Source organism: Equus asinus, chromosome 4 (genome assembly GCF_041296235.1).
Source record: "Equus asinus isolate D_3611 breed Donkey chromosome 4, EquAss-T2T_v2, whole genome shotgun sequence".
NCBI lineage: Eukaryota > Metazoa > Chordata > Mammalia > Perissodactyla > Equidae > Equus > Equus asinus.
In genome coordinates this window covers 138,642,363-138,714,451 of record NC_091793.1, presented here as the reverse complement: position 1 = coordinate 138,714,451, position 72,089 = coordinate 138,642,363, and the positions used below count along the sequence as shown (strand labels likewise).

At 43.2% G+C, this 72,089-nt stretch overlaps 1 long non-coding RNA gene across 1 annotated transcript; it reads left to right on the top strand.

Annotated features, from left to right (window-relative positions):
* The first annotated feature begins 44,937 nt into the window (after window positions 1-44,937).
* On the top strand, window positions 44,938-69,762 carry LOC139045144 (uncharacterized). Its single transcript, XR_011503002.1, has 3 exons — window positions 44,938-45,349; window positions 50,652-50,876; window positions 60,163-69,762. It is a non-coding gene; the product is annotated as an uncharacterized lncRNA (long non-coding RNA).
* Window positions 69,763-72,089: the final 2,327 nt, after the last annotated feature.

Sequence of the window (72,089 nt, the reverse complement as noted above, 5' to 3'; positions counted from 1 at the left end):
TATGAATTTGCCTAGAATTTCAAAGTCTTTCAATCATTCTGCATTATAAAGCTGTCTACTTCAAAGTGTATTTTCCAAGAACCAAGTTGCTTAACTGAACCTGTTCTGCTCATCAACAGGTTCAGGTTGGACATCCTTGGCCATCAGACTTATCTCCCATTTCAGGTTGTCTCTTGATGTTTATTTTGTTCCTGATTAAAAATACTTGACTTTTTCTCACCCACCTACATCCTCCGCACCCGGGTTCAGGCTGCTTTGAATAATGTAAATATTGGCAGTCCTCTCACTAATGGCAGTTCATTCTTTTTGTCTGAAAGAAATTCATTTGCATGATTCAAAGCCATCAAGCATCCTTTAGTCCTTTAAGGGAAGGAACAGTTTCCTCTAAGTTTCAAAAAAAAAATCATGATAAAGAGAAGCCATGTGTTAAATCTATCTCTTGGATATTGTGTGCATTTCAATTAATTTCACATGTCTCTGTCAGAAAGTAATTTAGTTCAAAAGAGGAGTTATGATCAGTGTCTCTCACGGATTTGTATTAATATTTACGCATACGCGTGTGTACACAAATCACACAATCACCCACAATTTATGGTCTATACTGGTCAGAAGTGTAGTCTTTACAAAGCATATGACTGCATTCTGGCTTCAGAAAAAGAAACAAAAACTTAGGGTTAAGCATCCATTTCCTGTTTAAAAGAAGTAAGTTGTTGTTGGTTACTATAGTAACTGCCAAAAGACTAGCATTTTGTGTCATTATTATAATTGAGAAGGAAAATAATCTATTTTAAATTGTAAAGCGTGGAGAGAACTGGGCATCGAAAACAGGTCCCTAAACAGGCTGAGAAGGAGGAACAGTGGACACTGGCACCCCTGGGACTCAGACTTGACTTTCCTAGACCCAAACTCTGCTTTCTGAGGGGCTAAGAGAGGCCCAGTTGTTCATCCTGACGCAGGGACACAAGGACAGGAAAGGAAAATGATACGGGATTTCCATCCTGGGCCTTAAAATGAGTAAAAATTCAAAACTGTTTTCACAAGGTGATACATAACTAAAAACCCGTGATTTTTTAGTATTCTAGGAGTGTCGTCTGTGCATCTCATCACACATATTCAGACTCTGCCCTCTATTACCGTTTACTACCATCATCACAAGGGATAATTTATTCTACTCATAAAAGAAAAGACTTTCTCTCCCTTTCAATGAACTCTCCCTGTTTTCACTTTCTCCCCCTATTTAAAACCTTTCTTTTTGCACAGAAAGAAAGCTGATCATAAATAATTTAAAATGTTAACAATGCAGGATGCCAAATGAATTTTACTTTATATTTCAATGTAAAATTTAAATTTTCTACAATTAATATGTACTTCTTTTGTAATCTGAAAAATTTAAAACATAAAAATATTAGATAATGAAAAAAACAGACTTCAAATCACCCATGGGTCCAAAAGACTTTCTAATAGAAATAAAATAATCTCTGCCTAACCCAAACCCACACATAATCAAACCCCACACGTCACAACTTAGATGCCACAGCTGAAAAGGTTCATTAGAGGGATATCTATTACCTTAATGTTTATATCAGAATATAGGAAGTGGAAATTAATGAGTTAGCTATCCATTTTTAAACAGTGAGCTATTAATGAAGGAAAGTCATATTTAAAGGGTTTTATTTTATAAGATTTCTCTCAGGGTATTTTCTTGTGTCCAGGAGTGAAATGCCGTGCATGAAGGCTTTCCCACACTGCTTTCTCTCCAGAGAGCTTCTCGTTTGTGTCCCAGGGATAAGGGACAGCTGAATGCTTTCCTACATTGTTCCCATTTTCAGGGTCTCTCCATAACAGGAGATCTTACATGTTGCCTAAGATTACGAAAAAACTTATAGATGGTCTTGTAGGGTAGCATAACGTACCACCCCAAAAGACATCACTTTGGCATAAGGATTATTTTGAGCTGAAGGCAATTGAGAAGAAGTGGATACAAGAAAAGCTAAGAGCAGAACATCAATTCGCACAGGTGTGGCCCCGCCCCTCTCTCCCAGGAAGGACAGACGTTCATCACTGGACACAACTTTAGACCCTGTCAGTCCAGAGACAGCACCAGAGGAATCTGCACAGCAAACTTCACTGATGAGCCCTTGTCTTCCACTAGACCCCCATATATTTACCTTCTCACAATTTATCACCCCAAGAAACTCTAAGCTCTTTTTCATTGTCTTGTCACTTCTCTAAAAATCTATTGTTGCTTTGCTAAGATGCTATATCAGCTCAAGTTCTAACCACTCCTTTAACTTACTCATCTCTGAGTGCTCCCATGTGTAAGCACAATGCACATACTAATAAATTTCTGTTTGTTTTTCTCTGGTTGATCTGTCTTTTGTTAGTCCAATTTACAAGGCTCGTGCCAGAGAACCTACCTGGGAGGGTAGTAGAAAAAAGAATTTCTCCTCCTGCAGTCTCGTCTCCCCTACATTCATATGGTTTACCTATAGTGTGACTTCTCTCAGGTACAGTGAGGTGTAAACAAACAGTGCACGCTTTCCCATGCTCCTTACCTGCATACATGTCTCTGCTGTGAGCTCTCACGTCTTAAGTGTGTAGGACAATGTCCATGTTCCTTATATTCCAGTGCTTTCTCTCCAGTGTCTGCTCTCATGTGTAGAGTAAGTTTTGGAAACTCATTCAAGACTTTCCCATACATTTTACATTCATAAGGCTTCTCTCCACTGTGAGTTCTTAAATGTTGAGCGAGGGACAATGTATTAGTTATCTATTGATACATAACAAATAACCACAAACTTGGCATCATTGAGATGTTTCATCCGTTTTCTCACAGATTCTGTGGATCAGGGGTCCGGGCGTGACTTGCTGGGTCCTCTGCTGGGTCTCTAGCAGCTGCAACCAAGGCATCAGCCAGGGCAGGGGCTCACCTGCAGGCTCAGCTGACAGAGGATCTGCTCACCAGCTCGCACGGTTGCTGGCAGGGTTCAGTTCTTTGCAGGCTGTTTGACTGAGGGCCTCTGTTCCTTGCTGACTAGAGGCAGCCCTTAGCTCCTTGCCAAGTTGGCCTCTCCAACACGGAAGTTTATTTGATTAAAGCCAGAAAGGGAGAGAGCCTGCCAGCAAGATAAAAGTCACAATGCTAAGTAGCCAAATGCTATAGTCTGAATGTTTGTGTTCCACCCCAAATTCCTACCTTGAAATGCTAACCCCCAAAGGTGATGGTATCAGGAGATGGCGCCTTTGGGAGGTGACTGGGTCATGAAGGTGGAGCCCTCAAGAAGGAGATTAGTGCCTTATAAGAGAGGCTCCAGAAAGGTCCCTAGCCACTTCCTCCTTCCCTCTTCCACCATGTGAGGATACAACAAGAAGTCTGTAACCTTGAACACAGCCCTCACCCGATGATGCTGGCACCCTGATCTTGGACTTCCAGACTCCAGAACCGTGAGAAATAAACTTCTGTTGTTTTTAAAGTAGCTAGTCTAAGGTGTTTTGTTATAGAAGCCCAAACGCCCAAGACACCAAGTCACAGAGGTGATAGCCCCTCTTCTTTGCCGTATTCTATGGGTTAGAAGTAAGTCGTTAGGCCAACCCAAACTCAAAGGAGGGAATCAGCCGCAGATGTGAATACCAGGAAGCCATAAGGAAACTAAACCTTAACTTCTGTGGCAATTGGCCCAGAACAGCCAGGACTGGTCAATGACTGCCAGCTTCCCTCTTTTTTGTCCTCCCTCCACTCCAATTCAGGATTAACCGGAGAAGGCCAGACATGCTCCCCAAATCAACCACATAAAATGCCCCCCTGCAGTCAGCCCACCTCCAGCTTCCCCACACCAATGGCTCCAATCAGAGGGTGCTTGAAGCCTCCACTTTTCTCACTATAAAGCTTTCCCATTACCCTGGCTGCCTTTGAATCTCTGACAAAAAGCAAGTGATGGTGGTTGACCCCTTTGCTGTCAGAAACTCTGACTAAATAGCCTGTTTGTTCTCTCTCTCTTTTTTATTTCTTTGTAATTTCCACAATTCTATTATATATTTCTTTGTTTATTTTTGCCATTTCAAACACCATGGTTCAAAATACTTCCATCTCAGGTATCTCACACAGCCAAAGGAAACGCTGATGTTCTGATTCAAGAAAATTACCCTTGTTCTGTAAAGAAATCAAACACCACCGTTTTCCTACATTTGCATTAGAGAAGAAAAGTCTTATTAGGAAAAGGAAAAGCTCTTTCTTACTCCGCTTTTTGTCTGTAACATCTTTATTGTGCTATCAGTTACATACCATACAACTCACACATTCAGGGTGCACAATTCACAGTCTTTAGTGTGTTCACAGAGTTGCACAACCGTCACCACAGGCACTGGCTTTTTTCTTACTTTTCAAGATTTATAAGGTCTTCTCAGTCCCAAACTGAAAGAGTAAAAGTTAGCATTTGTGGAGTACTTAGTACACACTGGAAGCTGTGCGAAGCACTCCGCCCCCATCAGCCCATGGAATCCTGGGGTCAGCCCTGTGGAGGGGACCATTATTATCACTTCCAGGTTACAGGTGAGGAAATGGAAGCAAAAAGAGGTTCGATAACTTGCCTGGAGTCATGTAGCTGTGGGCACCGAACCAGGATTGGCCTGTGGCTGGTTCACGGCCCAGCTTTGCCTTAACCCCACTCTACATGGCTCCCGTCAGCTGAACTCTGCCACTTTTTTTTTTTTTAATTAATCCAATAGACTTTCCTGTGCCTGTGAGGAAACTTTTAGAAAAAACAATTTTCTTTCTCAGATTTTCTTTCTTTCTTTTTTTTTTAGGAAGGTTAGCCCCGAGCTAACTGCTGCCAATCCTCCTCTTTTTGCTGAGGAAGACTGGCCCTGAGCTAACATTCGTGCCCATCTTCCTCTGCTTTATATGTGGGATGCCTACCACAGCCAATGTCCACACCCGGGATCTGAACCTGCGAACCCCGGACTGCCAAGTGGAATGTGTGCGCTTGACCACTGCGCCACCGGGCTGGCCCCTTTCTCAGATTTTCATGTCCTCACTTCTAGACATAGCCCCACCAGCCCTCCTTAGACAATTGTTCTCTGTGGGGTTTGTGGTATTTCAACAAATGATGTAAATTTCTTCTAGCAGCTACTACTTGAGTAAGCTACAACTTCACAGCTTCACATTTTAAAATTGATTTCTCTTACTATTCAATTGCTCATTTCATTCTCTCTCTCTCTTATCTTCTGTCTCTCCCCTCTTTTCTTTCTCCACTTAAAAACAAAATTGGTTCAGTGAATAAGCCTCTTACTCACATAATGTCTTCATAATTATTTCCACGAAGATGAGTGCTGAACCATTTCTGTTTTAGAATATTTTCAGTTATCCTAGATGGCTCCTGAATCAGCAACTCGAAGGCCTTGCATCTGTAAGTGGCCACGACGGTAAGACAAACAAAAATACTAATCCCTTATGTGTTTATCATTCTCTTAACATTTTCCAAATATTTTTACCTCTGTCCTTAAAAGCTTCACCATTCATCTGGACATTTCCAAACGGTGTCTTTTTAAATGCTACTTGCATCTGGAGCCTCTCCTCCTTCCATGTTACTCTCTCAGAAAAAGGTGTTACGTGACAGGAGGCATGAGACACGGGGTGAGGTTGTTGTCCTAAGCCATTGTCATTGAGATCAATTCCTCCAACCAGAGCGTTACTAAATTAGGATTTTCCTTTGTGCTGAGCTCAGAGAAAGGAGGGCCTCAGAAGTGGTGGCTTGCCCGTAGCCTTCGATGGACCTGCTGAGCACCGACCGGCATCTGTGCCTGGGAGGGAGGACAGGCGCCTGCTTACCAACTTCGCAGGAGGGATTATTGGTTGGAACTGGGATGGCGTTCCTCAGCAACTGAATATGCTTTAGAAGACTTCCTTTTATGACTTAGACTAGTTAAGCTGCCAAACTAGCTGCTGAAATTGGCCTATTGCACTGTGAAATTTGTTCAGACGGCAGCTAATATTCTCACAGGGGCATGCTCTGGACAAACCTTAGAGGAACAGCCATGTCCTACCGACACAAGGGGGCGAAGAGTGACTGGTAATGGCCCTCCCTCAGCCCCCTCAGTCAGCGTGCGGGAGAGAAACCCTGTCAGCCTCTCAGCGAGCTGGCCGCGGAATCCTGCCGACAGAGAGCTTTGGTGCCGGGCAGGGCCGGGCAGGCAGTTAATTACACCCAGAGCTAATTGAGTGGCCATATTAACAGCCTAGTCTCATGAGGCCTAAAAGAGGATTCCAGAAATGCAGGTGTATGAGACCCTCAAGACGAAGTCGAATGAGACATCATGTTCTTTTTGACCTTCCCTTTCAATTTGGGATGACGATTTCATTAATCAGGGTTCCTTCCCCTCTGTCATTCGCTTCTAATTGACAGACGCTAATTAAAATAGCAAACGGGACCCTCACGGGCAGTTTCCTCCGTGTCTCTTCGGTGACCATTCTGTTCTTGACTGATTTAGCATGGCTCTTTCCCCTCAATTAACAGACAAGTTAAACTTTATATTCCCTTAAATTTTTATTACTCGTAATTAGAAAGCGAAAAAAAATCATTTTGCATTTTACAACTTTAAAATGTAAAAGTAAATTGGGTGCTCAAATAATGTGGGACTAATTGCCTAATCTGAGGTAAGCCAGAGTCAGGTGGCACACCAGCATTGTCCCTGCGCCCCGAACCCGCCAGGTCCACCGGGCCCTTTGCCCCAGCACCCAGTTCAAGCCAGTTTTCAAAGGAGGGAAACATTTCAAGGCACTTAATTTTTTAAATTTGTGTAATAGTAAAATAAGATTCTAAACATAAAATCATTTAACGACCACAAAAATGTTGGCTTTCCTTTGAAAGGCAAGGTGGTGCGTGATTTCCATTCCTGCACGAGATAAACATGGACCCCGTTAGTGTAAGCTTCTCGGGGCCAGGAAATGCCTGGCTCAGCTCTGTGATCCTGCTCGGTCTGAGGCCAGCACGTTGTACCCCATGGGTTCTCAATGACTCTCAGCGCACGAATGGCTCACCCCTGTCACCCCACCATCGCCCACCCTTAACGGCGGGCGTAGAGCTCTCACATCTGTTTTTACTGTTCAGCCACACTTCACAGGAGTAACTCGAGCTCCGAGGATCAAGTTGTAGGTGCTTGCAACGGCCTTTCTTAAAAGTGCTGCCTTGGTCCTAGTCCCCTAAGAAGAAAGAGTGTTAAGTACCGACTGTACCTGACCACAAAAGCAAGAAAGAGGAAATCAGCCGTGAATGAAAGAATTTATGTTACAACGAAATATGCTCAGTAATTACCTTTAATGGCATTGCTTTTTTTAAACACTAATTTTTATTAAAATGTGATTTTAATTTCTTGGCCAATGCACAGATTTTTTTTCTCTGAGTAGAAAATATCAGATTTCGGCGGGTTACACTTTGACTCAAATATAACAATGGTCTTTGCCTCATCAGTGAGATAAAATATTACCTTTGTGGAATTACATATTTTGGAAGGAAAGGGAAGCAGGATGCTGGGGAGGAAAGTGGAATTTCTCATTCTTCATTCTTCCTCAGGAAAGGCCTTGTCATTAAATATCAACAATAATTTCCGCATTTCATTAGGAAGAGATAAAGTATCAGTGCAGTCGCCTGTAATCGCGATGCAGCTACGGTTTTTCACCACTGCCTGGGAGAGCTCACATTCACCAAGAGCTAATGGGTGTTTATGCCCTTGGGGAACACAAACGCGTTCATGAGAATCACACAGTCACATAAATATCTCAGGAGGTGGGAGAGTGGGTTATTCTGAAAATTAGCCCTGACTCTGAACTAGCTGCGGGAGCTGTTCTCTCCTCACCTAATTCATGGATGTGCCAGGGGGCCCAACCCAGAAACCCTCCAGGACCAGAGGAAGTTTCAAGGAGCATTTGTATGACCGCTAGAAAGGGAGCTGAAAATATTTGTGAATACATTGCAGCCAGTGTTCTCTTCTGTTACGGAGTCCCCATAATCAATCAGGGAGAGGGACGTTATCGGGTGACCAACACCCCTTCCTCATTTGCCTGGAACTGACGTGTTTTCCAGCAAGTGGGATTTCAGTGTGAAAGCTGACAGCCCGGGGCAAACCAGGATCACCCCACATTTAACAGTAAGAACTCTCTGTTTCTGATTACATGTATTTGGGGCCCCACTGAGTTAGGGTTATTCGACAAGGCAACTCTTCTGGTATAAAAAATGGGGGCATTCTAGGATCCTAAATTTTGGCATTAGGGTTAGGAGTGGAGAGAATTAACCCACTGGGAAAAACAGAGTGTTGGTCAGTATTTCCAGGGGAAGAAAGAAGTAGTGCTAGGTTTAAGGAAAAAAAAGGCTACTTAAATACTATCAGCTCATGATTTGTCCCAGGGCCCCAGCCATCCCCATCTCCTTATCCCAAGAAGAAAGTAGATTCCCTCACCACTTTTTCCGTCTGTTGGTGTCAGGCTGCTCTTTTTCCTGTAAGCCTGGTTTTAACGCCTATTTAAACTAGGTTTCATACAGAAAAGTTGGTGGAGGTACATCAGATTTCCCCTGCACCCTACAGGGATGGCCTTAGGGCTGCCCTCACAGGAACTCCCTGGCACGATCATCCCACGACCAGGGGAGTTTGGCAGGCAGGTGGATTGAGAGCTCTTGGGTCCAGATTGCTTCCCCTTTATTAGTCTACATTGGGCAATGACCTGCCCTGTCTCCTTGCACTTGACCTGTCTGTGAAATAGGACAATAAATATACCCTTAGTGTCGGGGTGCCAGCGGGAGCCAGGGCCCACCTTGAACTTCTCAGTGCTCTGGGTAGGCGTGCCAGGGCACAGAAACGTGAAAACGCAGAAAACTAACATAAAATATGGAGCCCTGTAGATTGAATTGGCTCCTGTTCCCACTCCTTACTGTGTGGTGGGAGGGACCTGAAACTGGGAGTGGGTTGTGAAATGCTGCAGTGGAGGGGGACTTAGAGTGTAAATGGGGCTTGCTTTCCGTTTCTCTTTGGAGATGGGCTGGAGGCGTCTATAGCTTTGCTGCCATGATGGCAGATAATGAACATTTTTTCCCTAAGTTTCCAGCTGCCAGATTGGAATCTTCTCACCGTTCCTGTCTGGACTTGAAGAGTCTACAGCCGCTGAGATGACAGTACTAACACAGCCAGAGTTTTAACTTCGAGGCACAGAACTTAGGGGGCCACAGATATTTTGTAGTGCAGGGGTTGATGAGTCTCAGCTTTGGAGCCAGAGTCATTTCTAGAGGCATGACCTTAGGTAACTCGCTCAACCCTTCTGTGCTTCAGTTTTCTCATCTGTAAAATGAGGGAATTAAGGTAATTATCCAGGGACTTATTGAGAGAACTCAATGAGAGGACGCGTGCGGAGTGCTCAGCATAGGTCCACAGTGTGATGGATTTTATTGCGGCCCTCAGCACTCGCCGAGCACGAGGGGCTGTTAATGACGGCACAGACGCACTTTCACATTCAGGACTTAGATCAGTGGCTCTCAGCTCTGGGGAGCGTTTAAAAAATACTAACGTTAGTGGTGGCCGGAGTGGGAGGCAGGGAAGGGATGATAGGTGGAGCACAGACCACTTTTAGGGCAAGGAAAACACTCTGTGTGATACTATAGTGATGGCTATATGTCATTACACGTTTGTCCAAACCCATACAATGTGCAACCCTGAGAGTGAATCCTGATGTAAGCTACAGACTTTGGGTGATGATGGTGTTTCAGTATAGATTCATCCATTGTAACAAATGTACCGTTCTGGTGGAGGATGTGGATGATGGGGAGGCTATGCTTGTGTGGGGGCAGCGGTATATGTGAAATCTTTATACTTTCCTCTCAATTTTGCTATGAATCTAAAACTGCTCTAAAAATATTAATAAAAAATGGGAAAAAAATACTAAGGCTTAGGCCCTCCCCAGACCTGATTGAGGATTGGTTAAATTACAATCATTAGAGAGTAGGGTCCAGGCCTTGTATGTTTTTAAAGCTCCACAGGTGATTTTCAAGAGCAGCCAGGTTGAGAACCACTGATTTATAGACTTGGTTGGTTGTGGCTTAAGATCTAATAGGAATCAGCTGCTTTGCGATTACCACCATTGAGGTGGCCCACAGGTGATTTTCCGAAGACTGTCAGGCTGTGTAGGATGTGGGCGGAGTTCTGGGACAATGGTTTTCAACTTGATCCCCACCTGGGCTGGTAAATTTTTAGTGGGAGCGTCACAGAGCATGACAACAAGGCCCCATGAGAGATGAGAGAAGAAACTGGTAGCAAAGAGGAAGTAACTCTTGGCTCCTTCTCAAGTGGCTTCTCAGGGTCCCCCTGTTCCTTCAGAAAACATAAAAAATTGGGGAGCTAAGAGTTTGGAGTTCTGAGCGAGAGCTCAAAGTCGGGTCCATGCTCCCACTGGGGCAAAAAGGAGGAGGCAACTTGCAAATCAGACTGAAATCATAAATGAGTAGCTGGGAAGGTGGACTCAGCATATCCAGCTGTGAAAGATAATAGCACAGATTTCTCCTTCCTGCCTCTAAAGCAGGAGACGGTTCTGAGTTCTCCCATAAACTTAGAGGGCAATCTCTTAAGAATGCTCACAGAGCTTTGGGGGCTGGTTTAGCTTCTGTAGATTAATGAGGATATTTGGATTTGTGTTAAGCTATCACCTGTGTGTTAAAGCCCCGGTATTTATTTAAGTCATTCTCTGAGCTTCTGTTTCCCCAACTGTGAAACAGCAATAGTAATTCCTACCCCTTACTTTCCTCAAAGGGAATTTGTGATGATAAACAGAAATAGTGTTCCACATAAAACTCAGTTTGAGCGCCTAGAGAGAAATAGGCACAACTTAAATCAAGGTAATATTATTGTCATGAAGGAAGGTGCTGAACAAGTTAATATTTTTATTCCTATCAAAGTACTGTCTTTCTGGGCAGAGCACAAACTTTCCCCAGGAGAGATTTCTCTCAAGCATTATCCGGTAAATCCCAACATTCTGTTCCTTCTAATGAGCCACACGTTGAAACTTGCTGCCAAGACCCATAAAGTGCCCAACAATAGTAAGGCGGTCAAAAAAAGCTTATTTTAACCTTAAAATGAATTCCAATCTATACCTGACATGTTTAATAATGTTTCCAGTCCCCTTCTCCACTTGGAAGTGAATACCTCATTGAGGTGAGCAGGGTGTGCATTTCACACATTTGTGCTCAGTATTGTTTTTCAGGCCTCTGACACTTTTATACAAAGGCTACTTTAACAGCCTATGGGGGTTTCGATCATAGCAAATAATGTTGACTCTAGCCTCCCAGCTGAATCTTAAATATGTCTTTCTTTCTTTTCCATAATAGACTGTCTCAGTATTATAAAACCATAACCATTTTTCTGGAGCACCTTTCACATCTCTTCAAAATTTGCTTTTTTTCTCTACTTAAGTTCACTATTTCTTTTAACTAACTATTCTTCCCATAGACTCTTATTACCATTTCAAATCTGATAATATATGACAGCTCTGAGGCACATCAGGTCTTTTGTACATGCTGTCTCCCAAAATGTTCTCTAGAATTAAAACAGGAGAACAAACAATGTACACTAATTTGTTGAAAATTCTTCTCTACACAATTCAGGCATGCAATATGACTAAAAGCTGGAAGGGAGGGAGAGGCACAAGTGTGGGGGAAAGTACAAAATGTGAATATCTTTAAAGAATTGACAAGTCAGGGAAGTAGAAGATAGCCAGCAAAGAGATAGTTACACCAATAGGGACAAGACAGTGAGTACTTGGTGGATGCCACACTGTTTTCGTGGAATGATTAAAACAATTCTACTATCATCATGCTCTTTGTTTTGTGTCCACTTGGATGGCAATCTACTGATGGGTCTCTAAGTTGCTGTTGACACCGTAATCCTTCTCCTCTTGCTTCCCTGTACGCTTTACAGGTTCCTAGTAGGAGGGCGGTGGAAAGGACAGGTAACTGACGTCCACCAGAATGTATGCTCCTCAAGGAGAGTAGAACAGAAATCTCATGTTGATATCCATTCATCCTATAGTAACAGTATTCCAATTTCCTTCTAAAGAACCACTCCCTCCTGGAGAGCCCATGTTGTTTGAGTAGGACTAGAACTGAGTCCTCAGTCAATCAAAGCCTTGCGTTCCCCAGGAATGGATATATGGCCCAATGATAGCCCATGAGATGCCATGAAGTTCTGCATCTTTCCCAAGCGATGTGCTGGGTCAGTGGCAGCCGGCTTGTCCCCCTTTAAGATTTGTCCTTAAAAATAGAGTCAGTGTATTAAAAGCAGAGCCGAAAGATGAAAAGGAGAGGCTGAGGCCTGGAGATGTTATCTGAACACCGGTCAGCCAGGGCCCTGAAGGGTTAAGTTCTGTGAACCACCAAATTGAGTATTTGCTCAAGCCAGTTTGAGTTGGGTTTTTGACCACTTGTGACCAAAAAAGCCTATCTAACATAGACAAAATGTGTGTTTCTTCTCTCTATTTCCCCAGCGCCTGACTTAGTAACTGGCACATAGCAGGAAACATCATGGAACTGTGTTGACTTTCCAAACGTCTCTGCCAGCAACAACACTGTTCTTTCTCCTCCTCACCCAGCACTTCGTCTGTAGGATATTCAACTTCCCCAGGCAGCAGAGAAGAGGAAGCAATGCCAGGACGTTGAGGGAAATGAGAAATACATTTCTTCTCGTGAGTCTGGGGGCTCTCGGTTACTGCAGGCCTAAGACACCGCCCTGAGCAATAGAAAAATAGTCATTTAATGTCTTCACTCTTCCCTCGAATTTTCCTGGCCAGTCAAGCAATTACACTGGCTTCCTCCCCAGGCAGAAACCTCCCCTCCTCATCATGCTTTGGTGTTCAACCACAATGTCCCAAAATGAACTCCATTCATTTCAGAAGTTGTTGCTCTGCTCTTGAGTGCTGATGTTACTGACATTTGGATTTTTGACTTGGTGTCCTCTAGTAGCTTGTTGCCAAACAATTCAACCAAAAGAGCATTTTTATAACAGAACACTGTGACTGGGAGTTGGGAAATTAACCGAGAACAGGAGCCTTGGACTTTGTTCTTGGCCTTGCCGGTGACTTCCAGCAGAACTTAGGATGACCATCATTTCCCTTGGTTTTACTTTGTCCCCCCAAGTCTTTGAAAACCAGAGCTAGAAATAGCTCAGAGTAGGACAGTCACCCTGACTCAACAATGGGAGGACACTATGTGAAGAAAGACATATATTGAGACCTTCGGTCTGTAAATATGGCCGTGGATCAGCTGAACACTGATTTATTCATTAAATCCTAGTGTACTCGAAGACACAGACTGAATTTGCAAGGGGGTACATTTAAGTATAACAAAAGAGAGTTCTATGTTATGCAGCAAGAGTCAAGTTATTTTTTTTTTAATCCATGGATGCAAAATCCCTAAATGGATTAAGAGGAAATGTAGTGATTTGTGGTATATTCCACAGAGAGGCAGAATGCTGGTTTTGATTAATCTGGGTCTGATTTATAAAAAGTCTTATATTTATTTCTTTATCTGACTATACAATGAATTCAAGAGATCTCAGAGGGACGTTGTTGCTGAGGCCTTGAGAATGCTCGGCATAAGGAAGACATAAATAGAAATGTTTTTATCTCGACGCACAGGCTTTGCGAGCTGGACAGTTCACAGCTACTTCCTAGTCGTAAGGTCCTGGGAAAGTTCCTTTCCCTCCCTGTGCCTCGATTTCTTCATCTGAAAAATGGGGAAGATCATAGTGACCACCTGTATTAGATTCCTGTGGCTGCTGTAACAAATTACCACAAACACACATTTATCTATCATCTTACAGTTCTCAAGGTCGGAAGTCAGAAAGAGGTCTGACTCAGCGAAAGTCAGTGTCTGTAGGGATGGATTTCTTCTGGAGGCTTCACAGGAAAATTCATTTCCTTGCTTTTTCCAGTTCTAGAAGCTGCCTTATGCCTCAGTTCATGGCCTCCTTCCATCTTTGAAACCAGGAACCTACTCCGACCTTTGCTTTTGTTGTCAAGTCTTCTAATCTGACTGTGACCCTCCTACCTGTCTCTTTCATTTATAGGACACTTGTGATAATGTGGGCGCGCCCAGAAAACCCAGGTTAATCTCCCCATGTGAGATCCTTAACGTAATCACAGCTGTAAAGTCCCTTTTCCCAGGCAAAGTAATACATCCACAGGCTCCAGGGACTAGGACACGGACATCTTTTGGAGAGGACGGCATTATTCCTCTGACTGTCCACCACACCACGCCGAGTGGTTCTGAGAAGGCGATGAGACAATGCTTATGGTAAATTTAGAGCAGTGTCTTGAAAGTAATTAGGATAAAATTACTGCTAGCTGTTATTGTGTCCATTGGCAGTTCATATTATTAGTTTCAATATTTCTCATATTTATATATAGATAATCCAACTTTTTATGTTTTGAGACAAGTTCATTTTCCTGAAGAACCTACTTTTCTTCCTAGTGTTCCAGTTCCCTTCAGCCAAGATAACCCATAGACCCAGTTAGTCAACCAGTCCAATCTCCAGGCCAACCAGAGCCTCCCTTAGTCATCTGTCCTCTATATTAATCCTCTCTTAAGGAGAACCTCTGAGTCCCACAAGAAGTCCCTTCCACTCAGGATTTGCTCTAGAAAGGGCGTTCTTGAGTTTGAGTCAATCCACTTCCATGTACTTTCTCCGCAGGTCCTGCATCTGCAATCTGGCCAGAGTCACTTCTGATCTCCTGGCCATGTGGAAGCCCTTTAGATGCTAAGGACTGCATCATGTCCCTGATCCATCTTCTCTTTCCCAGGTTAAACATACACAGGGATTCCTTAGCATCATACCTCTGTTGTCCGAAAGTGAAACTCAGAAATACTTGCAATGCTCCAGGTTTTTCTGACCACTCATCAATAACTCCCCTTCCTTCTCACCCTCTGAAGTTATGGACAATCTTCTGACTATGGCACCCTCTACCTACGGACTCTTATGAAAGTATTCTTACAATAGCAGTAGCTGTTATTACTATGTGACTGACTCTTGTTTCTTATAGATTAGAGTTTAAGAGATAATATTTTTACTTCATTTTTTTCAGTGTTTTATTCCACAAACTCTAGCAATTTTTAAAATAGGATTGGCTAAATGCAGGCCCTTATACACACCGCTGATGAAAGTATAGCTGGACACAACCTTTGTAGAAGGCAACACATGAAGAGGCTTTAAATTGTCATATCTTTTCTCGGAAATTCCATTTCCCAGGGTTTATCCCAAGGATATGACAAAAAAAGCACACATATTTTTATGGAAAAGGATGTTTATTATAACATTATTTATAACAGTAAAAGGATAAAAAGAAGCAGCCTTAATGTCCAACAACAGGGAATTGCTTAAGTGAATTATGCCATGTCATATGATCAAGCACTGTTTTAAAGTATGCTTAAAGATATTAAAATATTACTAGCATTAAATAAAAAAGGAAGGATATAAAAGAGAATGTTCAACCTGACTCCAATTTGTAAAAAGTAAGAAAGAAAAACCCAACAACAACAAAACTGTGTGTGTGTGTCACATAGACAAAAGACTGGATGGAAATACCCCAAGATATCAACAGTGATTATCTCTGCCTGACTTCTATTTTCTTCTTTTATTTTATAACTTTAAAATCTATATAATGAGCTACTTTTCTTATTTTTGTATATAGACTTCATTTTTTAGAGCAGTTTTAGGCTCACAGGAAAATTGAGTGGAAAGTACAGAAAGTTCCCATATAGCCCTCTCCCCATGTAGTCACAGCCTCCCCCACTGTCACTGTCTGCACCAGAGAGGAGGAGACGGAGCAGGAGGTGACAGAGGAGCAGAGGAGAGGAGATGGAAGAGAAGGACACGCAAACGTGTTTGGCCACCAGAATGGGGCCTTGAAGGGAGAACACATGGAGAGAGCCATGGAAACTATCACTTCCATGTTACCATGACGTGGCTGCTGCCTCAGTGCAGCTGTCACCTCTGTGGGTCTGCGGTCAAGTGCCTGGTGGCAAACTTGGAGCCACTATTGGTCAGTATTGCCAGGAGTCAGATGACATCCTGGATGCAGAGCAGAAAAGAAGGAGAAGCTGGGCCCACTGGGCACCTCTTGTCAGATGTTCACAGCGTTTGACCATCATGACCCTCCATGAGTCTTGGCTTCTGCTTCATTTCTGCTTTTCAAACATCATACAAGTTCTTCCTTTGACCAACGCTAACTTGGGACTATATAAGCAGGCGAATTTTGAGAAACATAGTTCTAAGCCTTAGCCAAGTTGATAAAATCCAGTACAATATAATCCCAGAGTGTATATTTTTTATCTTTTTTATTTTTGAGTGTTTAGTAGGCAGATATTTCATACAAACCATAGCTTGCTTCAGAGCACCTTCTGGGATGGCCAGCGTCTGGTCACAGTTTGTGACTCAATCCTGTGAGAAGATGGAAGCTACTTCAGGATTCTCGCACTTCCAGGCCAAGGTTGAAGTGGGTTTGCAGAGTTCCCGGAGCGCTATCCTCTTTACCCGTGGCAGGCACTGCTCCCTGAAGCTGACCCCCTCCCCTGCGGGAACACACATTCCAGCTGAACCTGGATTTCCTGAAGGGGCAATCACGTCTCTCTCTGCTTTTCGAAGATCTCCCTGAGGCCAAGATGCCGTCCTGCCCGGCACCTGGCAAAATCCTTCCCTCCATTTTGTAGAAATGGCTATAGGCTCAGGTCCTGGAAGTTGGGCCCTCATTCCTGACCGATTTTCCTGTCCAATTTGGTTGTTAGTGATATAAAGCGCGGGCTGTGGAGTTAGGAGCTCTGAAACTCAATTCCTGGTCTTCTAATAACTAGCTGTGTAATCTTAAGCATGTCATTTTACCTCCTGGGCCACAGAATCTTCATTTGTAAATGAGGCTTGGATTGGCCTGTAAGAACTCGTCCATCTCCACAATCATATAAACCAGGCAGGGAAAGCCTATAAGAGAGGCAGTAGAATTTCCTTTCTGATAAAGAGTTGGATATGGTAGAATTCTTAGACATCTTTAAATCCAAGGTGATTTGAGCGTGGTAAAGAAAAATGTACAGAGTAAATGGAAAAATAAGCAAGCATCAGTGCTCTGCCATGCAGGCTCCTGGTTACTCTTTTGCTCTGGGAGAAGCTGGATGCTGCAAAGATCAGAAAAACAAGGGTTAACTTTGCTCCTTTGTGACTGACAGTGCTGCAGGCTATGACGAGCAATCTCTCATCGCAAGACTCGAACACAATGGAAATAAGACACCCTCTCTTCTTTATCAAATACAATATTTGCCATCTCTTGTTAGGGTACATGATGCAATTAAACTCCCATCCTTACCCTCCAGCTTCCTCTCTCACTCACAACTTATTCGAACGAAATGTTAGCTGACACTTTGGAATCTCTTAGGCAACACTCAAAGTTGAAAATGTTTGCCTCATTCTGTCCTGTGTCCAACTCTCAATTGTTAAAAAAAATGAAAGAGAAAGTTTTCCTTGATTGCAAATTCATATGGGAGGTTTTAAATTTTTTGCAGACAAATTGCTTTAGGTACATCAACTTCCTAATTTGTGTGTGGCTAATTGGATTGCCTGATTAAAGGACATGGCCAGAGTTCCAAGACAGCAATTGCTGGCCCAGGGTCCTCCGGTGGCTGGAACGGCCTCTGGTGTGTAATCCTACTCCTCTGATTTGATGTGATTGGTGGTATGTAAAGCCAAAGAAGACCACGAGACTTCTCTAAGCCCTGTGCTGGGGAGGACAGTCTCCCCACAGTCTCAGGGACCCTCCAGAGCCCTGCAGGGTCTAGATCCGGAGTCTTACCAGACTACACCAGTGTTGGCACCCTTAACACTGAACTGTGAAGAGGCTATCGGCCCCACCACTAGGGGTCCCAGTTGCTTTGAGGATATCACTACAATCTCCGAAGCCTGGCCTACCTTTATTAAACCATTCTTCATTAAACTTAAAAATGTTGAATGTATTAAGCAAACAGATCTAAAAGTTCTGTTTCATTCCCACTTTCACCACTAGTGCCTTGATGGTGTGAAATGCCACCTGATCCTAGATCTGGTTTCAGCCTGCAACGTCCCCTCTAGATGAGAGGGTAGCATCTCTCTAAATACGGGCTCAGTGCATCCGATTTTGAACTTATCCCATTTTTTTCCTAATTTCTGATGTCCCCAAGTATATGTCAAGGGAATACAAAATATTACCTAAAGCAAAGCTAAAATTGCATGTTTTAAATTTTTATGTCAGGAAATGCAAAATTAATACTCTCCTTGCGATATTGCTCATTAATACTGTACTTAGACTAAGCTATAGTTTTAATGGCCTAATTCGAAAGAGTGGAAAATTTTATTTTACTTAATTTAAATCATTTAGATGTATGAGCTTTTTTATTTCCACTGGCACTTTTGCACATTAAGTGTAATAGGAAAGAAGTCGCTCTCAAACCCTCTCCTAGAACATAAACTCTTGATGGACTGAAACGAAGCTGAGCCTCTGAATACTTATGACATAAGGAACTTGATGGATCGGGGCGGGGGGTCAGGCCGTCTGGAACGCAGCAGACTGGGACACTCAAGGGAGATGTCCGCGTATCGGGTCACAAAAAACGTACAAAGCAACTCAGAGGTATTGTTTCTCGCTATGACTTACCATTCAGAACAGCTGTGAAATGGGCCACAGCTTGTAAGAGCTGCAAGATTTCAGGAGTGTGGACTGTCCACATGGGTGATGATATCCAGAAATGCCATTAAGGCTGGTCATGGAAGAGACAGAGAATTAATGGAACGAGGCCCTGCAAGCAGCAGGCCCAGCTTCTAGCCAAAAGACAGTCCTGCTTCCCCAAAGTACAGCAGAGTCATGGCCTCGGGCGTCTGGGCTCGCCTCAGTGCAAACATATTACATGGAGCCAGGGTCCAAGAGTGAGAGAAGGAGGAGCTTTTGTCATTTTTCTGTAACAATTTTTATTTTCCGCCCGTTATTAGGTAATCATACTCATTTTTAGAAGGTAAACTGACTTGGACAGTAAATCTACAATGAGAAGGGAGAACTCTGAGACCAAGTGGGCTGCAGAAATGGCATTACATACATAGGAGACACATAGGTTAGATATATAGGCTGGCCCATGAAAAATGTACCCATAAACACAGAAATATTACATAAAGGAAGGTGTGGGATTCTGATTCAGGATGTGGTTTGTTATTTAAGAACAAGACCGAAGCCAGACTGCTTAGGTTCAAATGTTACTCTCAGCCCCCATTAATAGCTGTGTGACCTTAGGTAAGTTGCTTAACTTCTCTGTGTCCCAGTTCTAGACTTGCATGTCCAGCTGCCCGGTCAACAAGTCTCCTTACATGTCCAAGTTAACGCGTCCAAAGTCAAACTCCTCATTTCCACCACCACAAATTTGGTCTTCCCGCAGTTTTCTGCACATCTGTGGAAGGAAACTTCCTTCTACCAAAAGTAGCTTGGAGTCACCCTTGACTTTTTTACTTTCATATCTCGCATCTACCACGTCAGCAAAATCCTGTTAGCTCAACTGTAGAAATACATCCTCACTTTAGCTCCTGGGTAATAGCAAGTTCTCTGCTTAGACCCTGATTCTGTTCTCTGGAAAGAGCTCCCTTGTCCTTTGTTTTCCATGCCTCCTGAATCTACCCTCTGGGAAATCCTTCCTTGTCCCATTATTTTCCATTGACACCTCTGGAGTGGGCATTGATACGTATGTCTTCCTTGGGGACTGTGTAGGTTTCACGGCACCCTTTCTGCTTGGGGGTTTCTTTAAGACTTATCTACCAGCTGTAGGCATTTTGAGGTTAGGTTTCTGGTATCTTGGACTATACAATTCCCTCAAAAATTCATTAGATTTTTTATCTATTTTCTATCAGTCATTTCTACATTCACTCAAAGTTCTTTCCTAGAAAAAGTTCTCAACCCTGACTTCCTTATATCCTCTCCTCCGTTTCTCTCTCTCAACTCGTGGCAGCGCTCTGGAAGCCATCTGAAACCAAAGGCTTAAGTGGGAAGGTCACATCTTTAATGTGATCTTTGTCACAAGGCTGAATCATTTCGGCTAAGTGAGAATTCTTGAAATCGCTTGAAGTCTATAAATACTTCATCCTCAAACCCTCCATCCAGAAGTATAAATCCCCTTCTTGACGTTTAAGCATGTCCAGGAACTGCTCCTTTCCATTTCTTTCTTAAAGAGACCACTCCTGGAGCCATGTCCTCTTGCTTCATTTGGAACTGGTTGCTCCCTAGGCCTGTTGCACAGATGAAGCACTGACATCTATCTTCATATTCACCATGGAAACCTTCTTTTCTCACTGACATTTTAAAACGCTTGTGTCCTGGATCCCATTGTCAGGAGCTGGGGTTTGGTTTTACTCTACTAACAAGATAACCAGTTAGCCTAGTACAGTTTAAGGCTGTTGGAGGAAGACAAGAGACTCCTGGGTCAGAAACAAAGGACTATATTAACATGGCACAGCAAGCAGCTTGAGCATGTTTGTGGCAGTTCCTGTTGCCCCCAAGTCCCATGGAGGCAACATGGATGGGTGCAGGTGAATGTTGTGCCCACAGAGAGTTGCTTTATAGGAGAAGGAAACTGGGCTTGGGAACTTGTTGTTTTACAGCAAATAATAAGCGTGCCTACTCTTCAACCTAGAGGGAGACTCCCATCCATGAAGGTTGCTTGACCCTGAGAAATGACCCTGCTAATGATCAGTCACAGCCTTGCATTCTTGGCAAAGTCAAAAAGAATGTGCAGGGACATTCAGAGCCCAAGCAGTTTGTCTTTCTCAACACCCATATGAGCTACACCCAGTTTATGCACTCCCTAGGTTTACTCAACCATGGTTTTCTGCTAAACAACACCAATGGCCCACCAGGAAGGTTATTAGGATTATTAGGGAGGCAAGGATCAAATCTACTTTCCAACCATTGGATCCCTAGTGCCTATCACGGTGCATGGTACATGGCGGGGGATCAATCCATAATCCAGTGAGCTAAAAGAGTTAAGTGAGTCCCTCTATGAATGACAGTATATTCTAGAAATCAGGTAAACCACATACACGCACATAAGCCTTCTTTTGGAAACACAAGAATGGAACTCTTTTTTAAAAGAATATCGATTTGTTGATACTAAAGATTCGTGTTATTCCCTTTTCCCCTCCTTGATTCTCTCTCACTCCACAATCTCCAGAGCCTCTTGTCTGACAAACTCTGTGACTTAAACAAAACCATCGTGGCTTGGAACCCTCATTTGCCTGACTCCAAAACCTGTGTCTTTTTCCACTACACCTTTTTGTCTGTCATTACATTTTGTTTGAGATGCCATCAAATAAAAGTCTAATTATTTAATATCTAGACTAGTCTTAGTGATTGCTCTAGTGCAGTGGTTCTCAAATAGGGGTGACTTTGTCCCCCAGGGGACATTCAACAACATCTGGAGACATTTTAGGTTGTCACAGCTAGGGTGGGAGCTGCTACCTACAACTATTGAGTAGAGGTCAGGAATGCTGCTAACCATCCTACAGATGGTCCACCTTACACAACAGCCCCAACAGCAAAGAAGTATCCACTCCCAGTGTCAGCAGTGCTGAGAGTGAGAAATCCTGCTCTGCTGTGTGGATGGAGGGACCTTCTCCATGCTGAAAATGCTGCAGACCAGCTCTTGTGCCAGCTGCATGGGAATCCAGCATTTCCCCAATTTTCCTTCCTTCCTTAGTATTTCAGAAACTGAAGCTTGTCTTTCCCTTAAAGCTAAAGTCATTGTCTGTTCTACCACAACTATCTTCTTATCCCTTTTTTTGGGAGCACCTTAGTCTTTGTAATATAAATAATCTCCAAAAAGGAGTATAAGTCAAATAATGTGGATTAAAGATTCACTGTGATCCCAAGGATTCCCTCGGCCCATCTTATCCCTGTCTCCCAGCCATGCATATCCCTCACAGTGCGGTCTGATTTATTACTCTCTGCTGTTTGGGTGACAAGGACACAATAGGCATTCTGTGGTACTATATCTTGCCTTAAGCAGAAAAATGGAGTTTGAGATTATTTTAAAAGAGAGCTAGCCCACCAATTTGAACTTTTATTCGAATATTGCCTCCACCAAAACCCAAAGTCCCTGGAAGTTTAGAAGAGCTAACCACAGTGACTGAATGTTTCTGGTTGTGTATTTAGGCTGAGTCAAAAGCAATACAAACTATAATAATCCACCACCAGATAAGTCCTATTTACACAGCAATCTGACCTGACCTAAATCAGGGTAAACAGGTAAATCAGTAGAGGAAAGTCTGGCATGTGGGCTTAATTTCCAGACCTAAGAGATTAAAGATGAGTTTAGAGAGACATACAAGCACAAACCAACAAATGTGTACAGATTGCTTTTAACTCATCCCACAGACAAAATTCTTTTGCCTCATCAGCTTATCTGCCCCCCTGACATCCCAAAGACTGTGGTTTGCATCATCTTTTGAAAAGCATTATAACCCTGGGATTTTTCCATTTATCAATAATATTGAAAATTAAATTGCTGTGTGGCAGGCTAGAGTCTAGCCCAGAACAGCCTGAATGTCTCTCAGCTCCTAAGTTCTGTCCATAGAGCTTACATTTCCTCGCCTTGGCCCACTGCCTCTCTGCTTTTCTTAAACACTGTCCTGGCACTCATTCCCAACAAACCCTCTCCCTCCCTCCAGCTGCCAACTCCTTTTCCTGCTACCACTCTGATTTCTGGCTCCAAAGTGATCCACTCAGCAATGATCCAGACTCATAATTCAAGGGTGTAGCTCCCACATCCAGGGGCAATGAGCTGTTTTTCCATGAAAGGATAGTTAGCACTGGAGCCTATGTCTTGTATTACAGGAAATTACATCAAGCATTAATTTAACTTACAGGATCTCCGAACTTTTTAAGGGGGAAGAGAAAAAGAATCTGCACGTCGATTTTTGTTGAAACATACGAGAAATGGAGCTTGAAGTGCCAGCAGGGTGTTCCAAACACCATTTCTTTAAATGATTTTCCACAAATGTAAAGGGTGAATCCAGCACATGGTTTATTACAGGAACCGGAGTTTGGCCGATAGGATAGTGGCCCATAACTCAAGCGGCTGAAGCCTAAGCAAACAGGATGGGAAGTTGAGGGAATGGGTATTTCTAGGCAGCAAGACATTTCTCAAAGTTCTGAGATAGACAGCAAGTGAAGATGGACGGAAGATTGAACCAGAAAATACCTCAGTCACTCCTTTAAGGCAAGAGGAGCTATTTTTAATGTAGTCATCTTCTTAGGAAAGATGTAAAAGATAACAAAAATTGAACATTTTAGTTAAAAGTTCAGTAGCAGCTTCTTATTTGGCTTAATTTAGTCCAACAGATGAAGTACCATGTCCAGCTCTCCTCTGAAATCATCACGACATTTTCCTATGCTGAACCCCTACTCTTTTTCCCTCTCAGAGTGCGTGCCGGCCTTTCTCCCTCGGTCTCCTTGCCCTCCTCTCGCTCCTCCTCCTTTCCTTCCTCCTCCCCCTCGTCCTCCTTTCCTGGACACTACATCCTAAGCAAAGGAAACTAGATTGATATTAACTTTTAAAGGAAAATACCAAGTAACTGAAGCCATTCCAACGAGGGATTATGAAAATGATCACATATGAAATGGTCCCTGGGGTCCCACCGGCATGAAGAACGGCTCTGCATCACCTCCCCCAGCCTGTCCACCCTTTGGGCCTGCCCCGGAAGGACATTAGCAATAGAGGAAACAGTGATGTTTGATGACAACATTTGAAAAGTGAAGAATCTTGGAATCAGGCGGAGGGGATATGTGGACCAGGATCAGACAAAACTGAGGGGAACGGGACGTGGATCTGTTGGCCTACAGGGACTCCCATACTTTTGTGCCTGTCAGTTGCTGGGGGATAACAGCTGGTAATGGGACGAGCATAGATTCCCTGGAAACTTTCCCAAGCATCTTAACATCATGGGATGGACCTAGCCATCCTTGTGTTCAGACTAGTGAGGGAAAAGAATGTAGGGAAAGCAGAGAAGAAAAAGACCTTTCAGGCTTGTTTGAAGGCATAATCTCATGAATCCACTCTGAAAAGGTTAAAAATCCATGCACAAATAATTTGTATTATGTGTACATTTTTGTAAGCCTTCCTAAGTATTTTTTAGGGAAACCTGTATATTTAAAAATTAATTTATGAAGAGTAAACTTTATTTTTGTTAATGAAAGAAGCAATAGTCAAAGGATCAGACCAGCTGGTATCTCTATTCAGACCTCGCTGCCAACAGGAGGCAATCCAACCTTGGTCATCCATTCTTCTCTGCATCCCAAACATGCTACTTCAATCTTACATAGCACTTTTTACATCTGAGGGTAATTATGTGTTAATATACTTGCCTCTGTCCATAACCATAAGCTTTTTAAAGAAAAAAGATGATCTTTTTCAGCTCTGTAACTGCCTGACATAATCAGGATTTTTAAATGTTGAATAAATGAATGAATGAAGTTTCTCATCTCAGTCACCCTTCTTATTCCCCATTAAAGAGGCATTGTGAGAATAAAATGAATGGAGGTAGGTAAAAGTGTCATTAAAAGGCAATGTATCACCAGTAGTCACTTAGAGGAAGATGACAACAAGATAAATATGGAATGTGAGCAGATGAAGGAAAGAAATACTTCAAAGGAATATCCAACCGACCCCATTTGCTGTCACCACAGTCATCCTACAAAGGTCTCACAATAGCTGAGGAAGACCCAATCTGAAGCTACCAGAGGCAGAGCGCATAATGATTATTATTCATCGCACTAGCTCTCCCTACTGTCCAATTTGTGAAGCCAAGCTTGTGTTGTTTTTGGAAAAGTCTTCCTATCCTGACGCTCCCAGTGGACGCACAGGAGCGTATACCTGTCTCTTTCACTTCCACTTGAGGTTGATCTAATCCAGATGGAAACTCTTTCATAGACGTTATAAAGTACTCCATCTGTGAAGCAAACAAAAGAAAGTAAAAGATAATGAATTATGTGAGAGCTGAATTACCCATTAAGGGGTTATGCTGAGGTCTGATAATGAATTAACTCGGTGTTGTATGAATGCCACAGATAATGCTGAGAAAAACACTTCCTTCCCTCTGCTTGCCCTTTTCAGTGTCACTGAAATTCTGAATGTCTTTACTGTTGGTGGGAAATCTGCACTTCCTATTTATTATGTAAGTTAAATAATATTTTTATTTGGCTTTTTAAATCCCTCTTTCCCTTGTGAGTTAGGCAAGCCCCTTGGTAACGGTGTGACCATGGGCATGGGGGCTTTTTGATCTTCAGTTTCTTCATTTGTAATAGAAGGCAATAGAAGATCTTACCTCACAAGATCACTGAAAAAAATGAATGACGAAAACTCTAAGAGAGGCTTAGCAGAGTGCACAGATCATGTATGCTCTCCGTGTGATGGCAGCCAACAGAGTGATCAGGTTTCTGTCAGATAATTTGTCAGTATTACCACGCTTTGCTGTTTGTTTATGTATTTTGTTTTACACTCTGTGTTCATCACCTCAGTACCAAAAGCAAGAAAGAGATAAAGTTTCCCAAAAGCTAAAGGGCCACTCTTTCTCCAAGGTAACAGAGGAGAGCTAGAAAGATTGCCCAGCAATAGCACTGATGTTAGGCTTAGAAAGACAGGATTAAAATATGGTGGTGTCCACACCCAAGACGACAGCCAAAATCAGAAAGAATGACAACACCAAATGTTGGTGAGGCTGTGGAGCACCTGGAACTCTCATCTTTCGTTAGTGAGAGTGTAAGATGGTACAACCCTTTTGGAACACAGTCTGGCAGTTTCTTATAAAGTTAAACACACATCTTCCCTGGACCCAACAAGTCCATCCCTAGATACTTCCCCAAAGGAAATGAAAACATACATTTACAAAATACGTTACAAAAATGTTCATAGCAACTTAATTCATAGTAGCCAAAAACTGGAAACAGCCTAGATATCCAGCGATAGGAGAACAGATGAACAGACTCTGCTGTAAATGAACTGCCGCTCAACAATAAGAAGGAGCAAACTACAGAATGTTGGATGAATCTCAAAGCATAATGCTGAGTGAAAGAAGCCCTACACAAAAGAGAACATACCATAAAAATCCTTTTAAATGATATTTTATAACAGGCAAAACAAATCTATGATAGAAAAATCTCAGAATGGTAGTTTCTTCAGGGACAGGAGCAGAACAGGAAACGTGTGACAATAATAATTTCCTGTGTCTTGACAGGAGTTGGGATTGCACAGTGTATGCATTTGAAATACTCCACAAATGCACATTTAAGATTTGTGCACTTCATTGCATGTACATTTTACATCAAACGAAAAACTAAGCAAATAGCAAACTCTACTTAATTGTACACCTGCTGAAGTATTTAGGGGGATATATATTGATGTTTATAATTTATCTTGAAATATATCAAAAAATAAGATGAATTAACGGATGGAGGCTTAGATAGATGGATAGATAGTGATAAAGTAAAGCAAATATTAATGGTAAAACTAAGTGGTAGATATACAGATGTTCACTGTGAAATTCCTTCAACTTTAATGAACGTTTGATAATTTTCGAAATTTTGAATATTTGAAGTGTTGGGGAAAGTAGAGTGGTAGCAGAGTTCTTTCCTGCCTAGAGAAGAGCTCTTTGACTTTCTTTTGTCCTAGAGTCCTGCTTATTAAAGGAAATTATGCTATAGAGAATGAAAAAGGAATACATCAAATGTACGGTAGCTCAGAGGTAAGGGAGATAACCAAAGATACCTCTTCAAAATACAGAGTTGGTGAGAATTGAATGCCCTTCCACCACTCACTCTTGTTCATGTTTCCTTCTGACTTTTCCACTGGTCTGGTGTATCCACTGACTAAGTCTTGTCTAAAAAGGAGGGTCCTGCCCATTTGTGGTCTGACTTGGAGGCTGTTAGGCAAGACCTCCATCTCAATATCAACTAGTTTAAGAGAGAGAAGAAAACAAATATAAGACAGAAGATGGCAGATGAGACCAATTTGCTTCTGCGGAGACCAAGCTTCGAATGAAATGAGCATGGTGATAGATTTTTGCCCTTCCTATAAAGATTGAAACACCTGTATTGCCAACACATTAATGTAATAAATACTAAGGAAAGGAAAGTGCTTGTTTCTCACTGGGCCAGGAGTAAGAGCAGTACCATGTATGAAAAATGGAATTTTCCTTTTGTTAACAGGATCTGGTTTTCCATTTTTCCACATTAGGACTGCCTGGCATGGTTATTTATAGGGCCTGGGCCCAGACATGCTGGACTAGCCATGTGCTGATTTTGATACTTTTTCTTGTTTAAAATTTATAGCAAAGTAGAAAAAATATACATTATTTTAAAAAATACAATGAAATCTCAAGAAAGGCTCTATCAAAGCAAAACAGTTTGTTCCGTTGGAACTACCACAGAATCTTGCTTTTTATAGATGAGCGTGTGACCTGCTTATTTTGGCACAAAGGAAAGGAAATTTAGGCAGAATCAAGGGAAATGACCATATCAGGGTTATGACTCCATAATAATAAACAGGCTGACAACACTTGATTTTAATGAACACATGAGTGAAAGTAATTAAGCATAATTGTTAATTCTGCTTTATATAATTTCTAGAATAACCACTTTCGGGAGATGGAACTTCTGCTAATGGCTTCAAGGAGGCAGCCAATGAGCATTTTCAAGCTTCAGTAGCTTTCCCACAGGCCTTTCCTGGGAAGGTGATAGGAAGCAGCAGTGGGAAGACGAGCCCAGCATGGCCATCACCCACGAGCCCCATCCAAATCCACGTGTCATCCAAGAGGACCTCAAAACCGGCGTCCGCTTGGCAAAAAATTTACCTTTTAAAATTTCTTCAGCTCAGCTCTAGCACTTTATTAAAATTTCTTAACAAGGACTAAGCTAGTAAATCCAAAAATAATTGCTTGGAACACAAATGAGTCAAAAGCTTCATTTTTCACATCTATCGGAAGAAGAGAAAAGTATTTATTAAAGTGCTGTCTTTGATTTCTGGAGGTGGAAACGTTAAGATATTATTTTAGTCTTTTGCTGCTATTTGCTTTTCCTCATTTTGAAGAGAAAGCATTTGGAAATAACAATGATTGCAAAAAATGCAGATGGCCAATAAAAATGAAAAATGTTTATTCTCATTAGTAATTTAAAAAATATAAATTAAAGCAAGGAAATATTATTTTCTCAACTATCAAACTGGCAAAGATTAACAATTGGCAAGAGAGTGGAGGGAGCATTCTTACAAACAACTTGCATGCAGGGACGCAAATTTGCTATAACTTTTTGCTATAACTTTGCTGGTGGGCAGTTTTGGCAATGTGGATTAAGAGTTTTAAAATACTCTATTTCTAAAGTTTTGAACTAAAGTAATAATCAGAAAAACACACAAAGATTTATATTTAAAAAATATAGAATTGCAGAATTTTTTATAGTAGCCAAAATTGGAAATAACCGCAACGCCCACACATAAGGGATTGATTAAATAAATGATAGCACATCCATATATGGAATAATCACGATCTTTAAGAATATTTAGTAATATGTTTATAATACACTATTATTGAAAGGAGAAAAATCTGGATGAAAATCCTGTTTAGAGAAGTATTCCAGTTTTCTAATATATGTATATATGCATGAAAAATCCTGCAAGGGTATATATCAATATTTATGTATGATGAGACTTTGCGTGATTTTTGTTTCCTTACATTTTCTGTACTGTTTCTGTTTTCTACAATGAGCCGAGTCTACCAGGGGACAATGAATCAATACTTTGGATTATACAAAACAGAATTTGGGCTTTGTTTGGATCTCACAGGCCATTGTCAGTCAATTCAGATGAATGATGGGACAATTCAGTAAAGAAAAAAACCAGGCAACCTGGTTGGTTGGCAGTTCATAGACAAAAGAGTTGGCTAATTTCCCATGCTTGTAATTTTTCAACTAGTTGGTTTGGCATCCTATAAATACAGCTAGAGTTGGAACATTTGAAACTGAAAAGCTTTAATGCCAAAAATCTCTTAGACTCAAATTGAAAAAAGATGAACACGGAATTTTTTTCTACTACAGTTTTTCTCATACATAAAAATGAACTAATAAACCAAATCCCCCATCACCACCAGCTATATTTTGAGCATTTTAAAGTGTAAATGTAGTCCTTAACCCCATCTGGCTGCAGAAGAGCTATTTGTTAGGCTACAAGGAGCGTGGGGCGCAGGGAGGGGCGTGGGGCTGGGTGGTCCTGAGAGAAGTGAGGCAGGTCTGGGCTGCCTTGCTTTCTCTGTTTTCACCTCATGCTATTGTTTTGCTGTTTCTTTGTTGGTCACCTTGGATATGGTCAAGTTAACCGTCATAGCTGTTAGCTCCAAGGGCCAGCTGAAGGACTACCAGGAATATTCACCAATTTTGTTCATTGCAATGTTCCCAGCAGTTAAACAGCTCCTGGTACATAGTAGGCACTCAAACAACTACTGATTGACAGATGCTACAATCCAATGCTTGTCACTCCACAGCTATTCACACGTTCCTTCAGCTTAAAACTCTGGAGACACATTTGAGTAAAAATTCCTATTTACAGATTAAGAATCTGAGTTGTGATCAGTAATTTATACTTTGTTCTGATGAGTTTCAGCTTCTGGAGAACAGGTCACAACTGGGCAAGGGAGATCAAGAGTGACGTTTCAGGGTGCTTAAAAGAAGAGAAGGGAAATAATGCTTTTCGAGTACAAATCATTCTATCTTTAAATACATAGAGGTTAGAGGTTCCTAGTAAATACACAGAAGAAAGGATTGGTTTGAGGGCGAAATAACCTAAAATCCTGCTAGATGCTCACACATGTCATTATATCATTTAATCCCCGCAACAATCTTTCAACGAAGGCTTTTCTTCTCCTCATTTTGCAGACAGGAAACTGAGTCTCAGATAGATTAGGCAATTTCCCGAAGGCCTAGCAGCTAGAAAGTGGAAGAATCCAGATTTGTTTGACTCCAAAGCTCCAAACCATAGAGGGAAATAAATAAGTAAAATGAAAAGCGGGAGACTGGATGGATTGCTCTAAAGGAATTTGGTTGTCTTATCAGTTTTGTTCGGAGCTGCCAGTCCTTGGCCCTGGTGCTGATCTCTCAATGGGCTGAGCACCTTGGGTGGGTTCACGACAGAAGAAGTTTAGAGAATCGCTTCTCCCACCAAGCAGGCAGAACTCTTGTAAGCCCACCGCCACGTTATCTTTACAAATGCTGCAACATCGCGGTACCAGCCTCCTGGGCAGTAAAAAAATCCTCCCCAAGCACTTCTAATATCCTTAAATAAATACTGGGAAGTTCCAAGTAAATATCCAGAAAGCAAAGGTTGAACTGAGAGCTAAACATCCTTAAATTATTTAAATTCCTGAATATCAAATAAAAGAACCAGACACTGGGTAAATTAGTGGGATGTTTACACACGAACTGGATAATTTCTCATCTAATTTGCAGTGGCATTTGGAACACCACTGACCATTTGAAATAAATAATATGCTGTCTTAGATTCAGATGATGAGAATACTTTGCAAAGATCTGCTTTATTGTGCAATACCATCTAGCAAAGGAATATTGCCTTAGGAGACAGCGATGGCCGACCTGGGATTATTTGCAGAATACACATGGCTGAAGATAATTGTGTGTAGTATGAATCTTATCGCTACACTGAAAACTCAAACAAGCTTTCCTGGATAGTAGCCGCAAGTGAAATAAATATGATTTAGAGCTCTTTAATTCCAGGGAGTAATCGTGCAGCCTGGCCAGCAGTTGAGAACTATAAACAATGTTTGGAAAGTCAGAGACAAATGTTTTAATTTTAGTGAGTGAAAAAGTTTGTGAAAGAACATCTGAGTGGAACAAGTCTGCTCTTGAAATCAAGAGTCGAAACCGACCACTCCCTCAAAAGGGCAGCTATCCAGACAAGGGCTTTGAAAATTGGAAAGCTGGACTCCATTCAGCCAAGCTTCCTAATTTCTGGAGCTCTGGTTTCCTCTGCTGCCAACAGAAAGGCGAGGTATACATAAGAATAGGAAATGGGCACTGTTCAGCAAGGCCTGCCAGCCAGCGGTACTCACATATCTCAGAGAAAAGGGAGTGATGGGTAATGATGATGCTATGCCATAAAGAGAGGGAATTTTAGTCTGTATGTGTTTCAGGACAATATTTAACCTTAAGTACCAATAAGTGGGGTAAGATGGAAATTTGAAGCAATAGATTACTAGATATAATTTTAGAATATTGATTTAAGAAATTGGCGATATTATGAACCAAGAGTCCATAAATATACATATTTGCTGTCACTATTCATGGATGTGGGTCTTGAGGTCAACCATGTTCCAGTCAATAAGCATCGATTAACAACTGCTATATGCTTGGCTCTGACATCTGCTACGAAGGATACAGATGTTAGGTATGACTCCAACCCTCTGCTAAAGGGGGAGGGAAGGAGGTGGAAACTCCTGAGAGTCAGCTACGTGCCAAACACAGCTCTGAGCACTTTACAGTCAACGTGGCAACCCTTCACGGGAGACATTAGGATTTCTATTTTATGATTGAAATGTGCGTGGAAGCATGAAAACAACTGGAAAAGGATACAAGATAATATATAAGTCTTATAGTGAATATCATCAGGTTCTACAGAACGTGATTCTCAGGAAGCAGTATGGACAGCCCAGGAGAGATGAAGTCATGATTTCATAATAAAATTATACAGAGTAGAAGTTAGGAATGTTCAGATTTTGTATGATCCAAAAGGCAAGAGGAGGCCATCGTACATTCTTGAGAATAATGATATAATGATTCAAATATTAAGCCAGATTCTGAGCAAATTCCTGGGCACAGAGGCAGTCCAATTTCTCATGGCATTTGGTACACCTGCGTAGAAAATGCCCTGATGACACTGATGTTTGTGAAGACACCACTTGTATCCAGAAAGGGGTGCAGGAACAAAACCCGGAACAAGGAGGTGGCTGCTTTCTCTCTCATTGTGGGGACAACGGCTTCAACTATAGTTGCAGCAGGAGACATGGAGAATAAGAAAAGCTTTTCAGCTAGTTTAAAGGAAGAATCTATGGGCCTTCGTGACAGCTATGGGATGGCAGAGAGGAAAACATGAAGATGACTCCCAAATGTCTCACTAGGCAGAGAAAGAACCTCTAGCAATGTAGGTATAAGTTACAAAGAAAGCACAGAAAATTCGGCTCTGCTGTGCTAGGCCAGCATCAATGGTTTAACTAATTATCTTGTTCCCGATCAGTGCACGCATCCATGATTCAGAGCTAGAGACAGGAAGAAGGAACAGACAATGGAGGGAATGGTTAGTAACATTTACCATTGGGTCCAAACGTGTATTATTCCCTAAGAGAATAGCGGGTGGGGATGAAGGGTGTTGCAGAAGGTGATTCCTACGTGCCCCTTCGACCAAGTGATCACACGTCAGTGTGATGATTCTAGTCCCGTTGGCCTTCAGGAGTTCTCACATCAGCCTTAGGCTTCACAACCTGATATCAGTGACCCCACCAACACCCACCACCCCTGCCTTCTCCTCACCCACTATCATCAAATATGGGAGTAATTTATTTGAGGGCAATAGGACCTACAGAAAATGTTTTGTTAAGAAAATAAATGCTGACCAAAACTGAGATTGTGATCCCCAAAATCACACTGTGTCTTGGGATCAGATGCTCAAATAATGGCTGAGCACTGGGGGCGCATCCGACCCAGCATCAGCACACAATAAATATGTGAGAAATGAACAAACTAATTTTCTCATTTCCACTTTCTTTCATGTTTATATGTTGCCTTTGCTTGAAAGCATCCAAAGGCCTCCATCGTGATGGCCCCCTGGAGAATGGTAGATAGAAGCTACACTTCAGGCAGCTGTGAAATTTTCAGCACGGTGGGACAGAGGAAGCACTGGGCTCGGGAGACCTGGGGCTGAGTCATCCGTGTGACTTTTGGACCAGTCACTTCCTCTCTCCAGGCCTCTGTTTCCTCGGTGGTAGAGCAGGGGGTTGGATCAGGAGGCATCTCAGGCTGGCACTGGGCTAACAATGTCTGAGTCTGTGCAAGCTAGCTGAGGCCAGCTCTGGATGACCTTGAGCCCTGCCTAGAACATCCGGCTGGCTAAAATTTCTACACTGGCCTTAAAATATGACTTAGTAGGATTTTCTTTTCATCACTTGACATGCATCATTTGAAGGGTCATCCATGACAACTAGAATGAATGTGGCTCCAAGCCCTTTCAAGGTCCTTAAAAACAAATATGACTACTTTTCTGTGACATCCATGTGTCACCCATAAATTTTACCACATTGGGCATATGATTTGGTCATAATTATCTGTAAGGCCCTTGCGCAGGAAACACCTGCTGAGATGTAGGTCAGCCCAGCTGCTCTCAATATGAAACACTTCTATACGTGTCCCTATAGGGATGGAGATAAGCAGGCCAGACTTGGCACAACCTCGAAGGCCGCAGCTTCCTCTTCATTCTCCCTTTCTTCCGTCAGCAGCTGCTGTCTCTCCTAGAAACCCTGATTTTTATCTTCTTCCCAGATGAAAGAGCAGAGGAACCACCATTAGCACGTGCACTTCTACCAAATTCTATCCAGATTTAACGGTCCTAGTCATATTTGGGTTTTAATTTTTTTCTTTCCCACTGAAAGCAGCAATAAGTTAGTAGAGATTTTTCTTGGTGGGAAAGTGGTGCATAATGGGAAATGGATCAGAACGCAATGGATGGTTTTAGACCTCTCTCTCACGCCCCATTGACTCTGCGTGCAGCTCCAGGATGACTGAGAACTGAGTCCCAGCAACTCTGACCTCTTCCCGCTCCCCTACTCCTTGAGGTCAGTGGTTTTCCTTTCAGCCTTCTGCTCTGAGACCCCTAACTGTTCAGTCCCCCGTCCACCCCCGACGCTCCCCCGTCCTCCTGTGGCTTCGCCATCCACCTTGGTTCTGTATCTTCCATACAGTGGGGTTCACTATCAACTCCCCTCCTCAGGGGACTGACAGTATCAAGCCTTGGAGCTATTGCAGTTTCAAGCTCCCTAGAAAGGGTGCTTCTGGAATATTATTCTTTCAACAAATAGTTATTAAATTAAATATTAATTAGGTATGGAAATATGGCTGCAAACCCAATGGAGAGCAGGAGCAGAATGCACGTGAACGACCCCTCAGGAAGGGTGTGGGATGGGCCTGGGAGCATGTACTGGGGTAAATAGCACCCCCAAAGTTCCTGTCTACCCAGGACCTAGTAGGTGACCTTATTTGGAAATACGGCCTTTGCTGATGTAATCAAGTTAAGGTGAGGTCATACTGGATTAGGGTGGGCCTTAATCCACTATGACTGGTGTCATCAGAAGGGGGAAATCTGGACAGAGAGACACACAGGGAGAACACGAGGTGACAGTGGAGGAGAGACTGGAGTGATGGAAGCCAAGGAGTGCCAAGGATTGCCAGGAGCCCACAGAAGCCAGGAAGAGGCGAAGAAGGACGCTCCCCTAGAGCCTTTGGAGAGAGCACGGCCCTGCTGCCACTTCAGTTTGGGACTTCCAGCATCCAGAACTGTAAGAGAACAAATTTATGGTGTTTTACCCCACCAAGGTTGTGATAGTTTGTTACAGTAGCCCCAGGAAATTAATACAGGTCATCACAGGGACCAAGCACGAGTGGACAAAGCAACGCCCTGAGCACCTCCCCCGGCACAGGATGGAGGAGGATCTGGGACAACTGACCCCCATGTCGGAGCCAGATCCAGGCCCTGCTCTTGTAACATGTGGCTATCAGAGTGTGACAGTGTGCAGGGGAGGGTGAGGACAGTAACCTGATGACTACAACTGTTACTATGATAAAGAAAAAGAGAAGCCACACAGGAGGAAAACGGCAAAAGAAAGGTGACGGTGGAGAAAAGCACGATTTTAGAGAAAAATGATACCATTGTTAGTGACTTTATATCAATAACCAGAATCAATGTAGAATGAGCAGTAAAACATCAAAATCTGGCCCTGCTGGATAAAATAACACTAATTACTTAAGCTGCTTATCATGTATGCCTAATAACCTTGTGGCACAATAACGATTATGTACAGTGTCATTAAATGTTAGATTGGAATTATTGTCAATTTTCATTTGATCAAAGCAGTAAACTCCTCTATGCAAACGGCCTTTATAAACAGTGACTCCTATGTGTGGCCATTAGTTTACAACCTAAAAAACAAAACAAAACAAAATTATACGCAACAGAGCTTCATATCACTGAAAGTACAGAAAATATGGCATGATGCTCTTGCTGTTTATGGATTTTACCACCCAGGTATAGATTTAATAATAAGGATCAGGAGAAACAAAGCACATTATTGCATGTGAAAGCGCATGTTGGAAGAACACAGCGAATCCGCAGTGGTAAGATATCCTCTTGTATGTAATATTCCTTGACCAAAATAAAAGCACATGTTATGTGTTCACCAGGTGACTGTTGAGCTTTCTTTGGCATGCCTCTGAGGGTCTGCTGCCCACCTTTGACAAGGACTGTTTGTGACTGAGGTGTGCCTGCTGGCTTGTATACCAGGCCCACATTCAAAATAAGGTCTCTTTTCACGCTGTCACCAAGACTCAAGGAAAACATCCTGCACATGTGGGTGCACAATCGTGTGTAATTGTTGGCCTCAGAGGAAGCTTGTCTCTTCCATTTTGGAACCACGCACACAGTCTCACCGTTTTCCTCTCCCAAACATACCAGATTTTTTATTTAATGATTAGTCTGGGTTTAAACAAAATGCAATTTGTTTTTAGAGATATTTGAAGCTAAAATAGGAAGTCTTGTTCTTGGTTTATTGGTCTATAACCAGGTTCTTTCCTGCAGAGAGTTCTTTTCAACATTCAGTGCAAACCCACACATGTGGCACCCTTTCCAGGGATGGCGTGTTGGTGCCCTCTTCAGGAGGGAGGAAGAAGCCAGAGGGAAAAGAAAGTTCAAGGAATCCCCTGGAAACTAAGAAAAGAGTATTTATGTAGCCCCATGCTTCGAACAAGTCCGGTCTATCTCGAAGGACAATTTGGGTCTGCCTAGGATGTGGCCGACAAACTTTTGCACCTTTTCCCAGCACACACTCACATATCTTGATATCCATAAGTATAGCCTGCTTTATCCCTGCTTTTTATTTACAGTGTTTTCAAAGTGATGCCATTTTGATGAAGCAATCTTCCCTTGCCTTCATGTAGCTCACAGTCAAAAATGATTTTTGGTTATGAAGCCGACACTGTCACCCTAGCGGAATATTTGTGACCCAATCCCTCCAGCCAGACTTGAGGATCACAGACCTCAAAAGCTCCATCCATCTTGCCCATTCCTCACCTCATACTCCGGCTCAGTCAGACTATGCTCACGCAGTAATTTTACTCTTTCTCTGCTATTCCCCTCTGCCAAGCTCCTAATCATTTGTCTTACAATTCTTTGAACTCAGTTTGGTTTTCTGCCTAATCCCGATTCCAGGAATGTGGGCTTTAAGAATATTTTTATATAGGACAAGTAATATGTTTAGTTAGCATCTCCACCTTCAACCCGCAAATTAAAAAACCCTTTTAAGAGTTTCCTTGAAAGAAAATTAATTGACTAATGAATAATCTCAGAAAATTGAAGAGCCTTTCAGAGCATTTCACCTGATTCATTCCAATCAAGCGTCGGCACCAAATTCTCTGGGGTCCTGATCTAATTTTGCAGAATGAAGTTGGCCCCTACATGGAGCCTCAGCACCATTGCAGACGTAGAGCCGCCTGTCTGTATTTGTCATCTCTTCTCTCATTTATTACTTTCTTGGGGCTGTTCAAGACAGAGATGCAGACACGTTGGCTTCCGTGGGGCCAGCTCTAGTGGATCAGAGTACCAGCTTTAAAACTACGTAAGCTGAGTTGTGACTCCTCTGCCACTTGCTGATTGTGAATCTCAGTCCAGTCACTTCAGCTTTCTGGGCCTCCTCTCCTCATCTACAAGGTAGAAGCCAGAGAGTCCTCCTGTGCTAGGAGAAGCTGGGTCAATCCACTGGACACAGGCCATGGCTACTCTGCGACCATTTGCTATGTGACAATCGTTCCTCCATCTTTGACCATATCGAATTACAAAACTGCCTTGAGAAAAGCAGAGCTTAAGCCATTCCATTTCAACAGGACAATCTCTGAGTTTAAAATAGGGGAACTAGAATAGAGCACGAGGTGGCATAGGATGCTCTTTAGCTTTGTTCGGATTGTCATGAGGCTGTTGTCCTGTTTCCCATCCTCACTGTTCTGGAACAGCCTCTCACCTCAGTGTGCCAGGTGAGAGGACACAGCTGGACTCCATCCACGTCAGTCTTCTCAGGTTTCAGAGGGAAGCAGGTCACCTCAAGGGACAGAAACTGTGACTGCGTTGTGTGCACGGTGATCCTCGGGGAACGAATACACTTGTGCCTGATCTACTTCAGGTAGAATGGGTGTTTGGCTGAACCTCCTGCTCACTGTCATAAAAAGAACTTACTTGTCAGCTTGGGACCCAAGAGGTGTCTGCCTCTATTTTTGACCAAAAATCCCCCTAAAGCATCCCTCTTAGCGTGGCCGTGAGGATTAAATGAGATGGCGGCTGTGACGCACTCAGCCCAGGGCCTGGGAAGTGACTGTGCCTGGTAGATATTCGTCACTATCACTGGTTATGGCTTCATCTTTGGCTCTGTTGCGAATGTCTCAGTGCACGAAACAAGGGCCAAGCCCCACCCGAGTGGGCCTCCCAGGCGCCATGCTCATGCACGAGAAGGTTTCTGTGCCGTGCAGACACCTGCAAGGACAGGACCCTTGTCCCTTTAAGTCTGGGCAACATCAGATGAGAGGACAGAAACGTTTCTCAGGGTTCTCACCAAGTCAAGTCCACCCCTGCCCTGGCAGGACCACCCCAGCAGAGCATGGGCCCCCATGTTCTGCAAGAAGAACATTTTCTATGGCCAGGCTTTGACATTTTCTACAGCCAGCTTCTTTGTACTTGTCTCTTGTCTATCTAACATCAGGCTGGTCCTCACAGTGGCAGAAGGGATGCCTCTTTAAATGTGTCAGAATATCCTTTCCCACCAGACTCTGTGGACAAACACCTGGAGAATTGTGCCTGTTAGTTGTTATGTGAAAATGGGACAAAACATGGATCATGTTATTAATGCAATTCAGGATTCTTAGAGAAGAGACTTTCCTTGAATAAGACTGTGTTTCCCCTTTAAATAAGGGAAAAACATTTTTCCAGAAGCCCACGTGGATCTGCCTTTAATCTTCTGGAGGTCAAGGATGGTTGGGTTTGGATACAGCAAAAGGCTTATTTCCTTCATATTGTTGTTCATAAATGTCTCTTTGTCCATTGGGCTAATCGCTTGAAAAGTTAGAAAAGCTTGATTTTGCTGATCATGAGAAACGTCCAGTTTTTCTGTGCTGGACCTCTCCCATCTCAGGACATACTTATCTAGTGCGGATGTGGCTCACCCTCGGGTTAGCTTAACAGTCTCTCAAAGCGGGAGAGACCATCAAAAGGCTACTTGGCTATCCACCAGCGATACCTGGGGTAGGCAGCCAAAAGGAGCAGGACAACCACCTTCCAGAAAACCCCCAGAGTCTAACCACCCACCTCTTTCTCATAAAACCCACAAGATCAGTAGGGTTTTTCTTTGGCCTCAGGTGACTCATTAGCTTATCTGGGCATGCCCGAGATTTAAAACACAATCAAGTACGATTGAAATTTTAATGTATGCAATATGTGCGTGAATAAGGACGTGACAATGGGCGAAGGCATGGCTTTTTTAAGAGGATCTAGTGTTATTCTTTAATCATTTCTCTGTTTCTAATACGATAAAGGCAAAGGAACAGCATCTCCACTCCACCCTGTCACGTTTTCCCCGTTGACTCGGTTACTTTGCAGTTCCCGTAATTTGGTCTCTTCCTCACCAAAGATCAGCGATTCCGTCTATGCCATTATGTAGAAACGTTTTTGAAGAAAACCCTTGTGTTTCTTATTGCTGGATGGCCAGAAAATAAAAGTGGCTAACCAAAATCCTTTAGAGATCATCAATCACAGAGATTAACCAAGGCTAGAGAAAGCTATTTTAATATTTTTTAAACTGAGTTCCAAATAGATTGTTCAGTCTGCAGCCACAGAGTCCAGAATATGAACTGAATATGAAAACATTTTAACTTTCATGTTTTAATGATAAGAATATTGTTGGCTTTAATATTTGAACACTTCAGCGTACCTAGTTCTGAAAGCTATGTCATGGCAGGCTCAGAATCCACCAGCAGACTATAAATAAAATCTTTCTATAAATATACTTTATGCCAAACTACCAGCAGAATACATTTTTCATCTTCTAAACAGATGGTATAAGAGAAAAGTCATGCATGTATATAATTAATCAAACGTGCTTTTGCTGATAGAATTTTCATTACCATTACCAGCATGGGTTTTGTGAATTCTGCATGTTATATTTTCTTTTGAGAATTAGTTTATTTAACGAAATGAGTAATATAGATGAAGGTAGAAAGACGATAGGTCTTTATGTGTTGGGTTTCTCTGAGTCCAGTGGGCCTGAGTTTTAAGGGGTTTTCCTGCAGAGACACAGCCAGGCAGCTCTCTCAGATGTGTGAAAGCAGATCCATGTGCCTAGGCTCTCACTTTACTGTCACAGCCCCACCCCAAACCCTCACTGGTCATCCGTCAGAACTCCTATTCTGCTGAGAAGTTAGCCTTTATCAAAGTCCTTCCCCTCTCCATGCTTACGACCGTGTGTGAGACACTGAAAGCAAGGAAGAGAATTTACTGGGAAAAATTCCATGGAAATGTTTTCTGGCGTGTTATAAAACAGCATGAAGAGTGACTGTGGTATTAAATTAATCCATTTATAGTCTGCCCGTGGATTTATTGGTCATTAAAGTGTGGGGGCTCCTCTAGATTCAGACCATCTGGGTTCAAACCCAGCCAACCACTATAGCAAAAGGTAGATGCCCACCCATATATCCATTCTTCTGTTTCTTCTTATATAGAACACCACAGATTTTTTTCTGGACATACTGCCATCCAGAATAAAAGACTATTTCCTAGAGTTACCCTGGCAGCTAGGTGAGGCCATGGGAGCTGGCTGTGGCCTGGGACTAAATTTTAGCTAAAATATAAGTAGGGAAGATAGCTTATTTTTTGCCCTTCTGCCTTTTTGTCTTGCTTCTAGATTGCAATGTGTGTGTGCAATGGCTGGAGCTTCAACAGCCTCTTTAGACCCTGCAGTGACCACGAGGATAGAAGTGGTATTCTCAGGTGGCATGCAGAAATTTAGAACTGGAGTCCCTGAAATCAGTGAGGAGCTGCCGTATCAGCTCTGAACTGCCTCCTGCTAGACTTTCTATGTGACAAAGAAATAAGGAGCTATACTATTTAACATACTGGCCGTGGACTTTTGGTGAATTACTTGACTTCTCGACGCCTTAGTTTCTACACCTATAAAACGAGAATAATAATAGCACCGAACTCCTGGGGTTGTCGTGGGTGTTAAATGAGATGACGCATGCAAAGTTCTTAGACTAGGAGCCTGTATATGGTGAGCACTCCACAAACACAAACACAAACCATTGCTCTTATTAAGGATGCCTGACATTTGAATATCTAACAGTCAGTTTCAACAATTGAAAAGTGACCGGGGAAGTTCCTCAGCATGTTATTATTTTGAAATGTTCTGAAGCGTGAATTTGAACCATGCCCTCTGAGAAGAATGAGTCATTTAGCTAGTCGGGGCTCAGGTCGGCCCCCCAGTGCTGCTCTGTTGTCCTCTGCCCAAGCGGGACCTCACTCATGGTATGACTAAAGCATTGTTTCCTTATGAAAACAACTCTGAAAAACAAAGCCAAATTCCAGCGCTAGCAATAAAAAAAATATTAAGAAAGCCTAATGAAGGAATAAAACGAAGTTTCCTACTTATAAAATTAACACTTTGGCAATGCTTCTGAACCGTGACGTGACTAGACCCACCATGTGCTCCATGCAGAGCAAGCTACAGATGATAGAGGGCATTTCAAAAATGAGCATTTTCAAATGTCTCTCAACGTGTCAGTTACAAATATAAGGACCTGCTATTATGGGTGATCCACAAATGAAATCCACAGGTAATAAAAGGACTAAAGTTAAAGAACTGCAGGGGAATAGAACATGCAGAATTATGACACTGGGCAGACTCTTTGCTTCAGAATTGCTCCAAGAGCAAAGAAATTATTTTTATTTTATTCATACCTATGTACTCGCCCAAAAGACTTAAGACTTCTTATAATAAAAGGCACAGAATTAACAAAGTCATAGAACCGTTGAGACAAGGGGAGAAGAAAAAGGAAAGGGAGTGGGTGAGAGGGAGGAATGGTTACAGCCAGACAGCCTGGCTCTGGTCCAGGCTGCCACTTTCTGGGATTTCACTGGGCTAGAGGTGATGCTTCGAGACATCCACTTCTAGCAGAAAGAGGAACGGCCATGTGCCGGATGGCTCCCGCTGGCCCCTCCAGAAGCTCCCACTGCCTTCTGCACCCTGCCCTGGTGGACCCGATGGTCTGTGTCCACAGGCTCCCCTGTCCTCTCGTTTCTGGTTGGGTCCAGCCAGTGGTGAGCCCTGGCAGACAGTGAGAGGAAGAAGAGAGATTGAGATCACAGCATTTATTCTCAGTTCCCTCCCTGCAAGGCTGCTTGAAGAGCCTGCATCTCTCAACGGAAGCTCATTCCTCCTCCTTGAACAGCTGTTCTACTTGACTTCTCCCCCCAGGTTCTCCGATCTTCTCTCTTCCCTTTGAGTCCAAGAAGGATGCCACATTTAGCAAAGACAAATATAGGATGGTCAGTTAAATCCGAATTTCAGATGGACAATGAACTTTTAAATACAAACATGTCCCATGCAATATTTGGGATCATACTTAGACTAAGAGATTACTCATTGTTTATCTGAAATCCTGTATTTTATCTGACAACCCTACCGTAAGGATACAATCAGCTGTAACCCGGCTCCTGCTGGTTTCCCTCCATCCTACCCATGCCGTTGGATGAGTCCCTTTGTCTATGAGCCATCCTTGAGTTATTCTGATGTGAGCGTGCCATCTGTTCTCCCTCAGGATCCTGATACAGTCATCATCTCCCTTGGTTTCTCCCTGTCAAGGTTATTTCCTCTCAACTATGTCTCACTCGCTACTTCTTTTAGAAGATTTCCACACGGGTTCTATGGCAGACAACCCACTGAGACTGAAAGGAGGCCCTTTTCTCCAGAGACCAGATGACACAGAGGTGGCAATGCTGACTTCTTAGTATGAGACTTGAAGAGCCCGATTTAGATCCTTGTATTAATGTATCTTGGCTTGGCTTTCCCTGACAGCAGAGTCAGAGACAAAGGCTGGCCTGCAGGTAGTTTATTTCTAAATGTGACCTCAAGAAGCAGGAGTGCAGGGCAGAGAAGGGAGACAGCGAGGGAGGGAAAGCGCATGTCAGGAAGTGCTGTTGAATTGACTATAGGCAATTGGTGTTTGATGCCTCCGAGACCTTCTGAAGGCCTTCATGAATGCGACTCAGATCGTCTATCCAGGGCTCAAAGTGGAAGTATTTATCAATGGCCCCTGTCTGCCAGTGGGCAAAAGTGGCCCTAGGCATGCCCTGCATTTTCAGTTAAAGGTACAGGAGTGCAGAGTCAGTTCCTGTAATTTCCGTGCTGCAACATCAGAGAGGCCTCAAGGCAAAAACAGGAAGTACTTGGCACAGGCCTGAAGGGCAGTGTTGTCCAGTGCTGTCCAGTTGCAACTCCCTGTAGATGGTCAAAGCTTCTGGTTAGAGCCAAGAGGATTTTGAAGGGGTGACCAAGATGTCTCTCATGCCCAGTGGAAGGCCAGTCTACTTCTGCATGGAGATGAGCTACAAGTTTACCCAGAGAAGCACCAAGACATTAATGAAGACACTCAGACGCTAATGCTTTGAGCAGAGACGAGATCTCTGGAGGAGTTGCCACAGTTGGCGGCAAGTGGAAGTCAGACTCTCTCAAGCACAGAATCTGCTTGATGGAGCTTAATTAGTTGAGAAGAACCAACTCGAATTCCTCCTGGAGACCACTACGTGTCTATTGTGAATAGTTATGACAGGCTGTGCCTGGGGTCACCCATGCAAAGTCTCCAAGTCGACACAGATGGGAAACTCCTGGCTTCTCCAGCACAGCACAACAAGAACTTCAAGACCCAGAATCTCTATTAGTCCTGAGCAGCAGAATTATTGCTTCAAATGATGACTCAAGTGGTTTCTAGATGGAAACGTGGCAGAGTCCATGCTTCTCTGCCCTTGTGGGCATCTCACTCCACCCATACAGCTAAGACCACCAACCTCAGGTATGTTTCCATGAGAAACAAGGATGGAATGGAGAATCATAGCCAATCACCTCTATCTTTTCCTTGTTTGGGTAAGAATACTTGTGAAAAAGAATCCTTGAACTCAACTTAAGCCATCAGTCTTGCTCATCCTTGAGCCCAAATCACACCCCATGTTCTGTCTAATGGAAAGGCACAGCTCTAAATAGGTAGGCAGAAGATTCGATGGTTAGATACGGGAACAATTAGAGAGCATTAGCAGGTAATATAATTTACCCATAAATCACACTATAATGCACAGGCCTGTCTAGTGGCTTGCAATGGGGAACCAAGTTCTGGTCTGATTCGCTTTCTAGCTTGGGATTGAAGGAGTGATGGCAGATAATCCTCATCTCCTAGTTTAGGATGTAACCATTCTCCATATAGTGAGCCATAACTGGCCTTCTAATCATACACCGTGTAGGCTGTGGGTTAGTTCAGATTGTGATCCTGTGTGTAATTCAACTTTTTTCTTTGTGGCAAGTAAAGAAACCTGAGCATTATTTTCGGTATTTTTCTCCACCATGTGAAATGTGCTAGTGTGAGATACAGCCACAATAATGTAAAGCTGCTCTTCTGCTCCTGGTAGTTCAGCATTTCAAACTTCATTCTTACCTAGAAACGAAAAAGTCCCTGAAAAATGATTAAAATTAACCCTTTAAGTAAAAAAGAGGGCAGTATGGAGAACTGGGGCTTAAAAATATAAAATAATGGTTCTTCTCTACTTCTTTCCACATTCTTCCAGCATTCAGAGAAGTTGGAAAATGTGTTAGCCATCAACCCCCATGACTTCAAAGATTTGGAAAACATTACATCCCTTCTGTATCTTACATCTCGCTCCAGAGCTTATGAGATTTTGACCTATCGATGGGATCGTGCTTCAACCACACACACCAGGAGAGTTTTACTTCAACCACTGTAGTTAAATGACAAGTCTACAATGATTAAGACTGCACTTAGTCTGCAGAAAATTTCAATTTGATCTCACCTTTCCTTTTCACCAACGTGTTACCGATAGACGGCTCCTGCAAAAACTGGTCTGAGGGCTGAATGCATCTTTGGGGGTGACTGGGAGTTCGTATTATTTCAAGGCATCCCAGACATCATACTTCCTCCAAACGCTCTCAGGTCATACACGCCTTGCTGAGCCATCATGAAGGTAAAACGTTTGCCCCTGCTGTGATCTGTGCTCCTCCATTCCTTTATAAACCTAGAGCTGTGCAATAGCAAAAATGGCAGAGAAATTTGCCAGCCTGAAGACTGTGGTGAAAGGGGAAAGAAGGAGCAATCTGTGGGTAAATTGCTGTCAGACAGAATTGGTGCTGCAGTAAAGGATGCTTTGACTCACTAATAAGTGATGCAACTTGACAAGCGCCAAAGGGAATTTAAGAGATTGATGATGCCTTTGGTCTGTGCCCAGTGAGGACAGAGTGCTGAGCTGAGAATCAGCACTTGACTTCCTCCGCCAAAGTAGCTGGCTCCCAGGGGCCCAATGAGTCATTAGGTGTCATGAGGTATGAAGGCTGTGGCCATGTGCCTTTCCTTCCTGCTGCATGTAACTAAGAAAGGGTTGGAGGCCCAAGGATTGGCAAATAGGAGTTCATTGCGACTTCCGGCCTCAGCCAGGATATGTACAGAGTTTGGAAGTCGTCACTACTGTTCTCATGACAAGAAAAAACTACAAATTAAAAATCGATCATGACTTTTCTTGGACCTACCAGGAACTTAAGTTGCAGGGTAAACTGGATCCTGAAATCTGGAGAGATGAAGGCATCCAGAGAGACGCAGCCAAGATCTGCTGAACCAGCCAAGAACAGAAGCTGCTGGAACCGTAAACTGGTAGGAACACTTAAATGGTCATTTTGATGGCCTAGTGTGGAGTAATGTGAGAGTGAGAAACTTCTGGGGGTCATAGTCTTAGAGGGCCCCCCCACCCCACAGGCACGGGCTTTCCTTCCAGGAACCTCACAGGTTCTCATGATGAAGATCTGAGAAAGGTGCTCTTAAGGCTCTGGGAAGGGTAAGAGCCATTTTTGTGAAATACAGCAGAGCCTTCTCCATAACCGAGGGCTACTCTCTAAGGGAAAAGATGCTGCTGGAGCCTTATCTTAGCTGGGGGAGGGAATTACTCCTGTTCCAGGCCCCTCTAGCCTTCATGTCTCATTTAAAGGAGGAAAAATACAAAGTCAACAGGAGTCAGAACTTGAAGGAAGTAGAGTGGAAAGGGGCAGGATACAGTGAAATAGAAGCTACACCTCTGGCAAAACACTTTTTTTTTTTTTTTTAAGGAAGATTAGGCCTGAGCTAACATCTGCTGCCAATCCTCCGCTTTTCGCTGAGGGAGACTGGCCCTGAGCTAACATCCATGCCCATCTTCCTCTACTTTATATGTGGGATGCCTACTACAGCATGGCTTGCCTAGTGGCGCCGTGTCCACACCCATGATCTGAACTGGTGAACCCCAGGCCAGCGAAGCGGAACGCGCGAACTTAACCATTGTGCCACTGGGCCAGCTCCTGGAGAAACACCTTTTAAAGGTCACGGTTCCAAGACACAGGCCTACTGAAGACCAAGATTTAATCAGAAGATTATAGGACACTCCCCCTCTCCCACACCAGCATTACAGCTGCGAGAGCTGTAAGACATGGATTCTTTCTGAGGAGGAGTACTTAGGGAATCCTTAGAGAAGCCTCATGGCCTCAAGGAGCCTGAGTCGTGTGGGGACACAGCAGCAGATGCTGGTCAAGCACCTCTGTCCAGACTTGGAGCAGATTGATACCTGGTCTTGTGGGTTCACAAAATACCACAATCCTGTGGAATCTCCCATCGTGTGGTTCTGTAGGAGGACCTGACACCCAGGCTACAGCATAGTGATCTCGTGATAGACAGAGGGAAAGCAGAGCCGTGCCTGACATCTTGTCGATTTCTAGTCTCCTGTAAGTGGGCCTGGGGTTCCCTGGTACAGAGAGTTTCAGGCACAAAGCTGCTGGCTGTCCTACGGCACTGGCAGTGCGTTCCGTGGTGTCAGTAGACTTGCTTAGATGAGTCGCTGAAGAAACTTCTTCCCCTTCTTGCCATAGCTCGCCATCAGTCTCAGGAGGAGCCTGTAAAATTAACTAGTCTTCTGGCCCTCTCTATAATTCAACTGACAGTCTAGATTGCTGACCTCAATAGTCCAAGCTAGTTCATTAGCGGACGTCCTAAAGAGCCCTTTCTAGAGTTGCATGAGTAGATGCTATCCATTCAGCATAAAATGCTGAATTTGCAAATGCTATTGATTTGCAAATGTACATTACTCAGGTATAGTAACTATCTGACTTGATGTCCCAAGTGTGGCAGTAAATGGTAACCTTTCAGCATGAAGAAAGTACTATTAAAACCATCCATAAAACCTTCAGAAGGGGCTTCCAGGCTTCAAATGCAGGATGCCCAATGCTACTAGTTAGAATCCTCTCAGTTGCAAGCAACAGAAACTCAACTCAGACTAGCTTAAAGGAAAAAGGAGAATTTATTGGCTTATGCAACTGCGAAATTGGGAGTAGAACTTGTTTCAGGAGTCACTAGGACTTAAATGCAGTCATTAAGTCTAGGTCTTTCTGTCTCTGGTTATTTCTTTTCTTTCTCTTTCTCCCTTTCTCTCTTTCCCCTGCTTCTCTTTCTAAGTCTCATTCTTTCTTTTTGTAGATGGTCTCCCTTAATTAGGGGATGAAAGTAGCCACTAACTCCAGTCCTAGAACATTCTGGTAGGAAAACCCCAGCAGAAAGAGCAAGTTAGTTTCTCCTGGAGTCCGTGTAATAATCTCAGAGAATGACTGACTGGTTTGCTCGGCCGTGGCCCCACTCCTTGGACCAATCACTATTTCTAGAAGGAGGAATACAATGACTGCCCATCTCTATGGCCAGAGAGTACTATGACCAAAAGCTCCATGAGCACCCTGGTGGAAGGGGAAAGAGCACTTTCCCCAAGAAAGGAGAGGAGTTGTTGCTAGAAAGCGTGAAGCAGTCCTGGATGACATAAAAAACAGATATCCACTATATTCCATCCCTTCCACCCATCTGCATTTACTGGCACACACAGTTAATCTTCATCCAATACACAGAATTCCAAGGTGTCCCCAGCTAACCAAGAATTCAATCACCTTCTCCCCAAGGAGGGGCAACCCAAAACCACAGCCTTGTCGAGTATCTCTGGATCATGTACATTACCCTAATGCCAGAATATCTGTCCCCTGCTCAGTTTAGTACAAGGAAAGACAGAGGTTATACTGGAACCTGGGAAAGGCCAGAAAATACGGAAACCTCTCCTAAATTCTACCTGCTCTGTGTCACTAGAATGACATTTACCCATTTGGTGACTAGAGAACAGGAAAGAATACAGGTGCCATGCGCCGTATCCCGCTGGACAGAAATCATGAGTGTATCTCCCTAGATCTGGAGGGGCTCCATGGGAAGCCCATCCCATCCCTAGTCCTGCTTACAAGGTGGCTCTCCCTTGGCCATTGAACTGGAAGGCTCTCACTGAGATAGGCATAGAGGGGTCTTCTGAGGCCGGTTAGCAGCCCGGTTCCCCAGGCATGGTTATGGGGCCCTGGCGTTGCCTCAGGAGTAGAGCATCACAGGTCCCTTTCTGGAGCTACAGTTTCTCAGATAGCATAATTCCTTAAAACTCTAGTAAGCTTCTCATGGAATCAATTCTGGAAAACTCCATTAGCTCAGAACCAATGCCAGAAATCTTGGCCAGTAACAATTTGTAAATCTGAATCCTGACTTTCAATTTCTGTCTCTTAGCAACTAGCTTTGGTCCTCTGCCTGTCCTCCAGGCTCTCTTCTTTCCGTGTCCGTCTTGGTCTCTGCTGTAGGATTATACGAGACCATAAATTGGGGTGGTGAGGCAGAGGTCATTGAGCCCTGCCCGCAGGCCATATTCTGTTGCATGAAGCCTTAGTATAGGGGTAATTGTTACCTTTATTTAGCAGGAGTGACACAGAGCAGGTAGTACTTAGGAGAGCTTTCCATATTTTCTGGCCTTTCCTGGGTTCCTGTATAACCTCTGTCTTTCCTTGTACTAAATTGAGAAGAGGACAGATATTTTGGCACGTGCAATTCCACAAATACCTGATTTTCTGACCCTTAGTGGTCTTAGTTTTCTGCCTATCAACAGATGCAGTCTATGCTTTCCCTGCTTTCAGCCCACAAACCTGTCCCTTTTGTTCAGGGCTATAGTGAAGACTGCAAAGGAGCCAGCACGCTCCATCATTCTGATATTTCTCCACCAAATCCCTCGAGGCTCCAGGCTTGGTGGGCTCATGGTCTCAGTCCTAAAATTCCAAGGGTGATCATGAGCCAGCTGCTCTGCTGGTGCCTAGCAAAGATTTGATCTTCCCAGCCTGGGAGGGAGGGCCCCCCACAGTCCCCTACTTTACCTCATCTCAGGCTATTCTACATTGCAGGGTCCGTCACTGGCAATGTCCTCCTTCTAGATACCAATTTTTGTGGTGGCCAAACCCATTTTGCTTGCAAGTGACAGAAATTGAATGCAAACTGGTTTAAATAGAAAGGAGAATTTACTAGCTCACATACCATGGGTAAAGGACGCTTCTGCCACAGTTGGATCTGGGGAACAGTGAGCGCCTCACGTCTCCACCTCTCAACTCAGCTTCTCTGAGAGATGAGATGATCTCATTCTCTACTGGCAGATGGGCTCCCCCTGTGTGGTGGGGAGAAGGCCGTTGGCAACCCCAAACCAACAGCATCCAGGAGCAGATAGTGCAGCAGAATAAGAATCGTCTTCCTCACAGCGTCCAGTTATCCATCCCCTGAAAGGTCTCTGGTTGACCCTAGCTGTTCACTTACCCAACTCATGAACTTGTCTCTGTTTCCTGGTGAGTGGCTTACGACAAAGTGGCAGGCCTGAGTTGTACACCCTCCCCGTGGCTGAGTGTGGGGTAAAAGAACAGGGGTTTGTGACCAGCAACCCCCACCACCACCACATGGAATGGGTGGAACAGTCTTCCAAAGGAGAGAGGGTCACGTCGTTAGAATAAGCAGGGAGGGATACAGAGAAAACAAAAATAACACTGATTTCACTTCAAGACTTCCCTGCCTCCCCGCGGCTGGGATTCCTAAACTCACCCACACCCCGCCTGGATGGAGAACCCAAGACTTAGGATCTACAAACTATATCAGATAATTTTAAAAAATCCACCAAAAAGAAAAATGGCTGTGTTACAAAGAGATCAGGTGTGGGTATTTACACGTGAAGCCTCTGGGGAGAGTGAGGACTGAGGCCACGGGGGCGGACCTGGGGGTGTCTGGACAGACTTCCACCACGGCCCTGTGCACTTCGCAGAGGTGGCCTTCTCTCTTCATGTCCTGTTGGCTAAACACAGGGACTACATGTCAATCCTTGTATCCCCCAAGATACTATTGGATGCTCCTGGAACTGTGATGTTCCAGGCCTGAGGTTCTGGGTGTGTTTGAGGGGCCAGAGTTCAGGAGCCCATGCCAGGTTGGAGCTTGTATGGGCGGGATTGGAGTGAGTGGAATACCACACCAGAGGCAGTACAGCCGGAGGGATAGACTTTCTTATAGCAAAGGGCACTCAGAGTTCATGGCGGGGCACATGGCCCTGACCGCCACATCCAGGAAGGAGTTGGGAGGTGATAGGAGATGGGCCAGGACAAGTGGTTCGGGACTAAGGATACGAGTGACACCCGAGTCTTGAGACCTGTTTTCATGAGGTTCCTGTAAACTCTCGGGAGGAGCTTGAAGTCAAAGGAACTGGAGGCAAATGCAAGACAATGGATGTTGCATTGAAGTCATTTTCTAAGAGACCAGCTGTTTTAAAGTTTAAGGCTTTTTATGCATATTTTACAAATTATGATTTTCAACTGAAGGAAATGTGTCTTGCATAATGGTCTAGGGTATTTTTGCCTCGAGGCTATTATATTGCGTATTTTTATATAATTGACTTTCTAAATTCATAGAAGTAATAGTTTCTAGAGCACGAGGGGCTTTATACAGCACTTAATCCAGTAGTTTTCACACTAGGTTTTTTTTTTAAATCACTGAAATACTTTTTTGTCCCCCAAATAAAATCTGTAAGATGGTGTCATTCATTCCACAAATATCTGTGTTCCAGACACTGAGTGAAGCACTGAAAAAAGGGCAGGAATGAAGCTCCTCCAGTAGGGCGTGGAGGCTCCCAGGAGGGCCCCCCAGTCTTCTGCTGAGCCTGTCACCTCCTGCATTGCGTTCCCCTGACGCTCTGGCCCCAGCGCACAGATCCCTGATCTGGGCTCACTCCCTCATTCAGAACGAGGACACTGAGGTCAGAGGCAAAACCATTCATGTGGCCTCTTATGACGTAAGTATCAGAAAGTTTAATTTCATCCATCACTTTCCTCTTGCTTTAGATGGAAAAGAACATTACAATTCTCCCACCTTCCTCTTTTTAAAAAAACAATTCCTCCTACATCTGCCTTTAGAATTCCTTTGCTTGGAGTGGAGGAACAACCTCTTTTTCTTTCTTGGTACTCCCTTTACACTGTCATTTGCTTCTTGGAGGAAATCCATGTGGGAGGATGAGAGTGGAGTTAGGTTGGCAGAATTAAGAAAGGAAACAATGGCCCCTGTGGTGGAGCAGCAGCCTTGGGGCGCGAGAGGAGGTGGTGCAGAAATGTGATTCTGATAAAATTATCAGGAAAGAAAGGCTAAAAGTTGAAGGTCAAGAGAGAAGAAAAAGCCGCCCACTGAGGATTCTACATGGATCACCCGAGCGTCGGGGACAGAAGAGTGCTGCTGATGAGGGGGAGCTGTGGAGGCCACGGGATGACTGAAAGGCATTTGTGTAGTAAAGACATTTCCACGGGAGCACATTTTCTTCATGGATATTCTCTTGTCTCGCCACCTTTGTGATCGAAGAACCACAATTGCTGGTCAAGTTTGAGACCAATCCATGACATTGAAACAGAATATGATGTAATTCAAAATACATTCGCTGAGCACCTACCACGTGCCAGGTACTGTGATACACATTGAGGATCTAAAGGGCTGAGAGTTACAGCCCTGCCTCTCGGGAGCTCTGTATCTGGAGAGGGAGAAAGACCCATAAGCAAACAAATGTAACATTGGTTCATTCATTGACCACTATATGCTCAGTGATTACTCTGAGCCAGGCACTGGGCTGGGCAACTGGAAGCATTTCTTCAGCACCAACAGAAACATTTCCTCAACTCCTGCATACGTGGTATGGGGGGAGGCAGCCAATCGAATATTCATGGAAGCAATTAAAGCATCACCTCTGTTACTGGGCGGTGAGGGTGATGCCCAGGGAGCTATGAGAGCCCGAAACGGGCATCTGATCTAGCCAGAGAACTCAAGGGAGGCCCTTCCCAGCTGAGATCTAAAATAAGACTGGATATTGACTAGGCAAAGAGAGGAGAAAAGAGCCTTCTAGACAGAAGAAACAGCTCCATCAAAGTCAGAGAGCGATGGGAGGGAGGTGGGTGCAAAGTTGGTGAGGTGGCATAGACCTATGCAGAAATGTGTAAGCTACACAGAAGGATTCTGTCTTTATCCTAAGGTAATGGGGAGCCATAAATCCTTTGTAAGAGTTCTATGTAGGAAGTGCTATGGGCACAGGGAGGATGTAATTAATTCTTCCTGGGGATGGGGAAGTCTGAAAAAGCTACTGAGAAGCTGCCACATTTGATGAGTAGGTATTTTTCTAGGTGGTAAAACTGAGCAAAGCCATCCCAGACAATGCCAATGGTATGAGGAAAGAAAAAGGGAAGTGGGTTAGCTGGGTGACTTGGGACAGGATACATGAGACACATGACAAGTGGCCACAAGGACACATGACAAGTCGGGCTGGGGTGGGGATGGGTACTGAAGGAAGAGTTAGAAGTGATGCCAAGAAGCCAATCTTGGCAGTTGAGGCACATGCCAGAAATATGGAGAAGAGAAGAGGAACAGGTCTGCAGGGAAAGACCAAGCCAGCGGGCCCAAAGAGACGTTGAACTGGAGTCTTAGTTTTCTTTTTCCTGCCAAGAATTGCCTTGTCTCCACTTCTGGAAAGCTAGGTAGACAAAATTGCCTCCACCATCAGACTTAGTGCTTGCCCTCTGAGAAAGTGTCTCTGGCTCTCGGCAGGGGGTCCTCAGAATGCCGAGTCCCCAGCCAGCTACATGCTCATTTCTGCACCCCATGGCTCTTTTCTCAGGCCCTTCGCCTGGGCCCCGATGTTCGGCCGCCCAAGTTCTTTATCTGGGGTTCTCTGGATCCTGTCGTGTGCTTCTCCAGCTTACTTTCACTTTCAAGTTTCCTGTTCTGAGTTTTTGATCCTCCAGCTTGACTTCCTAAGTTCCTTGCCTGTTACTTTCTCACTGCCAAATCTGACCCCTTTAGACTCTTGGGAGCCATCAGTCCCCTATGGATCCTTTCAACACCCTTTCCTCTACTTCCCTGCCAATTTCCCAGTTTATTTCTTCCTAGTCAACTTTTCTTTTTTTTCCCACAGCCCCTGCTGCGTGGTGCCATGCTAGAACCCACCTAAAATAAGAGCCACTGCTGATTCTTACTACTTTCCAGGGACCTCACTGCTACCCCACCCTGTCCTATGTTGACTCAGTCGCCTCTGCATTTTAGACAGCCCAAGGGAATGGAGCCCCCAAAACGTTTCAGACATGAGTTGCCACCACCCACCAGTCTCCTCAGCACCCAGTTAATGACTTACTCGAGCAAACAGAAAGCTGATGCTGACATACACTTCTCCACATCAGCTCTGTGATTCTGGGAAATCGGGTTAAGTTGAATACTTTCCTTTTCGATATAAAATGGAGCCCTGTTAGGCTTTCATGAGATCACGCAAGCAGTGTGCTTAGCTCCACGGCTAACACACGGCAAGTGCTCATTGAGAGATGGCTACGATTAGATATTTTGGCAGTGAAAATAGATTTTCACATTACTCTTATTCACATTTTCCTGGAAGTAAATTGTATGGCAACTGGCTAATAAGCCCAACAAGAAGTAAACGACTTAGATCAGAGGTCAGCAAACTTTTTCCATAAAGGTCCAGATAGTATTTCGGGTTTTGCAGGCAACGTGCTCTCTGTCACAACTACTCCACGCTGCCTTTATAAACTCAGCCATAGAAAACAGTAAACAAGTGGGTGTGGCCATATTCCAATAAAACATTATTTACAAAAACAGGTGGCAGGTCAGTGGGCCATAGTGTGCTGACCTCTGATGTACATGGTTGCCTGTGATGGAATAGTGATTGATGAATTCATGAATTTATTAATTTAACAACTGGTCATTGAGAGCTTGGTGCTGGGCATTCAATGGTAAGACGAAGAAATACAGTTCCCGCTCCATGGAGATGACAGCTAAGTGGAGGAGATGGATGTTAATCAAATATGCACACAGATAAACGGAAAGGTCAAATGTGATTAGAGCTATGAAGAAAAGATATATGGTGCTATTAGACCATTTGACAAAGAGGCGTTTGTTTGTTTACTTGTCCGTTTGGTGGGGGTGGTTAGAAAAGTTTCTCTAAGGAAGTGTTGCTTGAGCTGAAATCTGAAGGATGAGAATAAATTAACTCGATTGAGGAAGTTGTGGAAGAGTTTCCCAGGCAAAGGACCCAACGTGTGAAAGTCCTGTGATGGGAAGAAGAATGGAGTGTCCAAAGAATTGAGATAAGACTGGTGTGGCCAAGCACAAGTAATGGGAACCTTGATGAGGATTGTGGTCTTCAGCCTGGAAGCAGAGGCACGCCAATAACCAGCTAAAGCATGATCAGATTTGCATATTGAAAAAAATATCGCTTCAGCTAAGGTATTGAAAATGGAGTGGATGGGGACCTACAACATTGCAATGAGAGAAATTTCCAGTTATGGCTAGATCATTCTTTTGAAAGAGGGAGGTTGGGTGGTTTAATGATTTGCAAGTAAAAATTTCTTTTCTGCATCATGGAAAAGTCATTTAACTCCTTCTGGTCTACGGAAAATAAAGTAAAAAATCAAGATTTGTATTTCATCAGTGCCAACCTTTTTATCTTCTCAGTGTTTTTCTTTCAGCAGCAAAATGCAGATGAATTTGCATAAAAGTTTACTCACACACAGTTCTGGCAACCTACTGACTCAACCTGTTTTTCAACTTGACTTATTTTCCACACATGAAACATTGTGGCTCAGATAGGTCGTAATAAAACATCTCTCTTGTTGTTTAAACTAAAATCCCATTAATCAAAGTAAACTTGGAAGTAAGTTAAGTATTTTCAAAGATTAAAAACTGATAAACCTAACTGTTGGTTCAGTTATCCATAAAATGGAGTTTAAAAAAACAAAGAAAAATTTCTTTAGGTTTCTTAAATTATCCACATTCCTTCTAATGGCACGAAAAGTGTACAAGGTCTAGAAAAGTAGTTCTCAACCAGGGGTGGTTTTGCCCCCCAGGGGACATTTGGCAATGTCTAGACACATTTTTGGTCGTCACAGCTAGGAGCAGGGGGAGGTTGCTACCAGCATGTAGTGTGGAGAGCCAGGGGTAGTGTTATACACCCTACAATACACACAGCAGACCTCCCACAGCAAAGAGTTACACAAGCCAAAATGTTAACAGTGTTAGTAGGGTGGAGAAAGCCTGGTCTAGAATAAGGTTAATCCACCAACTTCCTTCAACTCTGTTTGTTCCGCATGATGCTTTGGAGTCTTCTTTCTTCCTTCCTTCCTTTCCTTTCCTTTCTTCCTTCTTTCCCACCTTCCGTCCTTTCTTCCTCTCCTCCTCCTCTTCCTTCTCCTTCTTCTTGTTCATCTTCGCCTTTGCTGGCCCACCAATTTTCCATAATCTGAAATGAGATTCCTCCACTTTTGCAGAAGTCATAAAATATCTCATGGACACAGGCCACTTCCATCCCAGTATATCCTGAAATCCATATGTGATTGACTCAGCTCCTATCACAGTGACTTGTGTCCTCAGTATGTCAATCATTATCTCTCACTAGGATTCACTCATCTCCCTGCACCCATTTCTGTCCCCTCCCCACCACCAAGCAGCCTTTTAAACATGCAATTTCTTGTCAAGCTCCTATTTATAAAAAAGCTTCAATGACTTCTCAAGAGGAAGGTCAAATCTTCATTGGCCCAGGAGCCCCTGCACCAGCTCTCTCTGCTGCACGGCCGCCCACTTTTCAGTTTCATCTTGCACCACTCCCTCTTCTCACACCAGCCATGCTGGACCTCTTAGTTTTGAGTATGCCATGTTCTGGTCTGTCTCGCAGGCTCTTCCCTCTGCCTGAAGTGCTGTTCCCTTTATTTACTCACCTGACTCCTACTTACTCTTCAAGTCACAACTTAATCATAATTTCTCAAGGAAAACTTCTCTGACTCCCAGACTAGGCACATAGCGTCAGAACACTCGAGAATATTTAATTATTCATGTTTTAGCTTTTGTTTAATGTTAATGTTGGCCTTCTCCCCCAGACTATAAAGCAAACCATGAGTGGGTGTTCAAAAAGAACCTTGCATTTCAGGCTGCTCCAGAGATTTTTGATCTTTTACTTGTAACCATATGTGACGGACCTAATGTTCCCTCTAAGAAAATAGCAGACTTGGGCAAAATTTGCAAATAATCCTGGCATCTCACTGTAGCATTGCACAACAGGCCACATTTATGAATCTTAATACAGAGTCACTCTGCCTCTGATATGAGCCTGGCTGGCTATACAAGACATCTTTCATGCTCCATCTTTTGTTCTTCTGGATCACTCTTTACTCTAGCCATTGTGGCAGCCACCAGTTGATGTAACCTCCCCTTCACTGCCACATATCTCTAGCTTCCAGCCCTGGGACTGATGTGTCATGGGACACCTGAGGACAGCTGCTTGGACTCATGCATGTGCAGCTTAGAAGTGCAAGGGCTTCAGTCCCCTACAGGGCAACTCTTGGACAGTGGTTGATGGAGCTGGCGTTCTCCCACAAGTCCTACTGTCTTGGGCAGACTATTCTGGAATATATTCTGAGTCTTCTTCAGAAGGTCCTGGCTGGACCAAGACCTAGCTGCCTACAGTGATGGTCAAGCCAATAATGCGTCCTTGCATTGGCTTTCCTTCATCCCGTCTTTCCTCAGTCTGTTACTCATGCTCTCTGGGACCACTTCCAAAATAAACCACCTGCACAAAAACCCTTGTCGTGGCCTCTCATTTTGTGGGGAACACAGTCTAAGACAATGACATTGGATCTTGTGTGAGTCATGTGGGAGCAGACATTTAATCACACAACAAGGGAATTCCTCTTAGCTCCAGAAATCCTGGATCCATCTGTAGTAAGCTATATAATGCCAAATAAAGCCAAATCTATCCATGTTTTAATCTCCAGAATTTGTGAATATGTTACCTTAACATAACAAAAGGGACTTTGCAGATGTGATTAAGATAAGGATCTTGAAGTAGGGAGCCTATTTTAGATTATCCATGTGGTCCCTAAAGGTAATTCCAAGTCCTTATAAGACAGACGTGGGAGGGTGAGAGTCAGAGAGAAGGTGACGTGGTGCTGGAGGCAGAGATTGGAGTGATGCGCTTTGAGATGGAGGAAGGGGCCACAGGCCAAGGAATGCTGGCAGCCACCAGAAGCTGGGAAAGGCAAGGAAGTGGATTGTCCTCTGAGACTTATAAAAGGAAATTTGATTTTAACTTAATAAAACCGGCTTTGAACTTCTGACCTCTATAACTCTAAGAGAATAAATTTGTATTTTTTCAAGCCCCTAAGTTTGCGGTAATTGTTATAGTTATAATAGGAAACTAACATTCTACCTCTTTGAAAGTGATACGATTGAATGCCTCTGTTAATAAAAGTAATAGTAGCTGCTAATATTTATTAAGCCAAGTGCTCACTGTGAGTCAGATTCTGTGCTAACCACTTATTTGCTATTCTTCCCTTATTTTCCCAACAACCCTATAAGGCCGGTACCTCTACTGTCCATCATGGTGGATACCATCCTATGACACTCCAGGTCCATCTCCCCCCTTCTCTGCCCCAGGAGATAGGTCCATATAGATTGCCTCCACTGGCCCCCTTGATCTCTGGCTTCCAGTTGGGTTTGACCAGTTGGAGGCAACAGCAGGAGATGTGGAGGGTGGGTAGGCAGTGTGGCCTCCAGCTCTCTCCCGCCCAGGTTATTACAGGTTGACTGTATCCCCCTCCTAAGGTCACAAATCATGCCAGCTAACTTCTACATAAAGCTTGCTTGTAGGGTCCTTGCTCCTGCTGCCTCTGGGAATTTCTCCATCACTTGTTTCTTCTCCTGAATCCTGCTCACACTTCTGTAAATAGCCTTTGATTAAACAGTCCTTAATTCACCCCATTTGTGTGTGCCATCTGATTTCTGCCAGGACATTGCCCAATACTCTCTTTTTTCTAGCTAAGGAAAATAAGGCTCAGAGAGGTTTAGTATCTCAACACATTTCATGCAAGTATAAAATAATGAAAGAATGAGATGAGCAGAAGTTTCCTCTGCTTTCGCTGTGATAGGGAGCACTGTTGATGTTCTCCCAAACCTGAACAAAAGAAACAAATTCGTTGTTGTCGGTGTTGGGTCTATCGATCACATGCACACTGAATCTGCCTGTATTTTTATCGGGCCCTCTCCCTTAAATGCTGCATTCTCATTTATTAGGTGCACCATCGGGTATTTTTTAATAATATATGCAAATTTTTAAAAATATATCATTTTCTATCTTGTTTTGATCATCTTGACACCACACTTTCCTGTTACACAAACACTTGAGAATGTGGTTTGTCCTCAAAGACCATGCCAAATGAGAGGAAATGTTTCTGTGAATTGTCTGAGTTATATGCGGCCATTTTTGATGAAGTCTGCAATTCTAACAGCTGTGTCCTAAATTAAGAGGAAGATGGGCATTTCTCCAGAGATGAACCAATTCATCAAGAACCCATCTTGCACAAAATATAAAACTTTAATAATTCAACCCTACTGGGGGGCTGGCCAGGCGGAAACACGTTGTTTAAAGAAATGTGGTTTGATGGCTTTGAAATACAAACAAGAACTTGAACTAGGTAAATAGAATGGGGCCTAGCACGGCTCTTAGGAAATTTGCTTGAATGAAAAGCTAAGAAAGATTTATAATTGGTATATCAATTATTTCTATGGGAGTGGATGTTTTTATGATGCTTGAGGGTACTTAAAAAGTTTGCTCTCATAAGTAAGTTAAACATTCCTCTTGAATTACTGTTTGCACTATTAATTTATTTAGCAAATTAATCACGGAACCATATCATTTTAGAGCTGAAAGGGGCCTCAGAGAAAATCCAGTGCAACTCTCTTTTTGCAAACAGTTTCTTGGATCCTTCTTAGCTCCATGCTCGCAGTATAAGGACCAGCCTGCGCACACCCCTTCAGTCCAGCTCCGATCCCTGAGCACTGGCCCACAGCCGGAGGTCCGCATAGCTGGTTCCTTCTTGCCTGCAAAGGGAGATTAGGACATGTCGCAAGTGAGCTTCTGCACTGCTCCTCTCCCTGGTCCCCCAAACAGAGACTTTGTTCTGCTCTACTCTTTCCTGCCTTTTTTGCCAGAACTCAGTGCCCTCACGTCTGGTACCCCTTCCATTCCCAGTCGCTTACACTGAGGAGGCTCAGAGGAAGGCCAACTTCTCAGCGTCTTGCCTTGCCACTCTTCCAATCTGCACGCCCTCTCTGCACCTCTGAAATCACATCCTCCAAAATGGCTTTTGTCAAGGTCTCTCACAACAGAGCTCAAGACTCATACGACTTGACCATTCCTTGGTAGCATTGGGAATGGCTGATGACTCCTTTCTTGAACTCTTTCCTCCCTTGCCTTCTATTACAGAGGATCCCTCCTGCTTCACCTTCACCGCTCTGACCATTCTTTCCCAGTCCCTTTTGCTGGAGTTCTTGTTTGTTGTCATCTTCTCTTCTCATTCTACGGTTCTTCACAGGAAATCTCAGTCATCCTACCACTTTCTCAACCGCCTGCAAGCTGTTTACTATCAAGTTTAAGTCCCTGGCCCAGGTCTTTCTCTTGAGCTCCCAATTGCCTACTGAACACCTTTTGAAGTTCCACAGGGCATAACAAAATCATTCACATAGGTGCCCAAGGCAGAAATATAAGAGTTACTAGATCAGTCCACCAATGGTTCCCCATTGCTCCCAAGATAAAATGCAAACTTCTTAGTATAAGCAAAAAGGAGGCCAGTGAGGTCCGGTTACTCTGACTGAAACAGCTTCATCTCGTACAGCTCCCTGTCAGTCCTCACATCCACCCCAGCTAAACTGTCCTTCCTGTAACCTTCAGACAAACATTGACCCCTATTCCAAGAGTCAGTTCAAGAATTATGTCCTCCATGAATCTTTTTCTCACCAATTTCCCCCTCTCTGGAAGATTCGGTCATTGGGAATAGGAAGAAAGAGAAAGTTCCAAGTAATAAAGAAGAAGTCACAGTGTTGAGGAGATTAAAGTTGTCTCAGTTCAGGTGAACTAAGCAACCGGCTTTAAAAATAGGAGATGTTCAGAACTTTTCCCTCCCTGATCTTCTCGCCGAGCGATGCTTTCTGGAAAGTGAAATGGCTCTATCTGTTTACGTAACAACTTCTCTGTGTTTTTTCCCCCTTAGGCTGCTGGATTCTGGAGACAGACATCTTTGCATGCTGCTAATCACGACCCTGTTATTAGGAAGTCAAAAGGGGTAGGATGTAGATAGGGGAAGAGCAAAGATGCTTGTTTTCCTATCTGATGTCCTCCCTCCTGCCTAGCAAGAGATCCAGAAAAAACAAAATCTCCAGAGATTCTGCAAGTCACACGAGTCTTGGCTTGCTTTCTTTCAAATTAGCTCTAAGATCTTAAATGACCCCAGCTACTGAGATCAGTATTCTGGCAGCAATAACAAATAAGCGTTGAGGTGGCAGTCAGTCCCCACACCCAGCCACGTGTACATGTTTATTTTATATTCTATCCTTGTATATTTAAATATGTCAGGTTTTTATCTAACTTGTCTGAACTCCCATGTAAAAATGTGTGAAAGTAGGTCTCTCACATCTAAAGGTACTTAATACGTGGTTTCTGGGTTAGAAATATAAATTTAAGAAAATTTTGAAGTCTAAACTGGAGAAGCGAAAGTCATAACTATCATGTCTCCGGATGAAGTCTTTTGTAGATTTCTTCCGTTGAGCGACAGGATGAGTGTTCTACAATCAGATCAATGAAAGCTGGTGGCTTCTTCGGGATTTTACTGAGGACAAAGGAGGAGGTTCTGCACATGATTAACTTTGTCTGATTGAATTGAGAGTTTCTGAATGATTAAGAAACTAGAGTTTGACTAAGTCAGAAACCATGCGGTCTATAACAGAAAACTTCTAAAGAAAAACAACATAAATTTCCAGTAGAAGCAAGCAGATGATTTCTGTAACTTCATAACCAGGACAAGAACTCCGTTCACTTCCTGTTCTGGATAAAGTCCCTGAACTGAGGCCACTCCAGCACAAGGGGGTGAAACATCTTTTCAGTGACTTCTCGGAAAAAGAAAAATCCTCTCTTGAAACTGAGGCCTCTGATTTGTTTTAATAATGTCTCCATTTTAGCCAAGTGGATGGAGGGGAGGGGAATGAGTTTTGAATTACCTGCTTTATTAGTATAAATGGTTTTTACTTGTTATATTTTTCTAATGAAAAGGAAAAGAACACAATTCTCACTAGGAGAAAGGGTTCTAAGATTTTATTGAGTTTGCCATGGGCTAGACACTGAGAGAGAGGTTCTTCCATACTCATTCTTACCTTTAGACATGGTACGGATAATGATAGAGCTCCCTTGGTGTGGCCACCACCAACTGAGAACTTCCTGTCTGCCGGTGAGTGTTAAGCGTCTTACACAGATCACTTCATCTTTAAAGTTTTTAAGATTCATCCACGTTAGATCACATACCACTATTTCATTCTTTTTCATATTATCTTAAGATAGTTATAAGATATATATCTTATATATAATATACATACTAAGCTATTTAGAGATTTATATATCTAAATATCTAAGATATCTAAATATAACTGCTGTGGTCGTTGAAAATCCTCTTCTATTGCAGTCCTATTAGCTCCTCTGTAGGTAATGCTTTCCACAATCTCTATAGATCAATGTAAAGACAACCAATACTGTAATTTTTAGGAGACACACAGCATTGTGCATCCTCCATTACCTTCTTTGTGGGCTCTCAGGCCATTTGGCTTGGGAATATACCATTCATTTATAAATCGAAGGGAAAAGGACCCAGAGATCTCAGGCCTGTCCCAACCCATGTGGGATGGGCCAAATTAGGAGAAATTGGTTTCTTTAAAGTCTGCTGGTCTTTGTGTGTTTATCACCATGCTAATTATCTGGTTTTCTGCTTTATAATTTGGGCTTCCCACATAAATCCCTCTTTTGATTCCTTTGCGCCCATTATCTGATCTACAAAAATGGGGGTGGGGTGACCAATTTGGGATTGGTCACAGCACTTCTACCTAGCATTTGGATTTTTTCCCATTCCTTCATTAGATAATATAATGAGAGAGGGACTCACAGTGTTGGAAGCAACTTTGGTGGGTATCCTCTTTCTAAGAGGTCTACCAAGGTCACACAGCAGTTAGTAACAGAGCTGGGGCTAGAGCCTAGGGGAAGGGTCTTTTTCTTCGTGAACAGAAAATAACATGGACGTGCATCAGAATAGAAGGCCCAGCCGTGAACTTCCTTTCTGCCACTTCTTAGCTGTGGGAACCCTCAAGCCATTTCCTCCTCAAATGTGACCATGAAATGAGATAACATGAGTAAAGTACCAAGCATTGCCCTTGTGCATGGTCTGTCTTCTTGATACCTGTCAGTTGCCATGCTGTCCAGGTGAGGGCTCTTTGGTTTGGGCTTTGAGAGCTCCCTCCAAGGTAGTTGACCAAAACCCGTAGTTCTCCATTGCCCCTCCACTTCCAGAGCAGGGAGGCTGTTTGGGCATCTGGCTGCCTAGGGGAGTTCCTTTTTGTGAGCTGTAACCTGAGAGGCAGTTATCACAAAGCCAGAACAGAGCAGCGGCCTTTGATGGCCACAGGGCTTCCTTCAGTCCAAGAGAAGCTTCATTGGAGTCCTGAAGCCAGTCGTCATCTCAGTCTCTATGTGGTTGTCCCACCCTGAGAAGTTCTGGTAGACTCCTGGGAAGTGTTTTTGATAGATAGTAGAAGTTTATTGTTCCCACTTTATGATTCCCAAGGGTGAGTGTGAACCCAGAACATAGTCTGAACTCCCTCTTCGGCCCTAAACACATTATACCATCAAATAAAATCCGCTACTTGTAATTGAATCATATTACTTGCATCATAGTTTTCCCACTGCAAAATATTGTCTTAATTTTCACTAGCATGCTTACTCCTCAAAATCTGAAAACTCTCCATACCACCCAAGTGTCCCCGCCGAACAAGCATGGAGGCTCTGTCTCGCGCTAATGCTAGTTCCAAATGTCCTCCTTTTTCATAGGCTATTGACCCAGGATATTTTTAAATTTTGGACTGTCCCAGACATGGGTCTAACTGATTCTGAACCCTATTCTCCTCGTGTTACAATCTCTTACCCTTCACTGGTAGGCCTACTGTTCTGAGACTAGCCCCAGCTGAATATCCTCAGGCTGTTCCAGAGCCCAGCCCCAAACTATCACCTTCTCAACACCTTGGCTTCAGCCACCTGGAGAGAAAAAACCAAGACATGTCCCTTGACAATTAATTACTCAACTTTTGCAAGTGCCTATTATACGTAAATCTGAACTAAATTCTGTCACTTTATAGGCTACCTAATGCAAACTAGTTAACATTTCTAAGCTTCAGTTTCCCCATCTGAAGAATGGAGATAGTAATAGCACCCATTACCTGGGGTGGTTCTGAGTAATAAGAGAGAGAATGAATCTAAAGGGCTTGGTGTGGTGTCTAGCACACATAAGTAAACAACTAATGTCAGCTATCATTGCCGTTGTTGCCATTGTTGTCACTGGACAACAGTGAATACAAAGATACATAATACATACTCCCCACCCTCAGGGAGCTTACAAGATACTTGGGATGACAAGTCGTAAGCATATGACAAGAAGATGGCAATAGAGATATCCTAATAAAGTATGTGATGCTGTTATTTGTCAGAGGAGTGAGGCACAGGACACTGGAAGCTAGAATATGACTTGGAAAGGCTTCAGGTTGATGGAGGAATAACAAGCTGGGCCTTGATGGATGAAGTGCACTTAGACATAGTGAGGGCAGGGAGGAGAAACAGCAAGAAGCAGCGAGCAGAGAGAGGAATGCGCAAGGGTTTGGAAGACCATGAGTGACAGGGTAAGTGCAGAATTCATGCCAAGTAGGTGGGAGCCAGATTATGACAAGCATTGAGTGTAAATGTGAACAGGCAGGCATCTGAGATTTCAAGACGCCAAGCTGCGGGAACCTAACACGGTGGTGGTATATGGGGTGGGTTTGGGTGCGAGAGACAACAACGGAATACACTGTTACACTCATCGAAATTTAAGGTGAAGTGCAGAGGCCAGGTGACTGTCTGGAGGTGGAAAGGGCAACCAGAGTTGAAAGACACTTACAGAGAAGAAATGTGTCCGGATTTAAGAGGCGAGGGCAAAATGGAGTGGAGTGTTTGCAAGTAGAAGGGAGGCACAGAGCACCCCAAACTTCCAATCCCAAGAGGCAGGGAGAATGGGGCGGCGTAGTATCATTAATGAAATATGACAGTCATTCACTCAGTCTCTTGTTCATAATATTAATTCTGCACTCTCTATGTCAGACCCTGTCCCAGGTCATTCGGATTCAGACATGAACACAGCAGTTCCTGCCTTCCAGGAATTAACAGTCTAGTCAGAAGGAAAAATTAGATTGGGGAAGAAAGGTTTTTTTATTTACTCATAAAGGTTTATTTATATTTACCCATAAGTTGATAGATCTGAAAAAATTCAAATGTCACCTAGAGGACTCCTTACTGTGCTCCACTGAAAAAAACTGTAAAGATGAGAAGACTGACATCCAAAGAGAGTAAAATTCACACCTCTAGTTACTGTCAGAGCTGGCCCAGGATGATGAGAGCCCGGAATTCTTTTTTTCAGAGGGGAAGTGGTTGGGGAAAGGAAGTGTGAGGGTGGGGCCAGCAGGTGACCTTCATGCTCGTGTGATTGATTCCAAAGGAGAGCTGGGCCTCAATCTGGACTTGAGCTTGACCTGTGGAAGGGTCAGACTTTGAATGAGGGGGTCTCACTGGGATATACTGGGGGTATCCAGGATGCTCTTTTCCAGTTCCATTCTCCCAGAGCCTTCCTTTGAACAAGTTTGGCTCTGGAGAAGGAAGGAGGTTGCCAGAGGAGTATGAGGCTTCCCTAGGGGCCACCTCTAGAATTCTCACCCTGGGAAGCTGAGGGAGCTGGAGGAGGGGTGCAGGGGAGTGTTACACAGACCATCTGAGGAGTAGACAGCCGATTTAGATGGACCACTGGTGGCAAAGGAGAATCTGTCTGGAAAAGAATGCAAGTGAGTAGATGACTGAGCCCGGAGAAATGAAAGACCCCAACAGATTACCTGCCCCTCTCATTCTGGAGAACCAGGACCGGGTGCCCTTAACCAGCCCTACGCCCAGAGTGAGACCCACCCAGCAAGGGGCAGTGCAGGCCCCTGCAGGCAGCTTTGAGCCTGCTGAGAGCACACTTCAAACGTGAAGTCAGAAAAAGTGGGCTTCTGCCTTGGCCCCATCACCCACCAGCCCCGTGTGTGCAGACCACCAGCCTCACCAACTGGACCTCAGCCCACCCTCTGTGGAATGACATCTCCAATATCTGCCCCTTCTGTTCATTTCCTAACAGTCCTTGGAACCAGAAGGAGGCCCACAGGCCTTTGATTTGACCCCTGCAATAAGTGTCCTGGGGCTTAGGCCTGCAGAAGCAGGAAAGAGAGGCAGGATTTCCTTCTTTTTATGGCTGAATAACATTCCATTGTGAGTGTATATATATGCGCACACATTTTCTATATCCATTCACTTATCACTGATGGACGTTTAGGTTGTCTCTATGTCTCGGCTGTTGTAAATAGTGCTGCAGTGAACGTGGGAGTGCAGAGATCTTTCAAGTTAGTGTTTTCATTTCCTTTGGATAAATACTCAACATCCAGGAGTGGAATTGCTGGGCCATTTGGTAGTTCTATTTTAATTTTTTGAGGAACATTCATACTGTTTACCACAGGGGCTACACAAGTTAAGTTCCCACCAACAGTGCACAAGGGTTCCCTTTTCTCCACATCCTCTCCAAGACTTGTTATTTGTTGTCTTTTTGATAATAGCCATTCTAATAGTTGCGCGGTGATATCTCATTGTAGTTTTGATTTACATTTCTCTGATGATTAGTGAGGTTGAGCACATCTTCATGTTCCTGTTGGCCATCTGTATGTCTTTCTTGGAAAAATGTCTATTCAGATCCTCTGCTCATTTTTTATCAGATTGTTTTTTGGCTATTCAGTTGTTGGAGTTCCTCATATATTTTTGACATTAACCTCTAATCAGAAAAATGATTTGTAAACATTTTCTCTCATTCTATAAATTGCCTTTTCATTTGGTTGATGGTTTCCTTTGCTGTGAAGAAGCTTTTCAGTTTGATGTAGTCCCACTTGTTTATTTTTGCTTTTGTTACCTTTGCTTTTGGTACCAATTCCAAAAAAACCGTTCCCAAGGCCAATATCAAGTAGCTTACTTTCTACATTTTTTTCTAGGAGTTTTATGGCTTCAGGTCTTACATTCAAGTCTTTAATCAATTTTGAGTTAATTTCTGTGGCATTGGTTGTAACACCTCCTCTTTCATTTCTGATTTTGTTTATTTGACTCCTCTCTTGTTTTCTTAGTGAGTCTAGCTGGAAGTTTGTCTATTTTATTTATCTTTTCAAAAATCCAGCTCTTTGTTTCATTGATCTTTTCTTTTGTCTTTTGAGTCTCTATTTCATTTATTTTCACTCTGATCTTTGTTATTTCCTTCCTTCTACTAACTTTAGGCTTAGTTCGTTCTTCTTTTTCTAGTCCTTTGCGGTGTAAAGTTAGGCAGTTTATTCAAGATCTTTCCAGTTTCTTAATGTAGGCATTTATCACTATGAACTTCCCTCTTAGAACTACTTTTGCTGCATCCTATAAGTTTTGTATGTTGTACTTCCGTTTGTGTTTTCTCAAGATATTTTTTTATTTCTATTTTGATTTCTTCTTTGCTCCATTGGTTGTTCAGTAGCATGTTGTTTAATCTCTACATATTTGTGGATTTTCCAGTTTTCTTCTTGTAATTGATTTCTAATTTTATACCGTTGTAGTCAAAAGAGGTGCTTAATAAAATTTCAAACTTCTTAAATTTATTAATACTTGTTTAGTGGACTAATGTATGGTCTATCCTGGAGAAAGTTTCATGTGCACTTGAGAAGAATGTGTACGCTGCTGCTTTTGGATGGAATGCTCTGCAAATAGCTATTAAGTCCATCTGGTCGAATGTGTCGTACAAGTCCAGTGTTCCTTTATTGATTTTCTGTTTGGATAATCTATCCACTGATGAAAGGGGGATATTGAGGTCCCCTACTATTATTGTATTGCTATCTTTCTCCTTTTAGGTCTGTTAGTATTTGCTTTATATATTTAGGTGTTCTTATATTGGGCACATAAATATTTACAAATGTTATATCTCATTGTTGGATAGCCCAGAATTTTTCATGTCATGCCGTGACACCCTCTCTCCACACATAGCCCTCACTGTTGGGACCACATGATTGGCACTCGATCATGCATTGCCTTGTGATGTTATTCACAGGGTGTCAAGCAAGGGAATGGAAACCCATGGCAAACTGCAAACTGTGAGGGAGGGTAAACTAACAGAGTTCTCATGTGCTGGTGACTTTTTGCTTCCAAAAGATTCTAAGTTACTTTCAAGGACCATGTATTTAATGTCTATGGGCATGAGGACAGCATCCACCATCCAGATGAAAGCCTGCCTCTTCCCTCTCTGCCACTGGCTGTACCCAAACGTCCTTGAAGCCCTGTCGCTCTGATTCTTCAGTACTGCTCAAATTGGTCATTTCATTTATACCACTACCACTATGGTCTTAGTCCAGGCCCTTACTGCAGTTACCTTGTAATTTTTTGCTTCCCTGACTCCAACCCATCTTTTTCACTCTGCCATCCCAGAGCCAAACACGTCACTCCTCTCTGTAAAAACCACCAATGTTTCTTCAGTAACTAAAGGAAAGGTCCAATCTCCTTAGTATGACCAGAAGTTCTTTTCCTTCCAAAAGTTCTTTTCCACTCCTTTCCAGGTACTCCATGCCCCCACAAAAACCACCGACTATTACCTGAACACCTCAACATTTTTATCTCCCCATGCTTTTGCATATACTTTATATTTTGCCTCTTTTTCTCCTTCTTACTACCCTAACTCTGTCTTTCAAGGCCCACCTCAAAAACCACCTTCCCTGAATATAGACTTCTATTAATTTTATTTATTTACAACACAAACCATGACAAAAAATGAGAGGATACAATGTCACATAGAGACATGCATACTATATAGCAAAGTGAAATACATTCCAAAATTTAGCAAATGATAGGAAAGTAAGATAAAGACAGGAGTGATGTTAGGCCATGAAATGCTTCTCAAACATTCCTACACATTCGCTAGCCCTTCACAGCTGTTCACTTCTATCTCTGAGGCCCGTTTGTGTGTCTTACCCCTCCCCTTGAGAACAACAAATTCATCTCAATCACTTCTTTATTTCTGGAATCCCAAACAATGTCTAGCACGTGTTGAGCACTCGATGAATGGTTAATGGATAAATGAGTAAATGAAGGTTTAAATGAATATTATACTCATCTATATACTCCCCTCCCAGTACTGAATAATTTATATGTAATGGGTGAAGTGATGGAGAGAAATTCAGAGAGAAATATCCAAGTACCTGGAAATACGGTCATTCTCTTCAGGGAAAATAGATTAATCTTTGGGAATACATTGGCTATCAAGAAAGAAAACTTGGAAAGAAAAGAACTGGAAAAAAGAACCAGTGAAAGAGAAAAAAGGGGTATGACATAGGAAGGAGCAGCAAGGAGGTGGGTAGAGAAGAAGAGTGATGAGTCAGTGCTGTGAATGCTCCAGAGACGCCGCTCTTCTTGAGTATGATATGTTTTGCATTTCCTGCCTCCTTCATAATACCTGCTAAATAAATGTTGTCAAGTCAGAAGTCGGACACACATACTGTAAAGTCCCAAGTCAGGAACACAGCAGAGCAAGTGACTTCCTTGGCCTGAGATTTAGTTTGTGCCTCCATGTGAACACATCTTCATACCGTTTGCTATTTTGATGCTTACATCAGCTTTAACCCATTTCTGGCTTCCTGTTCCTCTGGACCCCAGAGCTCTCAGAAGAAACCCCTTTATCTACATTTACCCACACTGTTTGGTAACTCTTTGGGGAATAGGCATTCCTTCCAGATCCTGTAGGATTTCTGCTTCTGCCTAGGCCTTCCTGACTTTCTCATGCCCTAGGGTGTAGTTTCTGGGTCCACCTGCATTGTCCTGGGTGCCTCGCCTTACCCTCAGACAAGCTAAGCCAACTGTGCACCTACGAGCTCGCGGCTCCCCTTTCCTTCCCACTCCCAGCCCAAGCACTCTTGCCTCCGACAACTCAGAGATTAAAATGCTCTGTCTCCCAGAGGAAGTTTTTTAATTTCCTCAAAAGGGAGACTATGTTGCTTTGTTTTTTTTCCAACGTAGTTTAACGTAAAATCACTATAAATTCTTAAAAGACAGACAGCTGGTGACAAAAGACAGTAATTACACTGAAATACTCTATAAAATCTCTACCATGTTTTGCAAGGAATTTCATCCAAATGTTTCTGATTTTGGAATTGCTCACTTGTAATTGCTATTTAAGTCCAGGAAGCGTTTCGACTGCCATCCATAACATTTTAAAAGGGTTTTTTTTTCGGGGCTGGCCCCGTGGCCGAGTGGTTAAGTTCGCGCGCTCCACTGCAGGCGGCCCAGTGTTTCGTTGGTTCGAATCCTGGGCGCGGACATGGCACTGCTCATCAGACCACGCTGAGGCAGCGTCCCACATGCCACAACTAGAACAACCCACAACAAAGAATACACAACTATGTACCGGGGGGCTTTGGGGAGAAAAAGGAAAAAATAAAATCTTTAAAAAAAAAAAAAAGGGGGTTTTTTTCTTTTGAAATCACATAAAAGAAGCTTGTGTCACATATATTCTTATTCTGTAAACCTAAAAGTTAGATGTGGCCAATTCAAGCACACTGGTCCTGTTGGGGTGCCACAGATAAGACCATGTGTTTTTGTTTGCAAAGTCATTCCTTTCTGCCCATTCTCTCAGGGGCAAGCCCCTTCTCTCCATCTTACTTTCATGGGACAAAAAAGGAAAAGCCATAATAAAAAAATACTAAAAAATGGGACAATTGGAATTCCCAAATTGAAGTAAAATCTAAATGGATCACCTCTTTCCTGAGCAAGTTGTTGAAGGGTAGAAAATGGAAAATGGAAAATGGAAAATGGGGGCAGGAACTACTGTGTGGCTAGGTGACTCCCACAGTGACCTTAGGAGTTTTAGAAGCTCCCCAGAAATTAGAGAGTAAATTGTGAAATGCCTGACTATACAGTATAAGTACGTGACCTTATCAAAAAATTTTTAAAAAAATACGAGTTCATCTTGCGAATGTAATTTATGGTACTTTGCACGCAAGGACCATCCTCTCATCCACCTGAGCAAAATAAAGAGCTGAGCACAAGCTCTCAGCAGCCAACTAAACAACACAGACTCCGAAAACCTCCGAAATTATCACCAGGAAAGAGTTAAAGAAATGTTGAAATTCAAGAATTGGGGATGGAGTTAAAGATCTGAACATGCTAGAATAATAAAATTGTAGAGATAGAAGAGACTTCAGAAACTATTTTCTAAATGAGGAAAATGAGCCCCGGCGTGTGTGTGACTGGCAGTGAGGGCACTGAGTGTGTGAAGAGAAGTGCACAGACGAAGGCAGTGAAATGGGACTGGGCATCATGGGGGGCTGGAGGATGTCACGGCCTCCACTGCGAGAGCCCAGCTCCGGTCCAGGCTCCCCCCCCGAGCGCTCTCCTCGCTCCCTCTCCCCGAAGGCAAAGAAGTTGCAGACAACGTAGGTGGTGATACAAAGAAACTGAAAAATTCAAAGCTAGTGATAACTGTGGGAAAATGAAGAGGTGTGAAGTGCGAAAGCTGAAAAGCTCACGATAATTTTGAGAACAGAAAATTGACTAATTTTAGACAAATTATTAGTGAAAATTGTATAACCACTTTATAAACTTTCTTTCAAGCATGCAATTAAAAAACATGCCCCAACCTATTTTCTTTTTTTTAAAGAAAGTGTCTTTTTTGAATTCAGGTTTGTCTTTTTTCAAAGATTCATATGTTAATTTGATCTACAGCAACACTAAATACCACTCTTCAGAAAAGCAAATTATACTATGGAAAAAAAGTGCTTGGCAAGAGCCTCTGCTCTGCTCTTTGTGGAGGCGGTAGAGTTTCTAGATTATAGACATCACGCCACAGTGTCAGCCTCTCTCTCAGCACTGCGTCCTGCCTTTGCTATGCCTGTAAGTAAAAATGGCTCCCAGATGGCCCCCACAGCCAGTGTGGTTCAAGGTGTTCTTCACAAGCAAAGCAGGAGAGTTTGAGTTGGGTGGGATGCTTGAAATTGTCATGTTTAGTGACACCAGGCACCAGAGTTTGCTGTTGATAATGAAGATAATCAAAGGAGGGGAAAACCCAAAGGACTTCAAATAAGCCCAAACTTCAAAAGTTTCAAAAACTCAAAGGCTGGCGATTTGAGTTAAAGATCTTTTGTGGGCTGAACTTGACTTAATTAATGCCCCACCCCTGCCTTTACCAATAATGCCTTCAAAAAAGAGCAATTGAAACTGTCTTTCGGAAATCAGATAAAGGAAAAAATTAGGTCCATTTGGCCTGAAGAAGAGAAGGTGAAGAGGTTCACGAACCAACCATCTTCAAGGACAAAACACAACATCAGGAGAGGGTCGGTGGACTTGTCCCAGCAGCATTCAGTGGCAAGTGGTGTGAGCTACTTCATTAACAGCAGGAAGATATCGGTGTAAATTTCAACACGTAAGAAACACATTCTAGTGAGAATTGCTGAAAAATAACTATATAGGAAATGTCCATCTCTGAATACTTTAAGAATGAAGTGGAAGGCGGGAGAATAGATTAGACTTCTTCTCCAGGTCATATCACGTTGGGGCACATCAAAGTTCATCTCATACACAATTGCTCTCGTGTCATCTCTAGGATTATTTGGAAGGGAATTATTGTATTTGTCTATGTGTTCTCAAATTCCCACTAATATTATTTTAGGCAAGGAAGAGGGAAAAGCCTTCTGTGGCTACAAACTTCTCTTGCTTAACCTTGGAGCAGCCGAGGAAGGAGGAGGTGGAATGAGAAGCCTAGGAGAATGGAGGAAAAGAGAGATGAGAGTG